Source organism: Rana temporaria, chromosome 5 (assembly GCF_905171775.1).
Source record: "Rana temporaria chromosome 5, aRanTem1.1, whole genome shotgun sequence".
In the NCBI taxonomy this organism is placed as follows: Eukaryota; Metazoa; Chordata; class Amphibia; order Anura; family Ranidae; genus Rana; species Rana temporaria.
This window is the reverse complement of record NC_053493.1, coordinates 120,752,723-120,813,670: the sequence shown is the minus strand read 5'-3', so window position 1 is coordinate 120,813,670 and position 60,948 is coordinate 120,752,723. Positions and strand designations below refer to the sequence as shown.

General features: G+C 44.9%; 1 protein-coding gene across 1 annotated transcript; it reads right to left on the bottom strand.

Annotated features, from left to right (window-relative positions):
• Window positions 1-256: 256 nt before the first annotated feature.
• On the bottom strand, window positions 257-56,662 carry DYNC1LI1 (dynein cytoplasmic 1 light intermediate chain 1). Its single transcript, XM_040353078.1, has 13 exons — window positions 56,356-56,662; window positions 43,759-43,832; window positions 36,915-37,031; window positions 34,642-34,872; window positions 30,660-30,829; window positions 27,086-27,179; window positions 25,382-25,517; window positions 18,747-18,858; window positions 15,784-15,843; window positions 15,643-15,684; window positions 12,714-12,834; window positions 12,437-12,580; window positions 257-1,367 (listed from the first exon to the last, which is right to left on the bottom strand). Exons 1-13 carry the CDS (start codon window positions 56,469-56,471, stop codon window positions 1,255-1,257), a joined length of 1,530 nt encoding a protein of 509 aa, XP_040209012.1. The 5' UTR covers window positions 56,472-56,662; the 3' UTR covers window positions 257-1,254.
• Between the last annotated feature and the right edge of the window lie 4,286 nt (window positions 56,663-60,948).

Genomic DNA, 60,948 nt, shown 5'->3' with positions numbered 1-60,948 from the left:
TGCTAGATGTAATATTAAAAACATTTTTTTTGAGTGAACCCCCGCTTTAATAGAACATTTTGTAAAACAAAAAAACAGCATTTTTATTCTTGATTACATAAACTAGCAATTGACAACTCTGTAAAAGCATGGTGCTCAATTTCACGTTAACTATGCAAATATATTCCCCTCTCTGGAATATGTAGCCAAAACGGTCATTAGTTATACTAACTTAAATGGACTTCTAAAATATATTAACAAATAAAAAGATAGTTTATTCTATGCAGAGAATAAATACAACTTTATTAACTTGATTGTAGAAGACAGGACTGTTTGAACCATCATTGTAAACCAGTGAAAACAGCGGCTAGTGCAGATCTGTACATGTCAGACAAACATATCTGGAGACATTAGTTTAACACAACACACCGACTCTAATCTCTGCCTTTGTTTTAAATTATACAACATGATCGTTTCAGTGCTTGCAATAATCTGATATTAAAAACTCCCCATACCGTAGGTTATTGTATCGGTGAGCACAGCAGCAACATTCAGTAATGCCAGTTTTCATTGCAAGATCAAAAATCTGTTCATTGTCGTAAAAGTAGAACTCCCCAATAAAGATGGTGAGTATATCATGTTACACTCTCATTAGTGTGCCCAAGGTGCACCGCCAGAACAGTCCTGATCCATCTACCCAGAACCCTTATCAGCCCCGATGACAGACTAACTACAGAATCTGCACAGGCTGGCACCCTAGATCAAGACAGGAGTGTAATTCATGCACTACTTTTAAACTACCCCTGTTTGACTAATTCTGGATACATACTCAACTTCTTCCCTTCTATTTGTGCGACACAAAAAACTTTACCGCTTTCAAAAAGGTTCTGCTTGTATTTGAAACTGGGAGCCCAACATGGGATTGCAATTTTTACTCATCTATATTTTTCTCTTTACATAATTCAAAGTAACTGAATTGTTTACCAAACAGTGGCTTAAACAAAAGAGAATAATAATAATTACATATGTAAAATAAGAAAAAAAAAAAATGTAGATCTGTGCCATAAAAAAAAAAAAAAAAACCACAGTAGTCCAGTAATATTCATTATCCCGAAGGTATTTTTTTGTAAATTGGGATAAACATATCAAAACATTGTGTCTTTACTTTGAAGGAAAAAAAAAAAAAAAGTGTTTCTGTCTCTGCGGTTCCACAATCACTGAGAAAGGAAAAGGCAGAGGCTGTTTTACACAACTCCAAAGATGAAACTCCAGCCTTCAAGATGCTTCATTTTCTGTAGGGGATGTAGGCGATGTGGGGGAGACAAGATCAGGTTTACGAGAGATTCTATCCAGTTCAGCTTGGACGTCTGTTAACACTGGCTTTTGGCCTTGAAAAGAATGGATGACATGATAAGACATATTATTGAGATGATATTAATCATCAATAAACATATTCTATATTTATGAAAGGAATGTTTTCATCCATGATGGATTTTTTTTTTAGGTTTTCAATAGATACCAGACAGTTTAAGATAACAAAAGCATTATCCTAGCTGTGCTGTGTGGCAGTACTGTGTAAATTCCATGGACTGGATGGACAGAAATACAAAACTGATAACAAGTACCAGTCTAGTACAGGTTTATAGTATGCTCCGATAGTATGACTGACTGAATCTGAGGATTTTCATTTTTATCCTGGACCTGTGTCAGAGTTTTGTTTACGTGGGAACTGCTAACCTCCCCATACCCCACCCAAGTCAATGGGAATGCAAATAAAATGAAAGCACAATGCAAATGAAAACAGCTTGCTTTTGGCCGAATGGCAGCAATCTTTGTGCTCACTCTTTCATGCAAGGTAGCATTGACCAACCCTCTAAAAAAAGAAATGTGTGCTTTGAGAGGCATTTGTAAGGAGGACACAATATTTTGCTGCTTGTTTTAAAGGATAAGTTCACCTTTTAAAAAAATTATAAAAATGCAAATTTTTTTTGCAAGTATAAAAAAAATTGCATTTGCTATTTACTTAATTTTTAGGAGCCTAGAAAGCATTGCACCAGTGATCAGCAGATTGCTGGTGCCATTGAGGGACTCCTTCAGACTGTCAGGCCCCGTACACACGTCCGAGGAACTCAACGTGCCAAACACATCGAGTTCCTCGTCGAGTTCAGTGTTGAAGCCGCCGAGGATCTCGGCGGGCCGACTTTCCTCATTGAACAACGAGAAAATAGAGAACATGTTCTCTATTTGGCCCGACGAGTTCCTCGTCGGCTTCCTCGCTGAAAAGTGTACACACGACCGAGTTTCTCGGCAGAATCCAGCTCCGATCGAGTTTCTGGCTGAATTCTGCCAAGAAACTCGGTCGTGTGGACGGGGCCTCAGTGTTAGCTGTCTGCAGTTTCACCTTGACAGGAAGAACCAATAAACTACCACAGCGCTCAGAGACATAGCAGTTGATTGAGAACTACAAGCCGACATCCGCAAAGGATGTCGGTTCTTGTAGTGGATTCATTCACAGAACTCTGAATGAATGATGTGACCGTGTGGGTGCTGTTTTCAAAAAGTCACAGCTGGTACAGGGATTTCTCCCTGTACTGCTCTCACGCAGAGGGCTTGGATGGCCTAGCCGCTGCAGGAGCACATGTTCCACCCTAAAAAAGGGTGGAACATGCAATATGTTCCCTGAAGTGAACATATCCCTTAACCATTACACAGGATTGCGATACAGTCCCATTCACTAGAATGGGTCACGGTTGGGGGTGGTCCTGCCACATATTGTTAGATTTTACTGTGCCAATGCGTACCAATATGGGCGCTGGTAACGATAACTTGCAGCTTGGTGGTCAGGGGACTTTAAAAACCATGGATCAACTATCAGTTTTTATCACTGCATGTGTGAACAAGGCCTTAGTTTAATCAGAATGCTTCCGCTACAGATAATCCATGGATATTTTAGCTGGTCTCCTATCATAATTTTATATTATTTTACTACTACCAAAAAGAGTGCAGTCACTCCAGTCTCGGTTAACATTTTGGGGGGGGGGGGGGGGGGATTTTCTTGGATGGTTGTATTGCACATTTACTGATAGATAGATGGATGGATAGAGATTATATATATATATATATATATATATATATATATAATCGATCAAAACTTTGGGTGGGTTACTTCCCTTTCTTCTTTTTGGAGTGTCCTGGAGTAATGTCAAGGTGGGCTCCCAATCATCCACCAATTGCCAACAAAAAAACGACGAGGGGACACGTGCTCCAGTTGCAAAAAAAGATTTACTGAAATCTTGAAATTCATATACGATAGCAGCTACTGTACAGCTTCGAGCATCCCTGCTCTTCATCAGGCTAACAAGCTTAGTGTAACATTCTGCCTTGAAACTATCCCATAGAATCGCTCAGCACCGCAGCACCATAAGACACAAGCAGCCAGGTTTGCCAGTTTCTAGGCATTTTCTGGAAAAGGGTCACCAGGACTCTGATCTGAGGTTCATGGTGCTGGAGGAAGTTTTACGCGATAGAGGGGGTGCCAGAATTTTGAAACGTATACAGAGAGAAGTCTGGTGGATTAATAAACTATGATCCTTACATCCTGAGGGAATGAATAGGGATTACGATTTAGATCTATTTTTTTTTAGTGATTAGAGTGTGTATTTATTTTTGGATGAAATGGACCCGCTGGATGACAAGCATGGGAGATAACATAAAATAGTGAATGAAAATTGTAATCTAAATGGATGAGTGATGCATAACCAATACTCGACATAATTGTGATTTATAGATGTATACAGTTTAGATGTGGAAATCACTACATCAAGGAAAATATTATATTGTTGCTAAATTTCTGTTGCATTAATATGCAATTGGGTTGTATATAAATTTGTTGATATTATTGGGTATAGATTTGGGATAAGGGGATTTTTAATACAGCTTACCTGTAAAATCCTTTTCTTGGAAGTACATCACGGGACACAGAGCGGCATATTCATTACTATGTGGGTTATATGGAGTACCTTCAGGTGATGGACACTGGCAATCTCAAACAGGAAGTCCCCTCCCTATATAACCCCCTCCCATAGGAGGAGTACCTCAGTTTTGTAGCAAGCAGTATGCCTCCCAAAATGGTCCCTATAAGAGGGGTGGGAGCTCTGTGTCCCGTGATGTACTTCCAAGAAAAGGATTTTACAGGTAAGCTGTATTAAAAATCCCCTTTTCTTTCTCGTACATCACGGGACACAGAGCGGCATATTCATTACTATGTGGGATGTCCCAAAGCAATGCTTTAATGAGGGGAGGGAGACATCTTCCCAAGACAACAGGATTTAATTAGAGGTACACTCTAAAATAATAATAATAAATCCAACTTAGTCAAAAAAAGAATAAATTTAAATGTAAATTTAAATCAAGGGTGCCCCCGATTCCGAGGGTCTTAAATCGCAGCCTGCAGCACTGCCTGCCCAAAGGCTGTATCAGTATTCCTTCTTACGTCCAACTGGTAGAACTTTGTAAACGTGTGGACTGAAGACCAGGTTGCCGCCTTGCATATTTGAGCCATAGAGATCTGATGGTGTGCTGCCCAGGAGGCGCCCATGGCCCTGGTAGAATGAGCCTTTATTGATAAAGGAGGAGGCAACCTCTTCAAGCCGTATGCCTGAGTAATTAACTGTCTAATCCACCTCGAGATGGTGGATCTTGCAGCCGCCTGCCCCTTCTTGGGCCCGTCCGGCAAAATGAACAACACCTCTGTTTTCCGAATCTTCTCTGTAGCTTTAAGATAGGCCTTCATGGCCCTGACAATATCTAGGGTATGCAGCAACCCTTCTTTTCTAGACGTAGGTTTCGGAAAGAAGGAAGGTAGAATCAAATCCTGGTTTAGGTGAAAACCGGATATAACCTTCGGCAGAAAAGAAGGATGAGGACGGAGAACCACCCTATCCTTATGCAGAATAAGATATGGTTCCTTACAAGATAAGGCGGCCAATTCTGACACTCTCCTGGCTGAAACTATGGCAACCAGAAATACCAATTTCCTTGTTAGTAAAACCAAAGGAATCTCAGCCAAAGGTTCAAAGGGTTGCTTCTGCAAAGCTGATAGAACAAGATTTAAGTCCCACGGACAAATTGGGGACTTGATCGGAGGATTAATACGTAAGACCCCCTGAATGAAGGTCTTAACCAGCGAGTGGGTGGCCAACGGCCTCTGAAACCACACTGACAGAGCTGAAATCTGTCCCTTAATTGTGCTTAATGCCAGGCCTTTATCCACTCCCAGCTGGAGAAAACTTAACACTCTATCAATGGTATACTTGCGAGAAAGCCATTTCTTGGACTCACACCAGCCTACATAGGCCCTCCAAACCCTGTAATAAATTATTCTGGAGACCGGCTTTCTAGCCCTGATCAGGGTGGAGATAACCTGCTTAGACAGACCTCTACCCCTGAGAATCAGGGATTCAGCCGCCAGGCCGTCAAATTTAGACGCCGTAATGCAGGGTGGAGGATCGGGCCTTGAGAGAGTAGGTCTGGTCGTAGAGGAAGAGTCCAAGGGTCTTCTACTGCCATCCTCAAGACTAGTGAGTACCATGCCCTCCGGGGCCACGCTGGAGCAACCAGGATTACTGGCTTGTGCTCCATCCTTATCCTGCGCAGCAGGCGGGGTAGTAACTGGAGAGGGGGAAACGCATAAAGGAGTTTGAACTGATGCCAAGGGCAAACTAACGCATCGGTTCCGCAGGCCATCGGGTCCCTTGTGCGGGACATGAACCTGTCTAGCTTCTTGTTGAACCTCGATGCCATGACATCCACGTCTGGCACACCCCACCTTTGGCAGATTGTCTGAAAAACCTGGGGATGTAGAGACCATTCCCCTGGCGACATAGTTTGGCGACTTAAGAAGTCTGCCTGCAGGTTGTCCACTCCGGGAATGAATATTGCCGATATGCAGGGCACATGAGCCTCTGCCCACAGAAAAATCAAGCTCACTTCCTTCTGAGCGGCCTGACTCTTGGTTCCCCCTTGGTGGTTTATATATGCCACAGCCGTGGCATTGTCTGATTGTATTCTCACCGGGAATCCCTTCAGTTTGGATGTCCATGCCAGGAGGGCTAGCCGAGCAGCTCTGAGCTCCAGGATATTGATGGGCAGCTGCTTCTCTGCCGCTGCCCAAGTACCTTGGCGAGTATAACCATCCAAGACCGCTCCCCAGCCTTTTAGGCTGGCATCTGTGGTCACTATCTTCCAGGCTATGGGGCTGAAGGATTTCCCTTTCAGCAGATTCTGAGGGTTTAACCACCAGCACAGACTTTGCCGGACTCTTGATGATAGAGCTAAAGGAAACTCCAAGGCCTGTGCTTTCCCGCTCCAAGCCGCCAGAATGGCTGCTTGTAGGACGCGAGTATGGCTCTGTGCGTAAGGTACCGCCTCGAACGTAGCCACCAGCTTGCCTAGTAAACGCATACATAGGCGAATAGTTGGTTCTTTTTTGCTTAGAACCAGCTGAATCAACTCCTTGATAGCTTTGACCTTTACCAGGGGTAAAAATACTCTTTGCTGAGCTGTATCTAACCTCATGCCGAGATATTCCAACTGTTTTGTTGGTTGGAATGCTGATTTTTCTCGGTTTAAGACCCAGCCGAAACTCTCGAGGTATTGACCCGTAAGGGCAACCGCTTGCTCCAGGCAAGCCGGTGAGTGATCTATGATCAAGAGATCGTCCAAGTATGCTAGGACCGTGACCCCTTGGATTCTTAGATTGGCTAAAATTGGAGCTAGAACCTTCGTAAACACCCGGGGGGCCGTAGCCAGCCCGAAAGGAAGTGCCACAAACTGGAAGTGACGCTGAGCCACCGAGAAGCGTAAAAATCTTTGATGTGGCTGAAAGATCGGTATATGAAGGTAAGCGTCTTTTATGTCTATGGAAGCCAGAAAGTCGTCCTTCTGGAGCGCGGCGGCAGCTGACCGAACCGATTCCATCCGGAATGACTGAACCTTTAGGTAAACGTTTAAACCTTTTAGGTCTAAAATTGGTCTGACATCGCCGTTGGGCTTTGGTACGACAAATAGATTGGAGTAGAAGCCTAGTCCTTGCTCTTGGACTGGTACCTCTACAATCACGCCCTGGCAGAGCAGACGATCCAATGCCGTTAGGAACGAGGCCTTTTTTGCTGGATCGTTCGGTACCCTTGACTCCTGAAAATGAGGCGGCGGAAACTTTAGAAACTCTAACTTGTAGCCTCTGGCCACAGATGACCGGACCCATCTGTCGGGGATGTTGGCTTCCCAAACCTCCGAAAAGAGACGAAGCCTTCCCCCCACTCGAGTGAGTGGGGGCGCCCCTTCATAAGGCAGACTTAGGGGCTGGCTTTGTTGGCTTGCGATACCATGGCCTCTTGCCCCCAGGGGCCTGTCCCTGTGACTTATTGTTAAAGTTGGATCGCGCAGGAGGCCGTCGATACTGCCTGGAATTTGAGGGCCCCGGGACAGGGGAAATCGGCCTCTTAAAGGCAGGACCCCGGAACTTCTTTTTGACTGGTAGGAGGGTACTTTTACCACTCGATATAGTCTGAATGTATTTATCTAGATCTTCACCGAAGAGTCTTCCCCCATGAAAGGGAAACCCTGCCAGAAGTTTCTTACATGGGGGCTCGGCCGCCCAGTTCTTTAACCATAAGAGCCTTCTCATATGCACTACTAATAGTGATAAACGAGATGCCTGCTGGATGGAGTCCTTTATAGCATCCACCGCAAAGCATAAAGCTCTGGGAATATCAGATAGCTCCTCTGCCTGTTGGGCAGGGATGTCTTTCAGCATCTGTTTAGTCTGGACCTTCAAAGCCTGACAAACTCCGATAGCAGCTACTGCCGGCTGTACCACTGCTCCTGCCGTAGCAAAGGAAGCCTTTAAAAGTGTCTCTAAACGTTTATCAACCGGATCCTTAAACATTTGTATGTTTTCTACCGGACAAGTTAATGTTTTATTTACGCACGAGATGGCTGCGTCCACAGCTGGGGGCGCCCATTTTTTGGAAAATTTCTCTTCCATGGGGTAGATAACAGAAAATCTTTTAGGCGGCAAAAAGATTCTGTCCGGTCGTACCCAATCTTGGTAAATCAATTCCTCCAACAGAGGATGGACCGGAAAAACTGCGTCATTCAAGGGGGCTTTTAAAGAGCCCAAGGAGGAAACTATCGGAGCCCGAGGCTCCGGTAAGGGCAACTTAAATGCCGATCGGACCATGTCTGTCAAGGACTGGATCCACAGACTTTCTGCTTGGGAGGCAGAGAATGGTTCCTCCACAGTAGAATCCTCAAGCTCTGAACCTTCTAGGTTCTGGTCCACCAGGTCCTCCTGAGATTCTAAGTCTCCTAGGGAGAGAACCTCCGCATCTGAGTATACACACTTTGGTGAAGGGGACCTAGTCCGCTTTTTGTCTGGCAATGAATTAGCGATCATAGCTGCCAATCTTTTCTCTAGCCCTCCTAAGGAGATAGCTAGCATTTCCTCAGTGATAAACACCGGGTTGGGAGGATCTGGGCCAGCCTCCGCACCAGACCCCCCTGTTGGCTCAACCAAGGCGGCCATCCCTGGGTCAACAGGTGGGGAGAGTACTGGCATAGCCTGACTCATATCCTCAGAATCTGAGGGGGAACCCTTTTGTTTTTTGGTATTTTTTGCCCCTCTAGATCCCGAGCCTTTGGGAGCCATGGTACAAGACCGAGGTACCCCAGCATACAACAACTGACTGTTTGTAGCTAGGAAAAAATTACGTGGTTAAGGGAACAGTAGTATTACTAATGTCCCTAACCTGGTGGGGCTCCGTATGTTCCAACAAAAAAGAACCACTTTTTTTTTTTTTTTCCAATACATTATTATATATATATATTTCCTTTACCTTATTAAAGGCTTTTTTTTTTTTTTTTTTTTTAAAACATACAGCCCCACCAATACTTTACCAGCCTCCAACCTGCTGCAAAGAGGATTTTTGGCTTAATAGATATGCATAGGCTAAGCCTAGCATGTACTACCCCTTTCCTGCCACCGGGGGTCACTAGTGTGCCGCTCTGTGTCCTCTCGCTCTCAGCTCAGTTTCAGACTGAGCCATAACGAGGACCTGCTTCAAATAACAGAGGCGAAAGCCCGCCTCTTTCGACGCCGGCCTGCACGCTCCCCGCCCCCCCCCCCGAACGGCGCGAAACTGCTCTATTAAGCGTGCACGCGCCCGCGCGCGCGCCCGTATGTCAGGGGAGGGGAACACATGGAGACGCGCTGCCAGACTTCAGGAAGCAGGGAGAGGATCGCCCCTACGGCTGCAGAGCGGCAATTTCAAAAACCCCGGCCAGGTAGGACTTAAACACAGGCCTCTTAAAGGACACATTTATAGCCCTGAGACAGATCTCCAAAAAAAGACCTTCCCAACCAGCGGGGCAGCAGGTAGCCAGTAAAGAGATGCCTAGACAGGGGGATCCAGTCATGGGGGGAAAAGTTAGATCATCCAGACATAACAGACATAGTGACCATGGTGCCAATGCAGAGCATACTCAGGCAAACCCCCCGCAGATCTCCCCTGGAGAGTCCACTGTCGGACCAAGTCCCGCAGACTCTCCACTTACCTGCTCCATGCCGCAGGACGTTTGCCAAGCAACAACAGTCCAATCTTCTCCCATCTCCGTGGGTAAAGTAGTAGACCATCAGGTACTGGGGTCCTAGGAAGGAACCGACTGACCTGGACCTATATAGCACCCTGGCAAACAGGATACTTTTGGCTTAGGAAAAGCTCTAAGTCCTGGGCCCAGGGTCCATCCCTCTAGAGAGGGCATTATAGGCAAAACCCCACGGTTTGGGGCCCGGGTACTGTCCACTTTGGCGCTGAGGCACTTTGGACAGATCCGGTTAGCCCGCCTTAATCCCAAGGATACAGAGGCAAAGCTAATCCATGACCAACACCTAAGACACTGGCGAAAAAACTGAGGTACTCCTCCTATGGGAGGGGGTTATATAGGGAGGGGACTTCCTGTTTGAGATTGCCAGTGTCCATCACCTGAAGGTACTCCATATAACCCACATAGTAATGAATATGCCGCTCTGTGTCCCGTGATGTACGAGAAAGAAATATATGTTCGATAGGATTAATTATTTTTCTTTGGGGTGGGTATCAATTTGATGTCACAATGTAGAGAATACGATTTCCTATCATCTGTGCCCAGTCTTGCCACACAGAGTTAATCCAGCTCTGAGCAATCCTCTTTATTGTTCAGGGAAATAAAACAGACTTCCAGATAAAAACTAAAATAATAAGTCCTTGCTTGAGTGACAGGTTATTTACATATCTCGTGCACTAGCTTGCAGACATACACACAGCTTCTGTAAAAAGTGCTCACTTCACATCCCCCTCCCCTCTTCCCTCCAGCTCTATGTATATTCTGATGGCTGTTGCATTTTCTCATGGCACTGAACTGTGACTCACCCCATATTTTGAAAACATTTAATCAAAACACAGGGGACGGAATGTGAATTGTGCACTTTTTTCAGAAGCAAGAACTTTGGTTTTTATCTGGAAGTCTGTTGTATTTCACTGAACAATAAAAGATGATTGCTCAGAGCTGGATTAACTCTGTGTGGCAAGACTGGGCACAGATGATAGGAAATCTTATACTGTACATTGTGACATCCACTTTAATTCATTTTGTCTTGGGTTTAGATAGATGGGATACACCTGTGTGGTTACACCCTTAAAGGAGTTGTAAATACAAATTATTTTTTTGCTGAAATGACTGTTTACAGGGTATAGACACATAATGGTTAACCGATTCCTTTTAAAAACGATTAAAAATAGATAAAAATCAATCATATAAATGTACCTGTATTTTCTAGTTTCGTTTTTGCATGTCGTTTCCTGCCTCTCTGCCTTACAGAGCCATAGAGCAGTGGTGGTTTGGAAAACGAAACTAGAAACTAGACACACAGTAATCACACCTCCTTGAAGTTAGTGACCACAGAGAGAAAGCTCCCAGCACTGTGGTCATCAGGAAACAGACGACCAGGAAGTGTGGAGATCAGAGAAGAATTATAGCAACTTGAGAGCAAAAACGAACAATGAGGACATGAAAACAGCACTGCATTAAGGTAAAGGAAGCTATTAAGAAAAAAAAAATTCCTTTACAAACCCTTTAAGGCCCCTTTCACACTGGGGCGGGAGGCGCGGTGGCGGTATAGCGCCGCTAAAAATAGCCGGGCTATACCGTCGGATTTGCCGCCGAATTCGGCCGCTAGCAATGCGGTATTAACCCCTGCTAGCGTCCGATAAAGGGTTAATACCGCCCGCAATGCGCCTCTGCAGAGGCGCATTTCGGGTGGTATTGCCGCGGTTTCCCATTGTTATAAATGGGAAGGAGCGGTGAAAGAACCGGTATACACGCCGCTCCTCTCACCGCTCCAAAGATGCTGCTGGCAGGAGATTTTTTCTCTCCCGTCAGCGCATCGCCTCAGTGTGAAAGCCCTCAGGCTTTCACATTGAGTATGCAGTGCAGGAGTTTTTCAGGCGGTATAGCAGCGCTATTTTTAGCGCTGTACCGCCTGAAAAAATCCTCAGTGTGAAAGGGGCATAAGTAGTGGGATAAAGATAGGGAATTTCACGGCAGAATGTTACACTAAGCCTGTTAAAGAGCAGGGATGCTCGCAACTGTACAGTAGCTGCTATCGTATATGAATTTCAAGATTTCAGTAAATCGTGTCATTTCCTATACTCAGCCCTTAAGGGAGATTTATGCACCCGAATTAATGCAATGCCTATTAAAGTAAAAAATACAAATAAAAATGGTATATTAAACCAGCCAAGGATAGGTGGGAATTATGTTTCTGTACAGTAGTAATGTTTCAATCATTATTGCCTTGATCTAATTATGCAATTTTAATCCAAGATTGTTATATCTTTTTATATTACATGATATAGTTTTTCATTGTTTCTGGCACCTTAAAAGTCCCCTCATTCCAATATTTACCCTTATAAATAAGCCCGATTGTTCTATTGATCTATTCCTTTTTGGCAGGCACCCATGTCTCAATTTGCTGCCTTTTGTCTAAAACGTCAAATTTCACATTTTTTATTCATCTCAAACATCACTCTCAACCCAACTTGCAGACAGTCTGCACAATGAGAGGCTTTCCTCTGGTGTGTGCTGGCAGTAAGAAGCTTCTGCAAACTCCAATACAGATATACAGCAAATTTGAATACCATCATCCTTCGGTTTTGGGGACAATACTATGTAATAATATGCAACTGTAGTTTACAATGGTAACATAAATATACATACTTTAGATGGAAAAACAGCAGCCAATAACGATTTGAGAAGACTATAACCCTGGCCAATTTCAGAACAAGGATTATGCATATTCCAAGTGGTTTTAACTTCACTGGCATTTGCAATGATCAAACTGCAACTTATAGAAGAGTACCTGTTTTTTTGGCAGATGTTGGCAGGCTGTTGCCTCCAGAATTGACTGTAGGGCTGCCTGTACCCCCAGGCCCAGGGGACCCAGTTTTCTTGCTTAGTAAGCTGTTAAAGAAATTAGCAAGAACTCCCTCACTTGTTGTTCCAGCTGTAATGAGAAAAGAAAATAATAGTAAATCACTACATAAACGGTTATATAAATCCTGTATAATAATAATTGGTTAAAAGCAGATGATATTTTACTTCTCAAGTATTTCAAGCACAGTTAGCTGATGAAATACCTTTCATGTTGGGATCAATTTTCTTTGTGCCAGCAGGGACAGGCGACACACTGGTAACGTTAGATGATCCTGATCTGCTGGGTGTCCTAGGAGACCCACCAGGCACTCTTGGAGACGCATCCTAAACAAAATGATATTTTAGATGACAGAAAATAGTTTTGCTCAGCAAATTTTAAAAGACAAAGTGCCGAGGAAGCTGTTCCTAATGTAAACTAAATACAATAAAAGGTCAATTATATCTAACACGTGACTACATAAAACTGCATTAAAAAATAAATAAAAAATGACATGAAAGAACCAAATGGATTTATGCAAAAAAAAAAAAAAAAAAAAAAAAGTGTGTGCATTTTACCACTTGCATAGTAGATTTTGCACTTCTTTTAGTAGGTTTCTAATTTGTGTGATCAGGGTTATTTTATAATGAACCAGTGTGTTGATATGATCTCTGTACAGAACTGAAAGATAATTTGGTACTATACTAAAAAAATTAAAAATTACAGAGCACAGAGGGGCTATTACTGGAGCCAGCGCCATGGTAAATACCTGAGGTGCAGAAAAGTATGCGAAGGGCAAGGCCACAAACTGATATTGGCAGGACCCTACAGCAGATGTTGCTCCCATTGCATTTCTTTGACGGATATTAGAATATTCCTTAAAGTGCATTGTATTCAATGAAATGGGAGCGTTCCTGCTTTTTTTTTATAAATTTGTTTACAAAAATGGTTTTACACTATGTGGAGCATTTGTCTTGTTTTTGGTCATACTGTTTAAGTGTTTAGGGGAAGGCACTATCATCATTTTGAAGCTGCTAGTCCTGACCTACCACATTTACCTTGAGCGGTGCCAGGAACAGAAGAATCATCCCCTATTGTGTCTAGGTGTTTATGCACCTCCAGCCTTATTGAGCCCACATGTTCCGGTAAGCCTTTTCAAAGTTGGTGGTGGCTGTCTCCTTTATACATATGATCTTTGTGGGATTTCTATTGACATTGGGACTTGCCCTTCTCTCTATAGACTTCATGTGATTACCCATTATTCCATCTATGTGGATGCAATTGGATTTTTTCACTTTCTTCCTTTCCTTATGTGATTATTTATAGAAGAACCACCATGGAGAACTTTGGGGATGTTGGCAACGCAAAAGTGAGAACATTCAAATATTGTTTAGTAATAAAACCAAAAGAGGAAAAAACCGCAGGACTTTAAAAAGCGAACAAAAGATATGCGTAATGTAATAAAATAACAATTTATTAATTCAAAAATTTAAAATACAGTATTTGTGCCATCAAACACATCATCAAATTGTACAGTACAATATATAGATAAAATGCTGTGCTCATGACGAGCTGTGTAAATTCCAGTTGGAAAGATTATCTCCTTTGGACTGACGTGTTTCGGGAAATGTATCCCTTCTTCAGGGAATTTTGAGAAGATAATATAAATATTATTCAGCATGGAGTCATGGGTCAATAAAAAGAAAACCTTTTAGTATCGTTTTAGATGAAAAAAGACAAAGGAGCTTTCTGTCGCATGTCCACCATCCCGGTGGACAGCAATGCCTGGGTCTGTTATGGCCCTCACAAAGATCCCCAAGGGAGCACCCACCAAGTCCACTCCAAAACGGAGACCAAGAAAAATGGTCAATGGCCCTTGGTGGAGAGTTATATCTAGAAGGTAAAACGACCCATTCAATTCAAGTCCCAGAATGGCAACATCCACATTGGTGGACTTGGTGGGCGCTCCCTTGGGGATCTTTGTGAGGGCCATACCGGACCCAGACAGTGCTGTCCACCGAGATGGTGGACATGCGACAGAAAGCTAAAATTGTCTCCCCCCCCATCTAAAACAATTCTAAAAAGTTATTTTTTTTGACCCATGACTCCATGCTGAATGACATTTATATTATCGTCCCAAAATTCCCCTGAAGAAGGGATAACATTTCCAGAAACGCGTCAGTCCAAAAGGAGATACTCTTTCCACACAGATCGTCATGAGAACAGCATTTTACCTATATACTGTACAATTTGATGATGTGTTTGATATCACAAATAGCGTATTTTAAATTTGTATATTAATAAATTTTGTTATTGTATTACATTACGCATATCTTTAGTTTGCCTTTAAAGTCCCACGATACCGGAGGGTATCTTTTCCTCCTTTCCTTATGTGGTCAATTTTTTATATCACAAGAATTTTCACCCACTGTACATTCACTATTAATGCGAGATATGCGAGATATATTTTTAGCATTTAAGCCACAAGCTGCAATAGCCGGGTGCCCACACTAGAGATGCGGGGGAGAGAACCGAGGCTTCTAGCAGCCGCATTGCTGGATCGTGGGACAGGTAAGTGTGCGTTTATTAAAAGTCAGCAGCTACACATTATAGCATCTGGAACTCTGCTTTAAGTAGTCAAAATACCCTCAAAACATTGTCAGAAATTGCCAATAAACTCATAATTGTTCATAGCCCAGTCTGTGCATGATTGAAAGCCAAAATTCTACCCAAATCGGATAATTATAGGGAATATTTGCTGCCCTGAAAAAGGAAAGACTGAATATGTCCCAATTTTACAGCATATAGTGTAATCACTTCCTCAGGGGCTCAGGAATGTATACAATGGATTATAACCTTTAAAAGCAAACAGCTCAATTATGAATCATAATTTTTGACTCCTAAAGTTTAAAGTCAATGTCATGACAGACTACCCATAACTATCTATGGCCAACTCTGTTCTCGTTAACCAGGGGACTAATGCTCCTTTAGTGTGCCAATAAACTTCCATAATAAAATAAATTGTATACACCCTTTTCGCTAGCAAAAGAACGTAGGAAATTTAGTGCAACATTCCAAAATTTCCAAACAGATGCCACATCACATATAATAAACATGCTTGCAGAACATGTACTATTATATAAAAGAAAACCTACTGGTCGTCCTGCTGAAGATGGTGGTTGTTTTGCCAACTGTGACTAGAAGAAAAATAAATATATAAAAAAATTGTATTTGCTTATATCAGTACAAACTGATTCTCCTAATTTATTTAAATTGAAATAGGAAAGTATGCTTACCTGCTGCTTCATAAGAAATACCTGATCATCTTCTGCTACAATCTCCTTCTCATGCACAAACTGCAAACAAGCACAATGCAACAATTAGATACAGTGAAACAGACTTAAAGGGGTTGTAAAGGAAAACATTTTTTTCCCCTAAATAGCTTCCTTTACCTTAGTTCAGTCCTCCTTCACTTACCTCATCCTTCCATTTTGGTTTTAAATGTCCTCATTTCTTCTGAGAAATCCTCACTTCCTGTTCTTCTGTCTGTAACTACACACAGTAATGCGAGGCTTTCTCCCTGGTGTGGAGAAAGCCTCTTGAGGGGGGAGGGGGTGAGCAGGCATGTCAGGACACTCTCTACTTTGCAGATAGAGAAAGGAGCTGTGTGTTAGTGGGCGTCCTGACACTCTTGCTCGCCCCCTCCCCCCTCAAGAGGCTTTCTCCACACCAGGGAGAAAGCCTCGCATTACTGTGTGTAGTTACAGACAGAAGAACAGGAAGTGAGGATTTCTCAGAAGAAATGAGGACATTTAAAAGGAAAAATCGAAGGATGAGGTAAGTGAAGGAGGACTGCACCAAGGTAAAGGAAGCTATTTAGGAAAGAAAAAAAAAAAAATTCCTTTACAACCCCCTTTAATAAATTATAAAATTCTTACATTTTACTAAAGTGCATGTCTGGGCAAAAGGATATATTTTTATATAAATATATATATATATATATATATATATATATATATATATATATATATATATATATATATATATATATATATATTATATCCTGCAAAAAATCCAGCCAGCTCCTAACTTCCTCTGATGAACTGACAATGCATATGCTGCACTGAAATCCCAAATTGTGTTATAAACTTTTCCTCTGCTGGACCAACACTAACAGAACTCCTTCGCCATATATTCAACGCAAAGGGAAAATGGGAGCTTGTGCCTTTTCCTATCCCGTGCCAGCTGTTCCCTCAATAGGTGATCGTCCAGATACTGCACAGTAGAGATACCCTGGGGGTTAGAACCTTGGTGAATATGCAGAGGACAGAAGAATAAATGGCATGGCCACAAACTAAAAGTTCTGCAAAATGAAGAAAATCACTATTATGCGGGAAAACAGGGACATGCAAGTAAGTGTCCTTGGCGTCTAAAAAAAATAAAGTCTCCCTGATAAGGTTATGACAGATCTGGTGGATTCATACAGAACTTGTGGAACCGAATGAAGACATTTCGGGGGCCTTGAGCTTCAAAAACTGCAAAAAAGTCAAATTGTTTGGCAACAAAGTTACAAATTGCTGGGAATAGCAGTGACATAGACTTTCCATTGATTTCCTAGAAAGGCTCTGTATCTGCTACAGACCTCTGCAACAAAGTCAATAATACAGCTCTTGAGGAAAGGCTAGGCCACTTACTAAAGCCCAACTTGTCATAGAATGTCAGAGGTACCAGGGTAGAAATAGATATCTGGGCTCCAAAGACAACAGGAAGACCTGATGGTGATGATTAAGCCCTATAACATGCCACCTCAAACAGAAAAATATGTTTTGAGTTGCTCTTTAAAACTACCTAAAGCTGAGCCCAAAAGGGGAATTCCACTTTAAGTCTCCCCCCCCCCCCCCCCCCCACATATGGTAGATCATTTATTTTGAGGGGGAGAAGGTACCCTAGTTTTGACAGGCAACAGCTCCCATTTCCGCTCAAATCACCTCCTCTCCCACTCCTTCCCCTGTAGTCTTCTGGGACAAGTCACAGAAGAGTGTGGGACCATTCACAAAGTGCAGCATGGCTTGAGCACAGCCAGCTGTCCACAGTAAAAGTGGTAGTAAACCGCCAGAAAAATAAAAATTGTGTGCCTCCTGCAGGCAAGTCAATGTACTAGTATGCAACACATACTAGTACATTATGACAGACTTGCCTGACACAGAGCCCTCTAGCGTAGCGCTGTCACAGCTCCCCAGCGCTTCCATCTTCACCCGGTCTTTCTTCCAGGTTTGCAGACTACGGCTGTATGAATGGCTGCGATGACGTCACTCCTATGCATGCACGCAGGTGGCCCACAGCCCAAAGCTCTGAAAGTACAGCACAGGTAGGCTGTCCCTTTGACATCACTGGCTGCATGCTGCGTTAATATCTCCTAAACAGTGCAAGTTTAAAGGGGTTGTAAAGGTTTGTTTTTTATTTTCTAAATAGGTTCCTTTAAGCTAGTGCATTGTTGGTTCACTTACCTTTTCCTTCCACTTCCCTTCTAAATGTTTTTTGTTTTCTTTGTCTGAATTTCTCACTTCCTGTTCCTCCTTAGTAAGCTGTTCTGGCTGACTAACCCCCATGGATGATGGGGGCAAGCTTACTGAGAAGAAACAGGAAGTGAGAAATTCAGACAAAGAAAAAAACATTTACAAGGAAAAGGTAAGTGAACCAACAATGCACTAGCTTAAAAGGAACCTATTTAGAAAATAAAAAACAAACCTTTACAACCCCTTTAAGAGATATTCACTGTACCTACAGATAAGCCTCATTATAGGGTTACCTGTAGGTACAAGTTAAAATGTGGCCTTAACTTCCACGTTAAGATGCCAGCACCAGGAACCCTAGTGAAGAACTAGCCCAGGTGAGGACAGTGTTGGATCCCTAGACAGGTAAGTGTTCTGACTTCCCCCAGAGTGAAGAACGGCTTTACTTGCTTTTCCAATACAAAAGTACCAGCGATTATCTCATCATGCATTTTAGCTTTTAAATTTTTTTTTTTTTAGGGGGTTTTATTCCAGACTACAAGAAATATTTTAAGCTGTGCAGTAAAAAGACAGATCTTTCTAAAACTGCAATGCGGTGCTGTAGGCTGCCCTTGAGCTTTATGATTTAACACTGACATTTTAGCATTTCCCTTATAAATTCTTTGTAGGCATTTTGCGCGGTTATCTCAAAGTGAAATACTTAATAATGCTGGATTTCCAAGAGGAGGCAAAATAAATGCAAGTACCTTTCGCACAGGTGGTTTCGTGATTACATCTTCAAAAGCATCCTCTAGTTTTAGTGTTTGAAAGTTTTCATGTAAAATTCCTATCTTCTTCTCATTATCCCATCCTGCAGGACTGGAACAAAGGTGAACATCAACAGACAGACACAATCATCTCCAAGTGATTAAAGTAAAAAAAAAAAAAAAAATCTATGCAATCATCTTTAAACCTTTCCCCAAGAAAACGGTCATGCACACTAAAACATTATATACAAACTAAACGTTTGCACCATGCATATTTTTTATTTTTTCCTCTGCTTAAAAGAAAAACCAGGTGTTCACTAGACAGCCGATTTTACAAAACATCGACATGAATTGAGCACCTATCAGTTTTCGGCAAATGCATACAGATTGAGTTACCCAAGCTGTGTCCCTGTGCCAAATTGGTAAATATCTCTTGCATTCTAAATCTGGCTATTCATTACAAATCGTGAAACACATTCACCGGCCACTTTATTAGGTACACCGTAGGACCGAGTTGGATCCCCTTTTGCCTTCAAAACTGCCTTAGTTTGGCACATGAATCCTCCATGGCGAACCAGTACCAGGAAGTGGGGTACAAAATGTTATCCCGATGGTATAGAGTTCCTTATTTGCTTCACAAAATGGATAGGGCTTCCCCTGATAAGTGCCGGTGGTGCAATGCAGAAGGTGGTACAACTTTCCACATCTTTTGGTCCTGCCTCACCTTGAGACCTTTTTGAAAAGGAGGTACGTACTATTAACTGCTTGCTGACCGCCCACCGTCGTTTTACGGCGTCAAGTCGGCTCCCCTGCGCGAGAGCACGTAATATAACGTCGGCTCTGGCGCAGGCTACTAGGGGCGCGTGTGCGCCCCTGACTCCCATGCCCGGGGGGGCGCGATCGCTCGTTACAGAGCGGGGACCGGGAGCTGTGTGTGTAAACACACAGCTCCCGGTCCTGTCAGGGGGGGAAATGCTGATCTTCTGTTCATACAATGTATGAACAGAAGATCAGTCATTTCCCCTAGTGAGGCCACCCCCCCTACAATTAGAACACACCCAGGGAACATACTTAACCCCTTCACTGTGTAATTTTTATAGTAATCCAATGCATTTTTATAGCACTGATCGCTATAAAAATGCCAATGGTCCCAAAAATGTGTCAAAAGTGTCCATAGTGTCCGCCATAATGTCGCAGTACCAAAAAAAAAAAAAAAAACGCTGATCGCCGCCATTACTAGTAAATAAAAAATATTAATAAAAATACCCCCTATTTTGTAAACGCTATAACTTTTGCACAAAACCAATCAATAAACGCTTATTGCGTTTTTTTTTTTTTTACGAAAAATATGTAGAAGAATACGTATCGGCCTAAACTGAGGATTTTTTTTAATATATATATTTTTGGGGGATATTTATTATAGCATAAATTATTATTATTTTTCAAAATTGTCGATCTATAGCGCAAAAACTAAAAACCTCAGGAGGTGATCAAATACCACCAAAAGAAAGCTCTATTTGTGGGGAAAAAAGGACGCCAATTTTGTTTGGGAGCCACGACGAACGACCGCGCAATTGTGAGTTAAAGCGATGCAGTGCCGAATCGCAAAAAGTGCTCTGGTCTTTGGGCAGCAATCCGGTCTGGGGGTTAAGTGGTAAACACTTGACCTCAGTAGAGTTGAAAGGAAACCCGGCCGCATGTCTCCTACACCTGACAGAGAGACCTCTTTGTAAATACAAGACACTCACGATGCAGCTCCTCATTGCAGCAAGGGCATGTGTCCCAGCGTTGTAAAGGCAGGTCTCAACCACCAACCAGGGTCCTGTGGTACTCTATATTCTCCTTATGGAGGAACTGACAGCTACTCTCCATAATACGGAAGAACAATTTCGAGACAAGGGGAGGCCCTGGAGACATTTCATTTGCACGGATGCTTACCTGCAGGAAGTGGCCCACCCCGAGTCCCAATCGAATTACATTTCTTAGCAGCAAAGAGCAGCTTGTTGGGGCTTCTGTTAACTCTGCGGGAGTATGACTCTTCTGTTCTGCCCCCCCCCCCCTTTCCCTGCCTTCTTCCGTTGGCTCTGCTAAATCTCAGCACCTTAGCTGTAACAGCAGTTATAAATTCACAGGAGTTTATTTACTAAAGGCAAATCCACTCTGCACTACAAGTGCAAAGTGCACTTGAAATTGCACTGAAAGTGCACTTGGAAGTGCAGTCACTGTAGATCCGAGGGGGACATGCAAGGAAAATAAACAAAACAGCATTTTAGCTTGACCGTGATTGGATGATAAAATCAGCAGAGCTTCCCCTCATTTCAGATCTACCCCTCAGATTTACAGCGACTCAACTTTCAGTGCAATTTCAAGTGCACTTTACACTTGTAGTGCAAAGTGGATTTGCCTTTCGTAAATAATCCCCAAAGGGTTTATAAAAATTGGTGGACTTTCAGACAAATGTGTGTTACGTGATATATCATTAGATTTACTCTCTTGGTTGATGAAACTTCAATGTTTGATTCGTATGGTATGTGTACATATGGGCCTTTTAGGCCCCTTAGCTTTACGGTTTATAAATGCTGCAGGATATGCAAAGTAATACTTAAACTGGCGACAAACGTTTTCAGAAGTTTTGTTTGTTTTCGGTTCTTGGTGTATGCCGCTTGAGTGCTTCCTTATTTGGGAAAATGACGCAACTTGTTGTATCCGAGATACTTTGCCATAATAAAAGAATAAAATAAAATAAATAATTATAAAAACTGCCTTAGTTCTTTGTGTTATAGATTCAACAAGGTGTTGGAAACATTCCTCAGATTTTGGTCCATATTGACGTGATAACATCACACAGTTGCTGCAGATTTGTTGGCTGCACATCCATGATGCAAATCTCCTGTTCTACCACATTGCAAAGGTGTTCTATTGGATGAGATCTGATGACTGGAGGCCATTGCAGTACAGTGACCTCATTGTCATGTTCAAGAAACCATTCTGAGATGATTTGAGCTTCATGACATGGTGCATTATCCTGCTGGAAGGAGCCATCAGAAGATGGGTACACTGCTTCAAGGTTCGATATGTTGTGCATTCAGATATGGCATTCTGCATACCTCAGTTGTAACGAGTGGATATTTGAGTTACTAATGCCTTTCCATCAACTCGAACCAGTCTGACCATTCTCCTCTGACATAAACAAGGCATATTTGTCCACACAACTGCCACTCGCTGGATATTTTCTCTTTTTCGGACCATTCTCTGTAAAACCTACTGATGGTTGTGCGTGAAAATCCCAGTAGATCAGCAGTTTTTGAAATACTAATGCCGCATACAGACGGTCATTTTTTGTGATGAAAAAAAAAATGACGTTTTTGAAAACGTCATTTAAAATGATAGTGTGTGGGGAAAACGTCGTTTTATGTCTTCAGAAAAACGACCAAAAAAAAATTCGAACATGCTCGAATTTTGTGTCATTTTTCAAAATGTCGTTTTTTGTGTCAATTAAAATGATAGTGTGTGGGCAAAATGACGTTTTTAAACCCGCACATGCTCAGAAGCAAGTTATGAAGCGAGCTTCAATGGAACAGAGTGCCGTCATACGTGCTGAACGTAACATCGCTTTGCTAGAGCATTTTGAAAAACGATGGTGTGTATGCTACATCGTTTTTCAAAATGAAGTTTAAAAAATGTCGTTTTTTTTCATCACTTAAAACTTCATTTTTTTTCATCACAAAAAATGACCGTCTGTACGTGGCATTAGACCAGCCCTTCTGGCACCAACAACCATGCCACATTCAAAGTAGCTCAAATCCCATTTCTTCCCCATTCTGATGCTCAGTTTGAACTTCAGCAAGTAGTCTTCACGACATCTAAATGCATGGAGTTGCTGCCATGTGATTGGCCGATTAGCAATTTGTGTTACCAGGCAATTGAACAGGAGGTACCCAACAAAACGGCAGGTGAGTGTATATGTACAGTCTTCTTTATATTTACTAAACTATTGAAATTCGTTTACCAAAAAAAAAAAAAAAAAAAAGGCACCCAGTTTGTATCCAATCAGTAAGGTTCTTGCACCACATAGTTACTGGTAAATCTAAAAAGGAAAATGTACAGTCAGGCTGTAACGTGTATGATCGGCTTTAGATAGATATTGGTCGGTTTGTGTACAACCAATGAATGGACGAATATCGTTTGAAAATTTCACTTGCTTTTAATATTGAATTTCAAAATTAAATTTCTGAACGTACACATACACTGTCCAAAAATTTGTTTCTGTTCACTGTAGTTGAAAAATGAATGTCGATTTGACACCATGAACGATTAGAAAAATCAAACGGACGTTCTTAAGATGAAAGACGTAAGAATGGAGGAATAGATCGATACAGTTGTGCTCATAAGTTTACATACCCTGGCAGAATTTGATTTCTTGGCTATTTTTTTGAGAATATGAATGATAACACAAAAACATTTTTCACTCATGGTTAGTTGGTTTGGCTGAAGCTATTTTATATCAATCAACTGTGTTTACTCTTTAAATCATAATGACAACAGAAACTAGCCAAATTACCCTGATCAAACGTTTACATACCCTGGTGATTTTGGCCTGATGACATACACACAAGTTGACACAAAGGGGTTTGAATGGCTATTACAAGTAACCATCCTCACCTGTGATATGTTTGCTTGTACTTAGTGTGTGTGTGTGTGTGTGTGTGTGTGTGTGTGTGTGTGTGTGTGTGTGTGTGTGTGTATATAAAAGGTCAATGAGTTTCTGGAGGCCAATAGAAGGAGCAGTGGCTCAGAGCGCGTAGCCCAATCAGCCTTTGTTCTCCCTGTTTGACCCTCCTCCCGAAAGTGTTCCTGGGAAGTAATCACGTGACCTGTCACGTGACCTGTGAGGCTGGAACAGACTACATCCTGAAGGCCACAGGACAGGCCTGAAGACTCCACACAATCTGCTTTCTTCACTTCTAAGCAGCCCATGGATCCGGGACGAGGACTACAGGATGTTACAGATGAGCCTTCTTTCCTTACCTTCTTGTAAGTGTGTTTTGTACAATGTGTCATTAAAAGAACCTCTTTAATACTGCACTTAGGTGGCGCTTCCTTTCTCTACCCCTTTTTTGTTTACCACAGAGTCAGCTCTCTGAGGACAGCAGCCGCCATTGAACAGCCACATCACCTGCATTTTTAACCATTGAACTGCCTGTTACTACTATTTCCAATGGACTAATCACCATACTCCTACCCATATATGTACTTTGTATCTGCGCTGACAGTTACCTCTCCTATAGTTTCTGGACTCCTGACAGACCCTTGTATCTTTCATCCAGTGCTGCACTGACATTTCTGGATTCTGAGTCATGGGGAAAGCAAAAGAATTGTCAAAAGGTAGTTGAACTGTTTAAAACAGGAAAGGGATATAAAAAAAAAAAGATATCCAAGGAATTGAGAATGCCAATCAGCAGTGTTCAAACTAATCGAGAGTAAAATGAGGTGTTCTGTTGAAACCAAAACTATGGTCAGGTAGACCAACTAAAATATCAGTCACAACTGCCAGGAAAATTGTTTGGAATGCAAAGAAAAACCCACAAATATCTTCAGGTGAAATACAGGACCCTGAAAACATGTGGTGTGGCTGTTTTTAAGATGCACAATAAGATGGGCTGCATGGTCAAGTCGCCATAAGAAAGCCATCACTACGCAAATGCCACAAAGTATCCCGCTTATAATACGCCAAACAGCACAGAGACAAGCCTCAAACCTTTTGGCACAAAGTAATTTGGAGTGACAAGACCAAAATGTAGCTTTTTGGCCACAACCATAAACGCTACATTTAGAGAGGAGTCAACAAGGCCTATGATGAAAGGTATGGAGGTGGATCGCTGATGTTTTGGGGATGTGCGAGCTATAAAAGGCACAGGAGATTAGGTCAAAATTGTTGGGAAGATGAATGCAGCATGTTATCAAAAAATACTGGAGGAACGTTTCCATTCTTCAGCCAGGAAGCTGCGCTTGGGACGTAACTTGGACATTCCAACATGACAATGATCCAAAACAAAGCCAAGTTGACCTGTTATTGGCTAGAGCAGAATAAAGTGAAGGTTCTGGAATGGCCATCTCAGTCTCCTGACCTCAATATCATTGAGACACTCTGGGGAGATCTAAAACGTGTAGTTCATGCAAGACAGCCCAAGAATTTACAGGATCTGGAGGCTTTTTGCCAAGAGGAATGGGCAGCTTTATCATCTGAGAAGATAGAGAGCCTCATCCACAAATACCACAAAAGACTTTAAGCTGCCATTGATGTTAAAGTATTAAGAACTGGGGTATGTAGACTTTTGATCAGGGTCATTTGGGTAGTTTCTGTTGCCATTATGATTTAAAAAAAGAGTAAACACAGTTGATTGATAATAAATGGCTTCAGCCAAACACTAACCATGAGTGAAAGAAACATGTTTCTGTTATTCATATTCTCTGAAAAATGGCCAAGAAATCATAAATTCTGCCAGGGTATGTAAACTTATGAGCACAACTGTATATAGATAGATATATACACATCTTAGGACTTCCCCACTACAAGCAGGCCTGAAGAAAATGACCTACATAAAGTCACAGTCAGAGCAGCATTAAATACTTACATAAATACTGCATCCTTTTCCACAACCACAGCAGGCATATTGAAATGAAATCCATATAAGTGCTGAACAATATACTTATATACAATGTCAATATTTTTGCTCTCTTTGATTGATGTGTACATTAGTGCGGCACCATCTTAAAGTAACTAGTTAGGGAAAATATCAGAACATCATCAGGCATGAGAAGTAGCAGCAGGAGAACACATCTTTTCACAAAATCTAAAACTACTGAATCTCAAAAGGCGTAATGGCTGAGGAAGCATGATAACATGTTTACTTATCAGGACCAAGCAGGAGCCAAAATCTGTTGTCTCGACATTCAGCACGTGTGTACCCGACTTAAGGCCGGCCATACACAGAGACAGTGTTGATGCGGGAGTCCCTCCTCTTGAGCCATTGTTCTTGTCCCAGTGGGGGAGGCCGTTCCCTGCCAGCTGGATGTCCACAATGTACAAACTGGCATGCTGGATGTACACAAGTTGATTAATCAACTTGGGACATTCAGCCTGCCCATACACTGTTCAAAGCCGGACAAGATTTGAAGTGTGTATAGTCTGCCTAAGGCTGAGTCTCATGGACCCTGGATGCAGAATCAGAGCATACCATATCTATGCTCTCTCAGCTGAGGTTCCCAAAGAAAAGCAATGCAAGTCAATAACATCCAGAAGATGAAACACCTGGGTCAGAGGAAAGCAATGCTGGGCAAGGCATACAGTATATCTAAAAGTGTATCGTAAAACATGAAGGCATCAGATGGTATTATCATAATCCGCAAACTTTAAGGCCTTGTACACACGGCCAGACATGTCCGATGAAAACGGTCCGCGGACCGTTTTCATCGGACATGTCTGCTGGGAGGTTTTGGTCTGATGTGTGTACACACCATCAGACCAAAATCCCCGTGGACAGAGAACGCGGTGACGTATACGACACCGACGTTCTCTGACGCGGAAGTTCAATGCTTCCACGCATGCGCCAAATCAATTCAATTCGACACATGTGTGAGATTTCGGGCCGCTGGTTATACGTCATAACCAGCGGACATGTCCGACGGACTTGGTTCCAGCAGACAAGTTTCTTAGCATGCTAAGAAACTTTTGTCTGCTGGAAACCTGTCCGCTCGGCCAGGAATCCGGTCCGGTAGGCCCTACACACGGTCGGACATGTCCGCGGAAACTGGTCCGCGGACCAGTTTCAGCAGACATGTTCGGTCGTGTGTACGAGGCCTCAGGGACGCCATTGCCAAATATTGATTCAATTTCTAGCCTTTATGGGCAAACCTCAACTACAAAGTTTGGGCACATTTCTGGGTACCTTCCTTAAAAAGGTACAGACATCCAACAGAACTCACATTGGCTTCATGATAAAGATGTGCACGCAGCTTTCTTTCAGTTTTTGTACTAGAAACTTGTAGGATTTTCTCCACTGGAGCAACCATAAATGGCACGATTCACAATTTTCTGGGTACTGAAAAGTTCATAACTGAACACTCAATACTGACATACCCCAGCAAATTTAAAGTAAACATCATGTCCATCATGGGTAAAGAATACAGACAGTAAATAGCGAATGTTATCAGGTGGTGGAATGGCTACCTTGACTGCTTTGATTATTGGTCACATTTACCGATATGTATAAAAACAATAATCAGTCTATGTATGGCTACAGATACAGGTTTGCGTTTTCCGCACATACGAAGGATACACTGTAAACAAAACTTCCGGATATGGGACTGAATAAAGTCAAAGTGCTCATCTGTATAATCATGTTCTTTTTCCAAAATACTGATGGCATCACACTGCAATACAAAACATTGAAAGATAAGCAAGTGAGGGAACCTAAAAGAGACCTGCGTGACTATTACAGTATCCTAAAAATGAAAGCATTTTCTTTAAAAAGACAAACAATATTAACAGGACATAGCAAAAAGTGCTGATGTTGGATTAAAAATGCATTTAAAGCGACCCTGACACCACACAAAAAAAAAACCTCCCCAAAAAGAAATTAATCCTGAAAAGAAGAAAACATTTTATACTTACCTTTGCAGCAAGTTACGGGTTACTATTTTTTTCTTTAAAGTGGAGGTTCACCCAAAAAACTTTTTTTTAACATTAGATTGAGGCTCGTTTTGTCAAGGGGAATCGGGTGTTTTTTTTTACAATCGAAGCAGTACTTACCGTTTTAGAGATGCATCTTCTCCGCTGCTTCCGGGTATGGTCTGCGGGACTGGGTGTTCCTACTTGATTGACAGGCTTCCGACGGTCGCATACATCGCGTCACAATTTTAGGAAAGTAGCCGAACGTCGGTGCGCAGGTCCCGTATAGAGCCGCACCGACGTTCGGCTACTCGTGACGCGATGTATGCGACCGTCAGAAGCCTGTCAATCAAATAGGAATGCCCAGTTCCGAATACCATACCCGGAAGCAGCGGAGAAGATCGCTCTCTAAAACGGTAAGTACTGCTTCGATTTAAAAAAAAACACCCGATTCCCCTTGACAAAACGAGCCTCAATCTAATGTTAAAAAAAAAAATTCGGGTGAACTCCCGCTTTAAAGCGATGCGGGCGCAGCTGGTAGCAAACATGTCTGGGTGTATCCAATACCTGGTTTCCTGCTGGGCACTGTGGTTTCTCTTGCTGGCTGCCATCATACACTTGGACTGTACACTGTAACTTTCTGGCTGGTCACAAACTGTAGGGTGTGGGGAGGGGGGCAACACAGCCAAGGATCTAAAGACTATTGTGCAGACGTAGGGGAGGAATAGATGCTGAACATGGATCAAATATGGAGGTACTGTGATTGTTTTGAAAGGTAATACAAATCTGCAAGTGATACAATTGCTCTCTCGTATTTTTATCTTGCCAAATTTTATACATACACAGAGTGAGATTTTAAAAGCAGTCATCACTAAATAGCAGAACAGGATTTACTGTCACATCCAGATCTGCCACGGTCACACCATTTAGGAGCCAGTTTTTCCCCTCAGCCATCACTAGCTCGGTCATCTCCACATAGCTAACATTGGGAGACAGCACATCGCTGGACAGAGGGCGACAGCTGCTCCGGTATCGTGACTGGTTGCTAAGATGCAAAAGGGTCCTAGCAACCAATCACAAGCTGGTTAACAGGAAAAGTTGTGCAACGTCGTCCCTCCATTCAGAACTGTCCCGTTTCCCTGATGTCAGCTCTAGAACTGCTGTCCCCCCCACCCTCCATCCTGTGTAAGGTAGGACAGGGAAGAGCGCTATGTCACTGCTATACACACCAGGGGTGCGGTGAAGGGTGGCCAGTGACTGCAATGTGAAGGAGGAGGTGGGGGGATATAAAAAGGGGCAAGGATAGGAATGTGAAGGGAGTGATATGAAGAGAGGCCGAGGACTGCAATGTGAAGGAGGGGGATAATATAAAGGGGGCCGAAGACTATAATGTGAAGGGGGGTGGGGGGTGATGTGAATAGGGGGTTGAAGACACTGCTGTGAAGGGGGACTTATATAAAAAGGGAGGAGGGGTTGTGATGTGCAGGGGGAACTTTTTATGTAATGACCGGACGTTTGTGAATTTTGATTTAAATCCCCCCGTTTTAGAGCTTCCACAATAAAGGTGTCACGTCATGGAACTTAAAAGAAACTACTTGAATTATGCGAAGACTTCTTTTGTATAAGCTTCCGTGTAATTTCTATAATAAACATAATAACAACACTAATAAAAAAAAAATCTCTGCACAAGTCAAAATACCGTATATACGCGAGTGTAAGCTGAGTTTTTCAGCACTTTGTTTTATGCTGAAAATGCCCCCCTCGGCTTATACTAGAGTCACCATTTTGCGCCTGATCTCCCGGACTTTGGGGACCCAGTACTGGCCAGCCGTAGGTCCCCTGGACCCCAACACATGTAGCCTTACTCTTCCTCTACAAGTGTGCATTTGTTGTCCGGGAGACCTACGGCCGGGGAGCTCCAATTTTTTAAAGCCGGGCAACCCTTCCATAGACCAACATGTTAAACAGTAATTTCTCTGGCGATTTTGGGGACCTGGTACCGGCCGGTTGTTGGTCCCCTAGACCTTCGCACACATGTAGCCCAATTTCTCCTCTACAAGTGTGCAAAGTATGTTGTCTGGGGGACCTACGGCTGGGCAGCACCAATTTTTCAAAGCCGGGCTCCCCTTCCATAGACTCCCGTGATAAACGTCAGTCTAGGCATGGGCACAGTGAGGCATGCAGATGGACACCCTAGGCTTATACTCGAGTCAATACGTTTTCCCAGCTTTTTGGGGAAAAATTAGGTGCCTTGGCTTATATTCGGGTCAGCTTATACTCGAGTATATATTTTTTCCTTAAAGTGGTAATACACTCAAAACCAAAATTGTAAAATACAAATTACCAATGCTCTTTTCTAAGCTGTAAAAAACCTGGTTGATCCTGCCTGTTCCTGTGTCCTCCTGTCTGTGCTGACCACGGTAATCATGGCTGCTGATCCCCCAATTACCGTGGTCAGTTTATGTGCCCCTGTCATTGCACTGCTCCCCCCCTTCACCCTCCTTCCTTGCCTGTCAGCTTGTGGTGTGTGTGTGTGTGTGTGTGTGTGTCGCCCCTTCTTTCTCCTCCTGCTATTAGTAGCTGGCAGTAATATTACTGTCAGACCCTTTTTACCAATACATAACACACCTTGTACCCATTTGTGTAAAACAAAGCCTGTAATTAGCTCACCTAAGAGCTGGCCGGTGATGTGACCTCTGGCCACTCTCCTTCTCCGATCTAAGGGCTACAGCAGGAGGGCCAAGCGGACAGCACAGTGGTCACATGACCTCCCCGGCTGATGTCAAAAGAGGATCTCTGCACCTCCCAGTGTAGCCCTTAGATCGGAGGAGGAGAGCGGCCGGAGGTCACGTGACCAGCCAGAAAAGCTCTTAGGTGAGCTAATTACAGGCTTTGTTTTACACAAATGGGTTAATTTTTTTTTTTACTTGACAACTACTTTAAAAATTTAAGAAAACAAATTCAGCCACCACATCTAAGAATTTGTAAGCTGCAATATAACATTTTATTTTGTGTTTATTACCACATTTAAGGTTTAGCAAAATCCTGGGAATATATAGTGCACATGGAGAGGACTTTCTTTTATCTCAACAAACCTTTCACTTCAGTAGTATAAAATAAAACACATAGCAAAGGGAAATAGAATGATACCAAACATATTTACTAGCAAGTAATAAAAAGTACATATTGCAAGCGATGAGCTGAAAGGAGTACTGCATGATATGAATACAAATAAAACTGACCTTTGTACAAACTACTACTACAGGAATGCCAAGGTTATGCGTTAGGGTGTCTTCTCCCAAAGGCAGAATCACACTGTCATCCCGTTCCTCTTGTGAGGATGTACCCCTCCTCTGCGGCGAGGCAGGGAAGTCATCTCCAGGCTCTACATATTCTTGGAAGTTTCTAACCACTGAACAAAAAACACAAGTAAAAGGTAACCGACAAAACTAAACTAGTTGAACTTATGTCTTTACAAGCAAGCATGAATACATTTCGGAGATATTACAATATGTTGTGAATAATATTCTAGGAGCCGACAGGCAGAGAGGGAGGGGGCAGGAGGACACGAGCAGAGAGGATAGACAGCAGGGCTGAGGACGACAGACACGTAAACTGACCACGGTGTAAGGGCTCAGTAGCCACGATTTCCGTGGTCAGATTACAGAGGGGAGGGGAAAAACTGGCAGGGTCAGCCAGGTTTTTTTTTTGTTTGTTTTAGGTGTTACAGGGGTCCAAATGACAAGCACTGTCATATAACATGCTTTAAAGCAGCAGGATCACATTTTTTTTTGGGGGGGGGGGGGGGTTTTAACATACGCTTTAATGTATGCATGTATCTAACTTAAACATTGAACACTAAAAAGGGGCCAATTTATAATGCAGAGTGACATCCCTTCCCACTCTGGGCTATTACTGCAACATTAAACAGAGAGTGCACTGTGAAGCCTGCATTATATCGTGCTTAAAGTGGTAATAAAGCCTGCTTGGTGATTTTTACCTACAGGTAAGCCTATAATAAGGTTTACCTGTAGGTAAAATGAATATCTCCTAAGTTCTATCACTGGCGCATGCGCTCTGAAGGTCCGGCATACCTTGCTGGACCTTCAGAGCTTAATGCCATAACCAAGGGCTCCTGCCTGCATCCTGACCGATCACAAAACCAGAGTGCGCGAACCCGGAAAAAAAAAAAAAAAAACACACCAGGGTAAGATGTCAGCCCTCAGTGGTGACAGCGTGCTGCTGGATGGCTTCATTCCAAAATATGCAATATGCTAGTATGGGATGCGTACTAGCACATTATGCAATTGCCTTACAATTCTTTTTTTTTTTAAACAGACACCGCTACCGCTTTAAGGGCTTGTTCGCACTGTATATGGTAACCTGCATTTTTCTACCCTTGATAAACACAGGTCACAACTAGGACACAGAGAAAATCATTGTTTTTAATGTGCCAAGTTTATACCACACTGTCGGTAAGATGAGCAGTATAGAAAAATGCAGCAGGTCTGCATTGTTCTGCAGCGAAATGGAAGACACTGCATGTCACCACACAGCATAGCAATGCAATGTGCTGCTGTGCAGGGACATGAATGAAGTGCCACTATGCGACACTTCTAATAAAGTTGAGGAAAAAAAAAGGAAGACCATTGAAACGCATTGAAACAGGCATCACACTGCCCTAACCCTTGTGGGCTATTGTAAAGCCATCCTCCAACACGAGGCAGCGCGATGACGTCAGCACGTACCTCCTCAGACAAGTTTAGTCATAACATTAGTACGTTCCCCATCGATAATGTTATGACGAAACGCGTCTGAGCAGGTACGTGCTGACATCACCGCTCCGTCTCGTGTTGGAGGACGGGAATAAGCTTTTTTAGCCGGTCAGCTATCATTTTAATCGCGATTTATGTATCTTCATAAGTGTAAGTGCAATTTTATTGTTTAAATAAACCAAGTTGTAGATGTTTTTATGCTATGGTCCATCTCTTCTTTTTCTTGGGCGGATTGCTGGTACACCCTACAGAACATACAGAGTTTATGATCATTCGCCCAGAAGTCTTACCAACACTCATACAGCAGCTGTAATAATTCTGAAAAGTAAAGGCCCAGGCTGGGTTTAGCCATCCGCATACTTTGGCTTGCTATTTGGTAAGCAGGTTATCTGTGTGGTGGTGGTACACTTTTCCACGATTGAGTCACTGGGTGTTTTTGTCCATGCATTTGGTTTATTTATTTTTTAAGTGCAACCATATGCGTTAAAAACATCCAAGTTAAACTGTGTGTATATAGTATATATATATATATATATATATATATATATATATACACACACACACACACACACACACACCACAGAGCCCATGATGTCCAGGAGTCTATGAATTTAATTTGTTGGGTCCATCATCACCCATCTGTGACCACTGAGGTTACCTACAAGGATAAAGGCCTGGGCTGGGTTTAAGCCATCCGCTTACTATCTGGTAAGCAGGTTCTCTGTATGGTGGTGGTTCACCTGCGTATGATCCAAGCACTGGGTGTTGCAATTACAAGTTAAACATCTGTACAAGACTGTTTAGCAAATCATTGGACTTTCAATTAGCGCAATTTTTCTTTAGGATTTGTCTTTGTGTTATATCCCACATTTAATTGCTGCTGTTAGGACTGGTCCATCCTGTATTTGATATTTAATCCTAGGCTCGTTAGCACAGTTTTTTCCATTCTAATACTTTAGTTACTGCCATTTTAAAAGAACATCTAGACATTCAATAAGGCATTCTGGCAGTTTGGGATGTTTTTAAAAGCCTTACTCCAAATTCTTTAAACCCATGTGACATTTAAATTTTTAGTACCATTTGCAAAACATTAACTGTATGGGGTATTGTTCATTAATATTGAAATATCGCCATACGGCTGATAGGGACAGTGGAGATACAGAAGACCTTTTCCATGGTGGAGTAAATGGTGTCCTAGGGCGTGTGGTGTGTGTGCGTGTGTGTAAAAATCCAAACCGCAGGAGCAAAACAGTGCTTGTCGGTATAACAGATGATTACATGTGGGAAGAAGTGTATAATTCAGTGGTGGTCCTCTCAATATGTTAAACAGGTTGGTATTTAGGGGTGTATCCAGAAGGTGGTCCAGCCTTTTCAGAAGCAGATCCAACTGCCCCTTAGAGCTCTTTGTAAAGTGGATCCTGCATTAGAGTAGAAGCACGTAAATCCAAGTCAACCTATCGCGAGTCAGCTTTCAGAGGCACAGAATAGCCTCTGAAAGCTGACTCGCGATAGGTTGACTTGGATTCTACACACTTCTCTCTAATGCAGGATCCCCTTCACAAAATAGTAGTATCTCCAAGGTGATTGTTGACTGGCTTCTATGGGTTATTACTTCAAACTAATGTTCTTACTGCTATGTTTTACGTTCCTTCTTGATTGACAGGCTTCCGACGGTCGCACGATTTTCCGAAAGTAGCCGAACGTCGGTGTGCAGGCTCCGTATAGAGCCGCACCGACGTTCGGCTTCTTTCGGCTACTCGTGACGCGATAGATGCGACCGTCGGAAGCCTGTCAATCAAGAAGGAACGCCCAGACCTAAAGACCATACCCGGAAGTGGCGGAGAAGATCGCTCTCTAAAACGGTAAGTACAGCATCGTTTTTAAAAAAAACTAGCCGATTCCCCTAGACAAAATGAGCATGAATCTAATCTTAAAAAAAAAATTCGGGTGAACCTCCACTTTAAAGAGCAGCTCCAGAATTTTACATCACCCAGCAATATTTTTAACCAGGGTGCCTTGGAAAAAGGTCTAAAAGTTGGCTACAAATTGTATACAAGCCAGCGAGTGGAGAAAGCCTGCCTATTAGTTGCATAAAAGCAACAGGTTTTCATTGTGAACCATTACAATCTTCCAGTATATAAATAACCAATAATGTAAATCGGTTGATGAGGACATTGGGTGTTATATGACTCAAATCGCACTGCATCTGCACCAAAACCCTTTTTTTGTCACACCAAAATCACACCCATGCGATCCGATTCTGCAAATCGCACTGCGTTTTGCAAACCAATTTCAGGGTGACGCTAACTTGGACACACACCCGCAGTAGTTCGTATGAACGAGGTGCAATTTTCATGCAGTGCGAAAACTGCACAGAATTTGCTACTAATTCCACTTTGCATCAGTGTGAACTGGGCCTTAATGAACTTTACAGATAGAATTCACTTACTTTTCTCTTCAATCTCCCTCATTTCTTCAGGTGGGATTTTTAATTTATCTATGTGTTCACGGATAACGCTGGCCCACTTCTGAAGTGAATCCAAGGCCAACCAAGGCCGCGACATATCTACCACCAACATAACCAACGTGTCCCTGACACTACCGACATCCATGGCAAACTTCAGCAGGCCCTTGTGATAAAGATCACCATCCAAAATCCACACATTACATCTGGTTTGATCTACAAAAAGATCATTTTAGTTACTACATGTATACTGTGAAAATGAACATGTCAAGACAATATACCGTATTTATTGGCGTATAACACGCACCCTAAATTTAAAAAAACTATCAACAGCCCCTTTTACATTCCAAAGCCCCCCCCCCCCCATTACGTAGCCCCCCCCCCCCCTATACACTACACAGCATTTCCCCCCTGCACAGTACACAGCTCCTTTACATTACACAGCCCCTTGCACTCCCAGGAGATCCCCCAGTCTCCTGGGACAGCACTACCAGCGTACTGTAAAGTTTAAAAAAAGCACTGCCAGTCCCTTCTCATACACACTGTGTTCTTTCCGGCTGGTCACATGATCGCTCTCCTCTGATGTTTTTATGTGACTGCTCTCCTCCTCCAATCTAAAGCTACACTCGGAGGGGGAGAAGGAGTGAGAAGAGGAGAGCGGCCAGAAATAATGGGGCGAATGAGGTATTTGCGGGCTAGGACACTTACTATAACACTTCAAAGGATCCATGTGAAGGGACTCGCAGTGATTTTTATAATCTTTATAGTATGCTGGCGGGCTGTCCCAGGACCAGGAGAGGTGGGACGGCCGGCATGGCACCCCCGCCCAATCCTCACCCCCCCCATTGGTAAAAGAAAATGATATCGGCGTATAACACGCATGCTAATAAATACGGTACTAAAAAAGACAAAATCAAATCAGTGCACAATACAGCAATGACAAAATTACTACATTTTAAAATCAGAAGGGTAAACTTAAAGGGATAAAAGTTCACCTTTGCATAAAAATTATAAAATAAATGCACTTTTTTTGCAAGTACAAAAATATGCATTATTGTTTTTGTTGGGGACCTTGAAAACATTGCACCCACGATCAGCAGATCATAGGGGTAATGCTACGGTTCTGCAGATTGTCTGCCCATACCTCCGATAGGGGCAGGCAGTTACACTGGGAAGGGAAGCTCAATGAACTACCACAGCGCTCAACAGCACCAAGGTAGTTCATTGAGAACTACAAGCCAACAGCCGCAAAGGATGTCGGACCTTGTAGTTTTCCCATTTACAGAACGTTGTGAAAGGATAGAGCCACGCATGGCCACGTCTTTTTTTTAGATTGTGACAGCTAGCTGAGGGAGAAGATCCCCCACTAGCTGTCAAAGTGGGGGAGCGGGGGCCAGTGTATATGTAACATGTTACACCCTGAAAATGGGTGAAACGGGTTACAAAAAATAAACGGTCACCAGGCAAAAATAAAGAAAGTGGGACAGGAATGCACAGATTCCTCACCCTACTATTAAAGCGGTAGTTCACCCACAATCCCATGATTTTACCATCGAGACAGGCATTGTAGCGCGAGCTACAGTATGCCTGTCCCGATTTTTTTAACCCCGTACTCACCTCGTAGTCGTCCATCGTAGATTCCGGCTCCCGCGGGGAATGGGCGTGCCTATGGAGAGGGAGGATGATTGACGGCCGGCCCTGGCACGTCACTCTCCCCGAAGACAGCCGGAGTAGGTCTCGGCTCTTCACGGCGCGTGCGCACAGGCTATGCGCACGCGTCGTGAAGACCAAGCCTATTTCGGCTATTTCCGGAGAAGCGTGACGCGCCAGAGCCGGCCGTCAATCATCCTCCGTCTCCAGAGGCACGCCCATTCCCCGGTATCTTCGATGGACGACTACAAGGTGAGTATGGGGGGAAAAAATTCGGGACAGGCATACTGTAGCTCGCGCTACAGTGCCTGATTTAAAGGTAAAAGAAAAAAAAATGTTTTTTTTCCTGTCGATAGGGTGAACCCCCGCTTTAATGTTTTTGTCTGTGTCATTGTTGAAGTTCTCAACACATGAAGAAAATCTCCCCAGCATAGAAGACAGCAAAAATAAGAGGATCAAACCTTCCACAACCATATCTAAACCAAAAGAAAACCTATTTTGGCTCTTCAACTCAAACTGGCCTTTTTGTGTGTTGGAAGTTTAGCCAATATTCAGTTACTCGTTTCTATGTTGTGTTTGTTCATTATCACCATTTCATCTCTACTTGCCATCTCTGTCTTCATCATGGACATTAATGTAAAGATATTCCATTCCTCTTCCTTTCTTGTACTCTTCTATTCCCTGCAGCTTTCCTATCAAACTTGTCTTGCCAGCTCCATCTTCACCTGTAATCATTTGAGGACAAGAGAAAATTATCTATACATTACATTTACCATCATGAAGAACACTCTATTTGTTTAGATTATAATGATCATTATTTTACCCAATACAAGTATGCTTTAAAGGGGTTGTAAAGGTTCGTTTTTTATTTTCTAAATATGTTGCTTTAAGCTAGTGCAATGTTGGTTCACTTACCTTTTCCTTAATGTTTGTTTGCTTTGTCTGAATTTCTCACTTCCTGTTTCTCTTTTCACATGGGGCGGATCAGTAATGTTCCGCCCCGTGAACCTCCGCTTGCTCAGCGGGGATCGCTCCGTTGATCCCCGCTGAGCCGGCGGATGACAGGGCAGTCCCCCACACTTTGCAGGGACCGCCCTGTCTTTTTTTTACGCTCTCCCCTATGGGGGGGGGGAAATCGGATGAACACGGACCATCTGTCCGTGTTCACCCGATCCGATTCACCAGACGGATGGAAAAGTAGGTTTTTCCTCCGTCACACTTTGGCGGATCGGAGTGGGTCGGATGTCAGCGGGCATGTCACCGCTGACATCCGCGGCTCCATAGAGGAGCACGAAGCGCAAGTTCAGGTCCGCCTAAAAAACTGTCAGGCGGACCTGAACGGGCTGCCCGTGTGAAAGAGCCCTAAGGTGTTCAGTAAGCTGTTCTAAATGACTTTCCATGGATGATGGTGGAAAGCTTACCGAGGACAAACAGGAAGTGAGAAATTCAAACAAAGAAAAAAAGCATTTAGAAGGGAAATCGAAAGAAAAGGTAAGTGAACCAACAATGCACCAGCTTAAAGGAATCCATTTAGAAAATAAAAGACGAACCTTTACAACCCCTTTAAATCGGTATGGTAAACCATCACCTTGTAAAATAACCCATTCAGTTTAAATAGAAATGAAAGTGGCCGATGAGGGTATAGCCTACACTGGTTACATGGTGATAAAAATGGTAAAACAAAACAACAAGTCTGCAATACTTCGGAGGTGATACAGGCATCAGAGTTTCTTTTTTTTTTTTAACAGGCAAAACCGATTTTTTCAGGTAAGGCCAAAGCACAATCCAGGACTCAATGCAATAAGGAAAGCACTGGAAAAGTCGTGAGGTATTTGTGAACACTTACCTTATAAGTCTGATCATTGGAGAAGAGCAGGCCGAGTTCCCAGCACAGCCAGAAAACTGACCACACTGTGCTTTCATGCCACAGAGCAGTGTACAGGTCAGCAAGTACATGTTACAGCAAGCACATATCAGGAATATTTTTAGTTTGTTAACATATTTTTTAACAGACAGAGCTCTTCAGAGAACGGGTGATCTGTCTATCAAAGTTTCCCGGACAAGGGGGAGGGGCTGTATGTGACGGCGCGCGGCGGGGAACACACAGCTATTGAAATGAAAGCCGTTATGTTCCTGGAGCGCTCTAATCAACCACGCGGCGGCTCTCCTCTCTTCCCCTGCACAGGCTGGCTGTACTGGGGACACAGGCAGGCTGCATCCGACGGGCAATGGTGAGGCTGTATTGATTTCCTGTACCATGTCCAGAGTCCCTGACCATCTCCTGTACAATGTCCCCTGTCTGACCATCTCCTGTATAATGTCCCCTGTCTCTGACCATCTCCTGTATAATGTCCCCTGTCTCTGACCATCTCCTGTACAATGTCCCCTGTCTCTGACCATCTCCTGTACAATGTCCCCTGTCTCTGACCATCTCCTGTACAATGTCCCCTGTCTCTGACCATCTCCTGTACAATGTCCCCTGTCTCTGACCATCTCCTGTACAATGTCCCCTGTCCCTGACCATCTCCTGTACAATGTCCCCTGTCTGACCATCTCCTGTATAATGTCCCCTGTCTGACCATCTCCTGTACAATGTCCCCTGTCTCTGACCATCTCCTGTACAATGTCCCCTGTCTCTGACCATCTCCTGTACAATGTCCCCTGTCTCTGACCATCTCCTGTACAATGTCCCCTGTCTCTGACCATCTCCTGTACAATGTCCCCTGTCTCTGACCATCTCCTGTACAATGTCCCCTGTCTCTGACCATCTCCTGTACAATGTCCCCTGTCTCTGACCATCTCCTGTACAATGTCCCCTGTCTCTGACCATCTCCTGTACAATGTCCCCTGTCTCTGACCATCTCCTGTACAATGTCCCCAGTCTCTGACCATCTCCTGTACAATTTCCCCAGTCTCTGACCATCTCCTGTACAATGTCCCCTGTCCCTGACCATCTCCTGTACAATGTCCCCTGTCTGACCATCTCCTGTATAATGTCCCCTGTCTGACCATCTCCTGTATAATGTCCCCTGTCTCTGACCATCTCCTGTACAATGTCCCCTGTCTCTGACCATCTCCTGTACAATGTCCCCTGTCTCTGACCATCTCCTGTACAATGTCCCCTGTCTCTGACCATCTCCTGTACAATGTCCCCTGTCTCTGACCATCTCCTGTACAATGTCCCCTGTCTCTGACCATCTCCTGTACAATGTCCCCTGTCTCTGACCATCTCCTGTACAATGTCCCCTGTCTCTGACCATCTCCTGTACAAAGTCCCCTGTCTGACCATCTCCTGTATAATGTCCCCTGTCTGACCATCTCCTGTACAATGTCCCCTGTCTGACCATCTCCTGTACAATTTCCCCAGTCTCTGACCATCTCCTGTACAATGTCCCCTGTCTCTGACCATCTCCTGTACAATGTCCCCTGTCTCTGACCATCTCCTGTACAATGTCCCCTGTCTCTGACCATCTCCTGTACAATGTCCCCTGTCTCTGACCATCTCCTGTACAATGTCCCCTGTCTCTGACCATCTCCTGTACAATGTCCCCTGTCTCTGACCATCTCCTGTACAATGTCCCCTGTCTCTGACCATCTCCTGTACAATGTCCCCTGTCTCTGACCATCTCCTGTACAATGTCCCCTGTCTCTGACCATCTCCTGTACAATGTCCCCTGTCTCTGACCATCTCCTGTACAAAGTCCCCTGTCTGACCATCTCCTGTATAATGTCCCCTGTCTGACCATCTCCTGTACAATGTCCCCTGTCTGACCATCTCCTGTACAATTTCCCCAGTCTCTGACCATCTCCTGTACAATGTCCCCTGTCTCTGACCATCTCCTGTACAATGTCCCCTGTCTCTGACCATCTCCTGTACAATGTCCCCTGTCTCTGACCATCTCCTGTACAATGTCCCCTGTCTCTGACCATCTCCTGTACAATGTCCCCTGTCTCTGACCATCTCCTGTACAATGTCCCCTGTCTGACCATCTCCTGTACAATGTCCCCTGTCTGACCATCTCCTGTACAATGTCCCCTGTCTCTGACCATCTCCTGTACAATGTCCCCTGTCTCTGACCATCTCCTGTACAATGTCCCCTGTCTCTGACCATCTCCTGTACAATGTCCCCTGTCTCTGACCATCTCCTGTACAATGTCCCCTGTCTCTGACCATCTCCTGTACAATGTCCCCTGTCTCTGACCATCTCCTGTACAATGTCCCCTGTCTCTGACCATCTCCTGTACAATGTCCCCTGTCTGACCATCTCCTGTACAATGTCCCCTGTCTCTGACCATCTCCTGTACAATGTCCCCTGTCTCTGACCATCTCCTGTACAATGTCCCCTGTCTGACCATCTCCTGTACAATGTCCCCTGTCTCTGACCATCTCCTGTACAATGTCCCCTGTCTCTGACCATCTCCTGTACAATGTCCCCTGTCTCTGACCATCTCCTGTACAATGTCCCCTGTCTCTGACCATCTCCTGTACAATGTCCCCTGTCTCTGACCATCTCCTGTACAATGTCCCCTGTCTGACCATCTCTTATATAAATATTATTATTATTATTATTATTATTATTCTTTTTAAGTTTCGGTATCAGTTTCGGTTTTTAGCCTAGTGTATTTTTCATTTTTGGTATTCGGCACCAAAAAAACATTCGATGCACCCCTAGCTATTCTTACATTTTGGAGTAATGTCTGAGGACTGCAACTCCTCATATACCTTATCCACAGATGAGAATATGATATGATGTGCAATCATCCTCATCCTTGGCTGACTATGCACAAGCAACAGCTGCCATGGCAAATTCAAACTGACTCTGGAGGAGAGGGCATAGAAACATACTTGCGGCCCAAGTCAGCAACCATGGTTCCAATTTTGCTTGTAAACCCAGAAATAGTAGCCAAGATTTCTTCCCTTGGCAAGCCTGAGGCACGGTTAAAGTACTTGTAAACCCTGACCTTGTAAAACAAACCTATTCAGTTTAAAATATAAATGACAGGCAAAACATTTGTGTATAGATATAAAAACATTATAAAACACCTTATCCCCCCCCCCTTTTTTATTTTTAAAAAATGGATAAAATACCCTCTGCTCTCCGCGGCTTAAAGCGGGAGTTCACCCTAAAAATAAATTTTAACCTTAGATTGATGCTTATTTTGTCTAGGGGAATCGGCTAGTTTTTTTTTAAATCAAAGCAGTACTTACCGTTTTAGAGAGCGATCTTCTCCGCCGCTTCCAGGTATGGTCTTCGGGACTGGGCGTTCCTATTTGATTGACAGTCTTCCAACAGGCTTCCGACGGTCGCATCCATCGCGTCACGAGTAGCCGAACGTCGGTGCGGCTCTATACGGCGCCTGCGCACCGACGTTCAGCTACTTTCGGAAAATCGTGACGCGATGGATGCGACCGTCGGAAGACTGTCAGTCAAATAGGAACGCCCAGTCCCGCAGCCCATACCCGGAAGCGGCGGAGAAGATCGCTCTCTAAAACAGTAAGTACAGCTTTGATTTAAAAAAAACTAGCCGATTCCCCTAGACAAAATGAGCATGAATCTAAGGTTAAAAATTAACATTTCCGGGTGAACCTCCACTTTAAGAGTTAGGAGAGGAGAAAAAGCAGCACACTGGTCTTCCCTGTGTGTGTGTGTGTGTGGCGGGGGAGTCAAGACAAGTCTGTGGATGTGTTCTTAGCACAGGTAGAAAACTGACCATGCTGTGTTCTCATGCTTTGTGTGGTCAGTTTTTAAAAGGAATGTCAGGGATTTCAAACAAAGAAAGTAATACAGAGAGAATAGGATATTTCTTTCATACAAGTACATGGTATAGCAAGCACATTATTAGCAATATGAAATGTTGGGTTTGGATATTCTTTAATCCCTCAAGGTGTAAAGAAAACCAAGAGGAGTGCTACGACTTGACTGCACCCTGGACTATAAGTGTGAGGACGTATGCATGCCCACCCTCCCCAGCACCAAGTAAATCACAAGCTGGCCAGGCCTCCAGGACCACTGCCCAATAAGGGTATTCCAAGTCCACACAGCATGGAAGGCAGGCCACTTGAGCGCCAACTGCCATCAGATATGTGACCGACTATGTCGTGGCCACAGCCCAGTAGATTTAACCTTTGAGGGAGTAAGACTGTATGTACCAACACAGGCTCAGTGTAGAACACAGGCAAAAGCCCTATTTAAGGCAGCCGAGATCCAACAAGGGGCCTGGAGCACCCCACTCAGGCACATCAGGGAGACATGATCCAGGGAGCATGGCACTCCTCCCAGTCTTCACCACTCTGGTGTGCATACCCCATATTGGGTCTTCAAGGACAGGGTTCCACCAGCCAGGTGCACATCAGCCCTGGACCTGCAAATCACTCTGCAGCTCAGATTCAACGCCATCGGTATACCTAGGCATGCGCCCCGCACAGGGTTCAGTGACAAAAGACACATTAAAGGCCAACCCTTTCTTCTCAGCGGGACTGGGTTTGGCTTTTGTGGCAATCTTGAGGATCAGCCAATCTGGAAAGCTGAAAAATGAGTCCTTCTGGTTCTACAGCAATTTGCTGGATAAAAAATAAATCTCCATAAAAGCTAAAAGAATTTTTTTTTCTTCTTTCAGAGGAGAAAAAAAAAAAAAAAAAAAAAAAAAAAACATTCATTCTCCTAAGAAAATAGTAAAAAAAAAAAAAAAAAAAAAAACTTGGTGTGCTGGGAGTCAGTATACTAGGCTGTCATTTCAAGGCTGCCACAGCTGTTTTCCATCTTCAATGCTTATTGCCAAGTGGTTAGCACTACCACCCAGCAGCACTAGGGTCATCGGTTTGAATCCCAACCATGGCACTACCTGCCCGGAGTTTGCATGTTTTCCCTGTGCGGGTTTCCTCTGGGTACTTCTAAAACGCATAATGGAAAAAACAACCCATCTTTTATTTAGGTATTAAAGGGTCACTAAAGGAAAACATTTTTTTAGCTGAAATGACTGTTTACAGGACATAGAGACATAATAGTTAACGGATTCCTTTTAAAAATGATTAAAAATAGATAAAAAAACAATCATATAATGTGCCTGCAGTGTAGTTTCGTTTTTGCTGTTGTTTGCTGGTTCTCTGATGTACAGAGAGCCACTAGAGGGCAGTCAGCCAATAGAGAGCAGTGATACTTTGTCTAAAACTCCTCAGCACCAATCCAGTTTCGTTTTACACACAGCTCCTTGATTAGTGACCACCGTGAGAAATCTCCCAGTACTGTGGTTATCAGGAAACAGGCAACCAGGAAGTGTCCAGAACAGAGAGAGATTTACAGCAACATCAAAGCAAAAACGAACAATGAGGACATGAAACCAGGACTGCAGTAAGGTAAAGGAAGCTATTTAGCAAAAAAAAAAAATTCCTTTAGTGACCCTTTAAGTACTGTACGATTAGGACCCCCAGATTTGTTTTTCTTTTTTACTTACCAAGCACCAGCACGTTCTTTCCAGAGGGTAACTTAGAACGGGACCTAGTGGAAACTTCACTCAGTATGGAGGACCTAAATAAATACAAAAAACATTAGCAGGGTTTTGTGATCCTTATATGTAATACCTTGCAGAAATTCCTAAAGTGAAACTAGCATCAGATATATTTTTTCACATATGCCTACCAAGTAATGTGCAAGTGCAAGGTTTGTGCACATTTGTTTTGATTATGAAGAACAAAGCGATGCTCATTAACCTCTTGCCAACTTCCAACAGTACATTTACTGCTGGGGGGGCAGCCCTAGGCGCCACGAGCCATGACCTACCCATACGTAGTGGTGTACTTCCTGGTTTAGAGGCGTACAATTGCGTGCACTCTGCTGATCTGTGCTGTGATTGGATACAGCACAAGTTTGTCAGCAGGTTACAGCCAATCATTTTGGCTGCCTACCTGCTGATCAGCTGTGGCCAATCACAGAACAGAGATTCGTGGTTGGTAAACATAACACAGATCTGGCTGGATTTTTCCTCGGTTTCAAATATCGTTCAGAACTGAAAGGAGAGATTCCAGCCAGATGATCAGCGAGTAAAAGCAACACACATACACTTGTTAGGCACACAGTTAACCCCTTGATTTCCCTCCCGATCATTCCTGGCATTTGGCCAGCGTCATTAATACAAAGTACAGTATTATAACTAATCAATGTATTTTAGTGACTAGCGACGTCAGTGTCAGTTAACGTCATATTGCCTACCACACTATGACAGTCACAGTAGCAGTAATCAGTATCTTGACCACAATCAGAACTATACTAGTGTCCCCAAACATGCAGTGTTGGCAGCATGTGGCAGAATACATTTTGGCCTAAATTTAAAGTGGATGTAAACCAGAAATATATATATTTTTTTGCTGTCACAATGTCGAGTATAAGATATCCTATCATCTGTGCCCAGTCTTGCCACAAAGTTAATCCAGCTCTAAGCAATCCTCTTTTCTTTTTTCAGTGAGATAAAACGGACAAACCAGGAGAAAACTTTTGTCCGTTCTTCCCCCTTGCTGTGAGTGATAGGTTATTTACATATCTCATGCACTAGCCTGAGACAGGCATTATTTTTTAATTCCCACCCCCCACTCCTTTTCTGAAGTTATGTGGTTACTTTTCTGGATTTTGACTGGATGTTAGTGATCATAGCAGAATTTAGTGAAAGGAATACATAGGAGAAAATGCATGTTGACAAGGGGAATGTAGTGGTGGGCGGGGAGTCTACTGACATCACGACTCCCCCCAACGCTGCATCCTGGCCTAAGGCAGCACTTTGCAGTGGGGCAGCATGGAAAGAGTCCTCGCCGGCTTGCGCTACACTGTTAGTGTAACGCAAGCTGCTTCTAATTTTGACTGTCCTTTCTCACTGTGCTATGTGTTTTCTGCTGCACCATTGGCATAGTTATATCTTCTTAGTCCTCTCCATAAAAATGATCAGAAATGTGTGCTTAGGGTAGAACTATAGGCAACAATTTTTATTTTTTTATTTTGGATAGAGTAAGGGAGGGTTATAGCCCCGGTCAGTTTAATTTTTGCCATCCCTGTTCCATTGCAGAGATTTTCCTTCACTTCCTGCCCCATAGCTAAACAGGAAGTGAGAGAAAATCTATGAAAATTAAGGGAATCCATTCCCCACCCCCAGGCCCTCAGAAGTGTCCCCACTCGAAAATTTCAGGACGGGTCATAAACAGAAAGGGGAGTGGCCTTGACACGAAGCGGTGGGTCGTATTTAAATTAGGGGGTGCACGAGTTTAGTCAGGCCTAGGGCAGCACAAAACCTAAAATACACTACTGACTCCACCCACAGAATCTGCAGTTTTTCAGTTCTTATAACAGACAGAGGAGAGACATTTGACAGGTAAGGATACATGCAGGAGGCATCTATATCCTTATAGATCAGCACCATGGCAATAGTTTAGAAAGGATGAGAGTGGGTTTACATCCACTTTAATGAAGAGATTTGATTTTATTGGATATGTTTCATAACAGAAAGTAGAACTTTTTTTTTTCCATTTTTTTGTTTATATAATAAAATAAACTCAGTGGATGATCAATTAGCACCAAAAGAAAGCTGTATTTGTGTGGGGGGGAAATAAATTATATAAAATGTAATTTGTGTACAGTGTTGCATGGCTGTCCAATTACCAGTTAAAAGTAGCACAGTGCTGAATAGCAAAAAAATGCCCTGGCCATGAAGGGGGTAAAACCTTTCAGTGGTCAAGTGGTTATGGCTCCTATAGCATTTATGACGTGTTTTTGAAGCATCTAAAAGCATCAAGAATGCCTGTTAATGATGAAAGTGTTGCTTTTCTAGTGGAAGTGATGCAGAGGAAATGATCTACTTTGAGGTATGGTTAGGTTGTGGTCTGATGGGCATTTTGTGGATTCTCTGCAAGATGGATTTGTATACTTTGATCTCTCTTACACTTGGCTTTGTCTAGCTCAGTTTTACGGACACAAAAAGCTTTGCCACTGGTGATAATTCTCAATGCCACTGCCTGGCACCGTCAGTATTGCTGGCCGGATTGATGCTTTTACCTGCTTACAGAGGCAAATATCGTTACCACACAGCTGCTTTGTACAAACAGGAAGTGTCTGTAGTTGCTCTGTTCTAGTTCTCTATCATTTCCAAGTGCATTCTGGGATACAGGAACCTCCACTGATTCCCCTCCAACTCTCAGCTAACACTTATAAATACTTCATCAGCATCCAATAAATGCGATAGGTGCTGTTAAAGTGCAGTTATAGCATGTTATCATTGAAATTAATGGAGACGACCGACAAACATCAATGCCTCAAAAAGCGACATTCTGCATAAAGTGGAACCTTACCCATAACAACTTGATAAAAAATAATGTTCTTTAACAAGGAACATACATTCCACATTGATATTTATGCTACTAAAAATAGTGTGTGCTGTAAAGTGCCTCCAGCATTGCTCCTGTTCCTTCTTGAGGTAGAGCTGCCTGATTCTGACTAAAATAAGAATCACAATTTTCTTTGCACAGTATAAAGATCACCATTCTCTCACAATTCTCAGCGCAACATCAGCTTTCACATTATACAAAAAAAGTTGGGCTAATTTTACCGTTTAGGTTCCCAAAAAATTGCATTTGAAAGATCGCTGCCCAAATACAGTGATCGCCAAATTAGTCTCTAGGGTCATTGCTATATATATTATATACACACACACACACACATACTACACCTTTAATCCCACTTAAACAATATTTGAGAGTCTAAAATGTCACTTTACTCATGGCTGAGAAAATGATCTTCAAATTAAAGCCGAACTAAACCCTCTTCTCCTTTACAGCCAAGGAAGCGGCCATCTTCTGCCTGGTACACAGATTTTTTTTTTCAGCCTGCTGGGTTGAACGAAAAAAAAAAACACTGAAAAAATCGCCCAAGCCCCTCCCCTCTGTGTCTTTGTATTCTGATATAACAACTCCCACCCCCCTCCAGAACACACTGATCAGCACTTAGGCTGCATTCACATCTAGACGGACGAAATCGCGGCGTTTTGTCGCCGCAAATCGCGGTAAAAATAGTGGCGTTTTGTACCGCGATTTGCCGGTATTGTCCGCCTAGATGTGCCCCAAGATGACCCCCTCTATGGAGATGATTCCCATCTCCTAGCCGAACGCTCGAAGACGCCTGAAAAAAAGGTCCGGGACCTTTTTTCAGGCGACAGGCGTCCGGCGTTCGGCGTGGAGATGTGAACCATCTCCATAGAGGGACATCTGTTTTCAGCCCTCTGGCGGCAGCGGCGTAGCGCTACAGGCGTAAAAACGCCTAGGTGTGAATGCAGTCTTACTGCCACTGGCTGCAAGCGTTGATCAGATGCTGGTTTCCCATTCATTAAACCGTCTTCTGTCGGAAAGACAACTGTATACATAGACCCAATGTCAGCCTTTTTCCTGCTGAACTGGATGATATTTGCCCCAGCATTATGGCCCGTACACACGATCCGAATATCATACGACAGATCGTACGACTTTTTTCACTTAATAGTAGGGGTGCAACGGATCAAAAAACTCACGGATCGGATCGATCCTCGGATCAGGAGTCACGGATCGGATCATTTTCGGATCAGCGCAAAAAATAAAAAAATGTGTGTGTGTGTATATATATATATATATATATATATATATATATATATATATATATATATATATATACATATATACACACACATATACACACACACACATTTCAGGGGTGGATTAAAGAGGAAGCAGGTGAGGCTGTTTGGGACTTGTTAAAAGTACAATCTTGATGTTTTTACAGAAAATATATATATATATATATATATAGCTGTAAAAACATCAAGATTGTACTTTTAACAAGTCCCAAACAGCCTCACCTGCTTCCTCTTTAATCCACCCCTGAAATGTGCTCTTCCCCCCCCCCCCTCCTCCTCTCACACTAGTGCTTCTCTGCTAATATTCCCTCTCCATGTCGGCTTGCCAGAGCCCAGTGCACAGCGTGACACGCCTCCCCGGGGAGGCGTGTCACGCTGGGCTCTGGCAAGCAGACTGGGGGGAGCAAGATCGCTCCGGAGCTAGGCCGAAGCCGGGGACTTTCCTAGGCCTAGGCTCCGGAGCGCTCCGCGGATCGCGGGGTGTGCCGATCCGAACGGGGTGGCCCGTTCGGATCACGGATCGGTGACGATCCGTTGCACCCCTACTTAATAGTCGCAAGTAGAAATTGAATAGGTTAGTAAAGTCACGAAAATTCTCGTACGACAGAAAAAAAAAAAAATCGTTGTGCTGTCATGTGTTGTAATGAATTTGTATTGTATTTTTGGACGACAACTGTAATGACTAAACAAAAATCGTATGATGTGGTATCGTACGAGGAAAAGTTTTGCGCTTGTCCGATTGAATAATATCGGATGAACTGTCGTGATCGGCTCTCGAAAGTAGCATACACATGATCTGAAAATCGTACGATTCTTCCTCGGACGACCGTTTTCGTAAGATTACGGATCGTGTGTACGGACCATTAGTCTCTGTTTAATCTCCAGTTGTCATGGTGCTTCACATGTGATCAGGCATGACATCAGCCATTTAATGGATTGACAGTTTGGTTCAGAGTGCAACCAACTATGACAGTTAGCATCCAGGCATGCCGGGAATGTAATTGTTTGGGAAAACTGTTACACTGATGGGTTTAGTACCACCCACTTTAAAGTGGCACTTTAGTCAGCGAATTAGGTCCTGCTAGATCACGCCAGGCTGGCCTCTTGCAGGTCTAGTGATGTAAGGGCTCATTCCCACCATACATGCATGAAAACAGATAGGAACTGAATGACGATTTCACTTGCAGAGACATCAGTTTCCATGTGCGTCAGTCAGTCATGTGCCCTGTTCACACCAATGTTGTTGTCATGTCAGTTTTTTTCACATGCAGAAAACTACATACAAGTTGCAGATTCCTGTGCGGAAACAATCTGCACGTTGTGGTGAGAACAAATAGTTTTTTTGATGCCCTTGCAGAAAAACTGACATCTCTGCACCATGGTGTGAATGAGGCCTAAAACATTACAAATACGTGCCTATAAAATCCAGCAATACAGTCTCGCCCTGCTCTGCACATGATCAGTTGCTCTTTATTTTTAGGCACTACTAAGTTTGTAGAGGCCAATCTCCTGACAGCCCTAAAGCAGAATTAAACCCTTGCATATTTGGCAAGTACAGAATCACAGTATATATAAAATAATATTCAAAGCGGTTGGAGGAAGCTTCAGAATGGCAAAGATGTTTATATTACAAATCATGTGTGCAGTTCCTCTTTAATGCATTCTATGCATCAAGGTGAAAATCCTGCTGTGCTGCAGCAGCCCCCCTTTTTTCTTACCTGAACTCGATCGTTCCAGCGACCAGAACAAGCCCAGCCGCTGTCTCAAGTCCTCCATGGACAGATTGATAGCAGCGGGAGCCATTGGCTCCCACTGTCAATCAAATCCAGTGACACGGAGGCAAGGGGACAGGTTCTGCTGTCTGTGTCAATGGACACTGCAGCAGGACTCGAGAGTGCGTCCACACGAGTGCCCCCATGGATTGTGGCTCTTCGTGGGGGCACTCACCGAAGAAGAGGAGCCAGGAGTGCTGCCGGGGAACCCCAGAAAATGAGGATCGGGGCCACTCTGTGCAAAACCGTTGCACAGAGGAGGCAAGTATGACATGTTTGTTATTTAAAAAAAAATAAAAAATAATAATTACTTTAACCACTTGACACCTGCACGCCGTCATATGACGTCCAAAACGGGGACCTGTTATCCCGGGTGGACGTCATATGATGTCCTGGGTTTTGCGGGGGGATATCTCAATGATGCCTGCACCCGGAGGCATCATTGAGATATCATTTTTTACCGGCGGCGATCCTGCGCACCGTAAGAACGATCATATCGGCGTTTCCGCCGCTAGATCGTTCTTACAGGCGGCGGAGGGGACATACCCCCCCCTCCGGTACTTCTCCGGGCTCTCCCGTCCCACCGGGGCCCTGGAGAGATGATCGCCATCCGCCGGATGTTTGCCATAGAGAAGACTGGTGACCAGATGGTCACCAGTCATCTCTATGACCGTCGGAGGCCCGGGCTCGATGTGATGACGTCACGCCCGGGTCCCCGTAAGTAAACAAACCGCAATTGCGGCTAGTTTGAATGAGATCTGTGAATTTTTTTTCACGATCTCATTCTTTCCAGCCTGGAGGAGAGATGTGGGGTCTTATTGACCCCGCATCTCTCCATAAAGAGGACCTGTCACACACTATTCCTATTACAAGGGATGTTTACATTCCTTGTAATAGGAATAAAAGCGATTGAAAAAAAAAAAAAAAAGTGTAAAAAAATAAAGAAATAAGTAAAATAAAAAATAATAATAAAAAAATTAAAATGCCCCTGTCCCCGGTAGCTCGCGCTCAGAAGCGTACGCACACGTAAGTCCCGCCCACGTATGTAAACGTCGTTCAAACCACACATGTGAGGTGTCGCCACGTGCGTTAGAGCGTGTGCAACAATTCTAACACTAGACCTCCTCTGTAACTCTAAACTGGCAACTTCTAAAAAAATTTAAGTGTTGCCTATGGAGATTTTTAAGTAACGAAGTTTGGCGCCATTCCATGAGTGTACGCAATTTTAAAGCGTGACATGTTAGGTATGTAGTTACTCGGCGTAACATCATCTTTCATATTTTACCAAACAATTGGGCTAACGTTACTGTTTTGTTATTTTTTCATTTAGGAAACCATTTTTTTTACAAAAAAAAGCCGTTTGAAAAATTATTGCGCAAATACGGTGCAAGACAAAAAGTTGCAATGACCGCCATTTTATTCCCTAGGGTGTCTGCTAAAAAAACATATATAATGTTTGGGGGTTCTGAGTAATTTTCTAGCAAAAGAATGATGATTTGTACATGTAGGAGAGAAGTGCCAGAATAGGCCCGGGAAGGAGGTGGGTTTTAAAGCCCTGTATTGAAGTGGTTAAGAGCTTCAAAAAATGTATACTCCTGCCACATGCTGGGAACGTAACTGTCGCATTGGTTGTGCTCAACAAAACTGTCAAACCATCAAATGGCTGTTCACATAATTAATCACATGTGCAGCATCATTGCAGTTGAAAATCAAACAGAGGACAACGTGGCAGCTTCCTTAGCTGAAAACAATAGGGGAAGGGGGATATTTAGTTCAGCTTTAACTTTCCCAAAACAGTTACATTCAAGACATTCAATAACTGTCACATTTGCTTATGCTCTAAAACATGATGTCAAACCATCTAATGCAGACCTGGGCAAACTACGGCCCGGCGGACCTTTAAATCCAGCCCACCCCCGCCGCCGCCATGTTAATCACCGCGGCGGGGGAACATTACAGACAGCGTTCGTTTGAACAGCTGTTTTCCCCGCCGCGCATAGACACTCCCCCTTGGACGGATCTGTCCAATCGTGAGCAAGGGGGAGTCACATAGACACTCCCCCTTGCTCGCGATTGGACAGATCCGTCCAGGGGGGAGTGTCTATGCGCAGCGGGGAAAACAGCTGTTCAAACGAACGCTGTCTGTAATGTTCCCCGCCGCGGTGATAACAGTAGGCAGGGCCGGGAGGGGTCACTGTGCCCATCACACGCAGCCACTTGTGCCAACACATGCAGCCACTTGTGCCAACATAAATTGTCGCCACTGTGCCAATCACACGCAGCCACTGTGCCAATCACACGCAGCCACTGTGCCAATCACACGCAGCCACTGTGCCAATCACACGCAGCCACTGTGCCCAAACACAGCCACTGTGCCAATCACATGCAGCCACTGTGCCAATCACATGCAGCCACTGTGCCAATCACACGCAGCCACTGTGCCAATCACACGCAGCCACTGTGCAATCAATTGTTGCCACTGTTCCCAAACGCAGCCACTGTGCCAATCACATGCAGCCACTGTGCCAATCACATGCAGCCACTGTGCCAATCACACGCAGCCACTGTGCCAATCACACGCAGCCCCTCCTGTGCCATGTCCCCAGCCTCTGTCCCCCTCCTGTGCCATGTCCCCAGCCTCTGTCCCCCTCCTGTGCCATGTCCCCAGCCTCTGTCCCCCTCCTGTGCCATGTCCCCAGTCTCTGTCCCCCTCCTGTGTCATGTCCCCAGCCTCTGTCCCCCTCCTGTGCCATGTCCCCAGCCTCTGTCCCCCTCCTGTGCCATGTCCCCAGTCTCTGTCCCCCTCCTGTGTCATGTCCCCAGCCTCTGTCCCCCTCCTGTGCCATGTCCCCAGCCTCTGTCCCCCTCCTGTGCCATGTCCCCAGCCTCTGTCCCCCTCCTGTGCCATGTCCCCAGTCTCTGTCCCCCTCCTGTGCCATGTCCCCAGTCTCTGTCCCCCTCCTGTGTCATGTCCCCAGCCTCTGTCCCCCTCCTGTGCCATGTCCCCAGCCTCTGTCCCCCTCCTGTGCCATGTCCCCAGCGTCTGTCCTCCTCCTGTGTCATGTCCCCAGCGTCTGTCCCCCTCCTGTGTCATGTCCCCAGCCTCTGTCCCCCTCCTGTGTCATGTCCCCAGCCTCTGTCCCCCTCCTGTGCCATGTCCCCAGCCTCTGTCCCCCTCCTGTGCCATGTCTATAACAAGTACTCGTACCAGTTTTCCAACAATGATATTTACTGCTTTTTATAAAGAAATACAATTGATTTTATGCAGTATTGAGTTTAGCCTTTTGGCCCGGCCCTCCAAAATATTTTTAGTTTCTCATGTGGCCCCATCGAAAAAATAATTGCCCACCCCTGATCTAATGGCTGGTCCCATAACTGATCACATGTGCATCACCGTGGCAACTGCAGATCAAACAGAGGCTAAAGTACAGTACGATTGTTGACCAACCGAGTGTCTGGTTTTTGTCAAAAGGGCGTGTGCCAGGATCTTGTCTTGCATACCAACGTTACACAATTGTCGTGCCACAAACACGAATGTAGTGATGTACTAGGAGGAATTTCAGCTCGAGCGCCACCCTTTGTTTGGTGAGCATTGATTCCGAGCATGCACGTTTGTACTTTCGACGGATTTGTGTACTGACCATCAGAAAATCTGACAAACCGTTGTCCGCCGAAAATTGGACAACAATTGTCTAAAGGAGTGTACTAAGTAAGACAGTCCCCTTCCAACAATCGAACCGTGTGTACTGTGGCTTAAGATAACAGCTTCCTTGGCTCTAAAGGAGGTCAGCTGGTCTCATTTTTAAAGCCTCATGAACACCGTCGGTTGAGTCCATCATTGCCGAATCTCAGCGCTTTCAGGCACTGGGGAGGCACAGATGCAGCATCCAGCCCTCTGCCAAAATCTATGACAGCCTGAAATACATGGCAGCTTGTTGCTGTATCTAGTGGTACTCACATTTAGGCCGGATTCACACCTATGCGAATTGGTTGCAGCTTAAACCGCATCCAATTCGCATAACATTATAAAATACATTGTTTTCAATGAGGCTGGTTCACATATGTGCGATGCATTCTTAACCTTAAGGTAGTAAGGCTGGAAAGCAGGAATTCAGCTCAGTACAACATCCACCCTCTGCATATTTCAGCCAGTTACCTGTGCCTCTCCGAAAACAACAAGATCCGACGCCGACAGGCCTAAAGCCTCGTACACGCGATCGGATTTTCCCATGGGAATTGTGTGATGACAGACTGTTGGCGGAAAATCCGTCCGTTTGTATGCTCCATCAGACAATTGTTGTTGGATTTTCCGGCCCCCTCCACTGATCACGCACCCTGCCCTGGGGCCCCCTCCACTGATCACGCAGAGGGAGCACCCTGGGGCCCCCTGCGCTCATCACACAGAGGGAGCACCCTGGGGCCCCCTCCGCTGATCACGCACCCTGCCCTGGGGCCCCCTCCACTGATCACGCAGAGGGCGCACCCTGGGGCCCCCTGCGCTGATCACGCAGAGGGAGCACCCTGGGGCCCCCTGCGCTGATCACGCAGAGGGAGCACCCTGGGGCCCCCTGCGCTGATCACGCAGAAGGGCGCACCCTGGGGCCCCCTGCGCTGATCACGCAGAAGGGCGCACCCTGGGGCCCCCTGCGCTGATCACGCAGAAGGGCGCACCCTGGGGCCCCCTGCGCTGATCACGCAGAAGGGCGCACCCTGGGGCCCCCTGCGCTGATCACGCAGAAGGGCGCACCCTGGGGCCCCCTGCGCTGATCACGCAGAAGGGCGCACCCTGGGGCCCCCTGCGCTGATCACGCAGAAGGGCGCACCCTGGGGCCCCCTCCGCTGATCACGCAGAAGGGCGCACCCTGGGGCCCCCTGCGCTGATCACGCAGAAGGGCGCACCCTGGGGCCCCCTGCGCTGATCACGCAGAAGGGCGCACCCTGGGGCCCCCTCCGCTGATCACGCAGAAGGGCGCACCCTGGGGCCCCCTCCGCTGATCACGCAGAGGGCGCACCCTGGGGCCCCCTCCGCTGATCACGCAGAGGGAGCACCCTGGGGCCCCCTCCGCTGATCACGCAGAGGGAGCACCCTGGGGGCCCCTCCCCTGATCACGCAGAGGGAGCACCCTGGGGGCCCCTCCCCTGATCACGCAGAGGGAGCACCCTGGGGGCCCCTCCCCTGATCACGCAGAGGGAGCACCCTGGGGCCCCCTCCCCTGATCACGCAGAGGGAGCTCCCTGGGGCCCCTTCTTTGATCACACATAGGGGTCCCTTTACTGATCATGCAGAGCGCACATAGGGGTCCCTCTACTGATCACACAGAGGGAGCACCCTGGGGCCCCCTCCACTGATCACGCAGAGCGCACATAGGGGTCCCTCTACTGATCACACAGAATGAAAACCCCTGCACCCCTCCACTGATCACACAGAGGGAGCACCATGGGCCCCCTCCACTGATCACACAGAGGGAGCACCATGGGGCCCCTTCTCTGATCACACTCAGGGGTCCCTTTACTGATCACGCAGAATGAGAACCCTGGAGCCCCCCTCCACTGATCACCCAGTGAGAACACACAGGGGGCCCCTTCACTGATCACACAGAGGGAGCACCATGGGCCCCCTCCACTGATCACACAAAGGGAGCCCCCTGGGGCCCCTTCTCTGATCACACTCAGGGGTCCCTTTACTGATCACGCAGAATGAGAACCCTGGAGCCCCCCTCCACTGATCACCCAGTGAGAACACACAGGGGGCCCCTTCACTGATCACACAGAGGGAGCACCATGGGGCCCCCTCCACTGATCACACAGAGGGAGCCCCCTGGGGCCCCTTCTCTGATCACACTCAGGGGTCCCTTTACTGATCACGCAGAATGAGAACCCTGGAGCCCCCTCCACTGATCACCCACTGAGAACACACAGGGGGAGCACCCTGGGGCCCCTTCTCTGATCACACACAGGGGTCCCTCTACTGATCACGCAGAATGAAAACCCCTGCACCCCTCCACTGATCACACAGAGGGAGCACCCTGGGCCCCCTCCACTGATCACACAGAGGGAGCACCCTGGGGCCCCTCCACTGATCACACAGAGGGAGCACCCTGGGGCCCCTCCACTGATCACACACACAGGGGTCCCTCTACTGATTATACAAAGAAAGCATGCTAATGCAACTCCAAGGATCACACAGACAAACCATGCTGGGGCCCCTCATCTAAAAACAAACACATGAAGCCCCACCCATCTGTCACTAGGCCTGCCCTTTCCACGAGCCTGCGCACCTGTACTATTGACAGGTAGAGCGCGCCCCCGTCTCTTTCAGCTCCCTAGCCACGCCCACAAACAGGTAAAGCGCGTCCCCGAGCCCTGGAAGCGTCTAGGCGTCCCTCCTGTCATGTACAGCTCAGACATGAACCGGCTGTCTGCTTAACCCCTGGGCCACCGGAAACGTCCACCGGCACTGAGAATGGTAGCCTGCCAAGCAGAGAAAGGGTTAAGCAGAGTGCATTACCCCCCCAGCCCGGCCTCCTATACAACATGTCAGCATAACGGTCTGGGCCGGCTAATGAATGAACAGGCTCCCCCGGCCTCCATGTCTGCCCTTCCCCGAGCACGTTATTACACAATGCCAGCTACTGACCACAGGTTCTGTCCATCTTCATCCTCACTGGCCGCCGCCCCGCTGTGGCTGTTCCCATAGCCAGCATTGAAGCTGGAGGATGGAGACGAGTAAGAGGCGGCTCTCCCCGCTGCCATCCTAGCGCTCCTTTCCTATGACAGCTGTGTGTGCGCTAATTAGGACAGCTCGACTGCGGAACACCCCCCCTCCACGATTTGGTCTCGACCACCCTTCCGCTGAATAGATGAGGCGCGGTCCCCGGGAAGAAGAACCAGGAGCCCTATGGAGGGGGAGGAGGCAGGCGGCAGACAGGAGCACTGGGCGGGGCTGGGACGTAAGGCATGGCGGAGGTGACGTAGTGGCGGCCAAGTGACTCCGCCCACTCAATGTGACTGCTGGATGCTGAATCACCGGGCATCCACACTGTGATCATCAGACAATGGCTGGGACCCATAGCGACCAATCAGCTGCTGTCTTTCACACAGTTTAGAAAACTAAACTATGATTGGCTATGCTCTAGTTGAGACAAAGTTTATCTCAGACACTTATTTTTGTTCCCCCTCTTCATTTTTACATGTTTTTATATTCTGCCAAGGCTTGGTTGGCGTCTCTGCGATCAGGGAATGCGCTGCACTTTAGGAGACGCACAGAGGTGCCTTGCTCGGGTCAGGCATGTCCAGGCGCGGTTTCCTTGCGTTTTTCTTAACCATTTCAGCCCCCCGGAAGAATTTACCCCCTTCCTGACCAGAGCACTTTTTTGGATTCGGCACTGCGTCGCTTTAACTGACAATTGCGCGGTCATGCGACGTAGCACCCAAACAAAAATTGATGTCCCTTTTTCCTCACAAATAGAGCTTTCTTTTGGTGGTATTTGATCCCCTCTGCGCTTTTTATTTTTGTGCTATTAACAAAAGAATAGCGACAATTTTTTTTTTTTACTTTTTTGCTATAATAAATATCCCCCACAAATATAAAAAAATACAGTTTTTTTTCCTCAAATTAGGCCGATACGTATTCTAGATATTTTGCAATAAGCGTATATTGATTGGTCTGCGCAAAAGTTATAGCGTCTACAAAATAGGGGGAAGTTTTATGGCATTTTTATTATTATTTATTTTTTTACTAGTAATGGCGGCGATCTGTGATTTTTATCATGACTGCGACATTATGGCGGACACTTTTGATGCTATTTTCGGACCATTGTCATTTATACAGCGATCAGTGCTATAAAAATTAACTGATTACTGTGTAATTGACACTGGCAGTGAAGGGGTTAACCACTAGGGGGCGAAAAAAGGGGTTAAAGCGGAGCTCCGCTGTAAAAAAAAATATTAAAAGCCAGTCGCTACAAATACTGCAGCTTCTGACTTTTAATATATGGACACTTACCTGTCCTGGCGTCCAGCGACGTCTGCAGCAGAAGACAAGCAATCGCTCGTCTATCTGCTGCCCCCACCGCCACCCTCGGTGAGGGAATCAGGAAGTGAAGCACTCTGGCTTCACTGAGCGATTTCCCTACAGCGCATGCGTGAGTCGCACAGCGCCGTCCTCACTGGTCCCAGTTGTGTTCTGGGAGCCGAGTGTTTCCCAGAACACAGGGGGCGGGGGCGGGAAGTGACGCACTACCCGCAGAGAGGACTCCCAGGAGTGGGTGAAATTACCTGTATCTGCACCCCCCCTGAAAGGTGTCAAATGTGACACCGGAGGGGGGGAGGGTTCCGATGAGCGGAAGTTCCACTTTAGGGTGGAGTTCCTCTTTAGGTGTGTCCTAGGGAGTGATTCTAACTGTGAGGGGGCTGGGCTACAAGTGACACGACAAGGATCACTGCTCGCGATGATCACTGTCCTGTCACTAGGCAGAGCAGGGAAATGCCTTGTTTACAGAGTGCAGCGGGCACGCGTGCGCCCGCCGGATGGCTTCTTAAAGGAGACGTACAGGTACATCCATTTGCCCACCGCTGCCAATATGCTAACGTATATCGGCGTGCAGATGTCGGCAAGTGTTTAAAGGAGTCCGGTGCATTTTCGTTCAGCGGTACATTTTTTGCAATGTATGACGCTTGAATTCAAACCTGAACCGCACGGAACTCTTTTTAGAAACAGACCAGAACCGGCTCCATAGAAAGCTGATTCGGTTCACATGTCATGCGAATCGGATGTAACTCACAAAGCATCTAATTCACGTTTACACTCATCGGCCACTTTATTAGGTACACTTTGCTAGTATCCGGTTGGACCCCCTTTTGCCTTCAGAACTGCCTTAATTCTTTGTGGCATAGATTCAGCAAAGTATTGGAAACATTCCTCAGAGATTTTGGTCCATAGTGACATGATAACATCACACAGTTGCAGATTTGTCAGCTGCATATCCATGATGCGAATCTCCCATTCCACCACATCCCAAATGTGTTCTATTGGATTGAGATCTGGTGACTGTGGAGGCCATTGGAGTACAGTGACCTCATTGTCATGTTCAAGAAATCAGTTTGAGATGATTTGAGCTTTGTGACACGGCGCATTATTCTGCTGGAAGGAGCCATCAGAAGATGGGAGTGCTGTAGTCATGAAGGGATGGACATGGTCAGCAACAATACTCAGGGAGGCTGTGGTGTTTAATGGCTTCCTGCCTGCGCTATAGCTGAAAGATGGCTACAGCACAGGCTTAGTTTGCCGGCAGGGCGTCCATTGACATCCTCCCGTGATCGCAATGGCCAGGCGCCCCTGCGGAATGTGGGCGGAGCATTTGTGATCAGCATCAGCAAATGACAGCTGATCACGGGATGTAAACACAAGCTGTTATCAGCTTTTCTTTCTTCACGCTGACAGCATGAGCAGAGAAGAAGACAGCCGATAACCGCCTTATGTTAAAGGGACATCGGCACTGATAATCAGTCCCATCAGTGCTGCCAATTAGTGCCCACCAGTGCTGCCAATCAGTGCTTAGGGTTGCCACATTTTCTTCAAGCCAAACCCAAACACTTTAGCGGCCTGGGACACCAGTAATGCGGTTTGCATAGTGTGCTACAGCAAATAGTGGGTTTGGCCAAATTGTTCTTGCTGACATCATTGCTCTGCCACCCCCATTGATGTCAAACCTGCCCCTAGCTCCCGGGTGGCAACAAATTGTTGTGCGACTATGATGGTTACTTGGGGAGCCACAGCCTGGTCTGAATAATGTGTCCGGGTTTCAGTATGCCTGAAACCCAAACACGTAATTTAATCTATCAGTGCTTCCAATTAGTGCCACCTACCAGTGCCACTTATCAGTGCTGCCTGCAAGTGCACCTTCATCAGTGCTGCCTCAGCGGTGCAGTCTCATCAGTTTCACCTACCAGTGCGCTTCAGTCCTATCTATAAGTGCACCTTCATCAGTGTTGCCTCATCAGTGCCCATCAGCGAAGGAGAAAAATTACGTGTTTGCAACATTTTATAACAAACTATGAAAAATGTTTTGGTTTCTTTTTCCAAAACTTTGGTGTTTTTTTTGTTGGTTTAGCAAGAAACAAAAAACACAGTGGTGATTAACCACTTGCCGACCTGCTCATGTACATATACGTCAGCAGAATGGCACGGACAGGCACATGTACGTACCGGTACGTCCTCTGCTTGACGCGGGTGGGGGGTCCGATCGGGACCCCCCCCGGTACATGCGGCGGTCGGGTTCCCTCGGGGAGCGATCCGGGACGACGGCGCGGCTATTCGTTTATAGCCGCTCTGTCGCGATTGCTCCCCGGAGCTGAAAAACGGGGAGAGCCGTATGTAAACGCGGCTTCCCCGTGCTTCACTGTGTCGGCGCATCGATCGAGTGATCCCTTTTATTAGGGAGACTCGATCGATGATGTCAGTCCTACAGCCACACCCCCCTACAGTTGTAAACACACACACAGTGAACCCTAAATGTTACAGCGCCCCCTGTGTTTAACTCCCAAACTGCAACTGTCATTTTCACAATAAAGAATGCAATTTAAATGCATTTTTTGCTGTGAAAATGACAATGGTCCCAAAAATGTGTCAAAATTGTTCGAAGTGTCCGCCATAATGTCGCAGTCACGAAAAAAATCGCTGATTGCCGCCATTAGTAGTAAAAAAAATAAAAAAAATAAAAATGCAATAAAACTATCCCCTATTTTGTAAACGCTATAAATTTTGCGCAAACCAACCGATAAACGATTATTGCGATTTTTTTTACCAAAAATAGGTAGAAGAATACGTATCGGCCTAAACTGAGGAAAACATTTTTTTTATATATGTTTTTGGGGGATATTTATTACAGCAAAAAGTAAAAAATATTGCATTTTTTTCAAAATTGTCGCTCTATTTTTGTTTATAGCGCAAAAAAATTAAAACCGCAGAGGTGATCAAATACCACCAAAAGAAAGCTCTATATGTGGGGAAAAAACGGACGCCAATTTTGTTTGGGAGCCACGTCGCACGACCGCGCAATTGTCTGTTAAACCGACGCAGTCCCGAACTGTAAAAACCCCTTGGGTCTTTAGGCAGCATATTGGTCCGGGGCTTAAGTGGTTAAAGTGGAGTTCCACCCTAAAAAACAGAAATGCTGGTTGCAATGCGAATGTTCCTAATCTGCCTCTTCCTAGTCTGCGGCAGGTCTTA

What these genes read in the sequence shown, in the direction of transcription:
- DYNC1LI1 (XM_040353078.1), bottom strand. Translation starts at nt 56,471, where the DNA reads ATGGCAGCGGGGAGAGCCGCCTCTTACTCGTCTCCATCCTCCAGCTTC. An exon ending in TATTTCTTATGAAGCAGCAG is followed by an intron (nt 15,685 to 15,783) that starts GTAAGCATACTT and finishes TTTTTCTTCTAG; the next exon opens with TCACAGTTGGCAAAACAACC. An exon ending in AACATCTGCCAAAAAAACAG is followed by an intron (nt 1,368 to 12,436) that starts GTACTCTTCTAT and finishes ATTCTTTTCAAG; the next exon opens with GCCAAAAGCCAGTGTTAACA.